The sequence below is a fragment of the Stenella coeruleoalba genome, assembly GCF_951394435.1.
Source record: "Stenella coeruleoalba genome assembly, chromosome: 3".
NCBI lineage: Eukaryota > Metazoa > Chordata > Mammalia > Artiodactyla > Delphinidae > Stenella > Stenella coeruleoalba.
The window spans coordinates 8343440-8415528 of NC_137148.1; positions in this window are offsets into that span (position 1 = coordinate 8343440).

Here is a 72089-nt window from a genome sequence, read left to right on the forward strand (position 1 = left end):
AATCATTCTGAATGATACAGTTGGATTCCAGATCATTGTAAACAGCTGTCTATTCTTAATTAAAGGCAGTAAATCATACTTTATCATATATTCATATTCCCAAACTTCTGTAAATCATAAAGATGATGCATTAACCTTGAAACATCACACTTAATAACAAGACCCCAAAAATAAGGTATAGCCTCTTGTATTATTTCAGGTTAGTAGAGAATAGTTTTATTACATCTATTTGGTATATGGACTCTTCTCTGTAGGCACATTCACTGTGAGGCTAAGATTACAGAAGTGCTATGTCATGAATACAGAGGAAATGTGTTTCTGCAAAGTGTGAGTGATAATTAGCCATTGATAAAGGACCTCAGCTGTGTTGAGAACTTGAAATAAATGGATTTATGTCCAAATAGAAGCCAGCAAATGTAAGCTTACATACCACTAGGGAGAAAAGTTACTTCAAAGTAATGATTGTTTAGCCAGAGGCCAAAATTTCTGAAAAAGCTCTGAAATAAAAATTTTGAATAATCAAAGGCATTAAAGGCTCTTGTTTTATTAAGCTATAGCTCTGATAATTCCTACTAAAAACAAAACAAAAATGGCATGCCACGACAAGTGGGTAACATAAAGAGACAAGAATCATGGAACAGGAAAGGCTTCCAGACATGCTACCCAGTCATTCCTCTGAGAACATCTCAAGACTTTGAGACTTTATCCTATCTTTGCAATCATAGACAAAAACATTTCTCCTCCTCCAAAGTCATTTATATGATTCAAAATGAAAATCTCCTCTTGATGACCAATTAATTTAACTATAATTGTTGAAATTAGAATCCAGATATATCTCTTTTTCTGCTTTTGATTGCAAGAGAGGACAATGACCCCTACTAATTTCTGCCTCAGCACCCTGCTGGAAAGGAAGAAGCCTGGGCTGCCAAACCCCAGTTGAGGGGTCAGGTCCTGGAGGGACAGGAACTGTCCCTTCACCTCTAGATCTGTCCAAGTAACCCAGACAAGAAGACCCTACAGAGATCAGGACAAGAAGTATAGTTGAAGTATAAGTCAAAATCAGAGGCAGTACAGCAGCAGAAACAGGGGGTTCAGAAGAGAAGGCAACAGAGATGGGGGAGATAACCTGAACAACGGTATGAGGTCACATGGGCTGTTGTGTACAACACCTGCAGCTCTGTCTGTGGAGGGAAGCAGTAGGTGTTAATTGCACCAGGCTTGCTCAAGGAGTTACTGAATAAAGAGAGACAAGACAGGCAGAAAGATGGATGGATAGATAGGTAGATAGATATAGATAGAAAGATAGACCAATAGATAAAAGCAGACATCTGGGTATCAAATTATAAAATCTTTCTTGGAAGATTCCTTTGCTGGAATCTTGTTGGAAAGGATCTTGAGGTCTATCTGATATCAAAATAAGAGTCATTTCTCTGGTATTTCCAACTTATAGGCCACTAACTCTGAGGTCTCTTTGCTTTATCTTCTCCAAGAGCATAGTTTAGTGGTCATTAAGATGATCTCATTTGATGCCTATTTAACAGACTTGAATACAGATGTGGAGAAGAAAAGTGACTTGCTCAAGCTGTGGCATTTTTCCTGAGGCTGCATTCACTCAGAGGTTTTAGTCTTTCTGATAAATTCCTAAGCATCGAGGATTTTTAAAAATCATCTCATGTGTGCAGGTCCTTGGGAAAACTAAGTTTCTGGTGACTGGTCAAAACAACTAAGACATCAACAAATAAATGGATAAAGGACTTAAAGAGACGTTTACAAAAAGAAGAAAGGAACCTTGTTAAACTATGTAAAAGTATTCGTGTGTGTGTGTGTGTGTGTGTGTGTGTGTGTGTGTGTGTGTGTGTGTGAGAGAGAGAGAGAGAGAGAGAGAGAGAAAGAGAGAGATAGGCAGAGAGAAAATTGAAGCAAGTAATAGTTTTCTCTATCAAATTAGCCTCTAATTATAACATAATTACATAATTAAAATATGATATAAAATTATAATTGCTGGAGAGTACCCTGGTGAGACTGAAAACACATAGTTTTTAGGAATGCAACTTGATAGAACTTTTCTGGAAGGCAATTTCACAATATAATCTACAACCTCAAACTTTTGCATTTCCATTGATCCAGGAAGCTCAAGAATAACATCCCATTATGGAGAAATAGTGAGAATCTAGAGTAAAGTGTTATGTAAGATGTCTTCTACAGGGTTATCACAAGAAGAAAAAATTATATGACTATGTAAATGGTGGCATAATCTCAGAAAAGACTAATATGTAGCCATACAAATGTTTACAAAAAATAACACTTAGAAATGCTCATTTTAATATAAATACAAAATAACAAGACACTGAATTGAATATATGCAACATTATTTAGACTTTTTTAACCAGAGAAAAGTGCTTAAAAAAAATCCAATGAAAGATTAAAGGTGAGTTTGGGGGTTCAATTATGTTTTTGCTATTTTTTATATTATATATATATTATATATATTTATATACATGTATAACTGAATCACTGTACTGTACACCTGAAACTAACACAACACTGTAAATCAACCACACCCCAACAAAAAAATGGGAAAAAACTTTAAAAAATATTAAAGTGATGAATGCTCATAAAAATTTTCCTTTTTTAAAAAAATATATTTCAATAGCCATTTTAATTCCATCAGAATGATTTCATCATTTCCTAGGAAATTTGCAAACTATTACTGAATATATAGTCACATTACTTCCTGAAATTACGTGCAGCTGGAAATCCTGCTGGCTCCAAAAACAGGGAAATGAGAAATCTCTTCTCTCCTTTTAATGGATTTACACAGTGCTCTTCAAAAATATTACAACCATTATTGTCCTCAGCATTGTCTCAAGAGTCATTAAGAATCACATTCCCATTTAGTTTAGCTAGCTGTGTGGAACAGCTCTTACTTCCTGCCTCTGAGTATCCCTTCTCCATAATAGGTTTTAAATTAAGACCACAAAGCTACTCTAGCCCCTTATCTATAGCAACAACATCCATTTGTGCCATTTCTTCCCTTAATTCTTCCTTAAGTGAAAGATGGGCACCATGGAGTAGAAGCTACTGTCATGGTAATACATGACTGGGAGCATCCTCTTAGCTGGTGAGTAATATACAGCACTGGCCTTCTGATGCATTGATGACCCAATCTAAACCAGGAACTATAATGGGGTCCCCTTAATGAAAGCACTACATAGATTGTACAGTCTTTCAGCAGACAAATCCAAGGAGAAACACAAGTTTCACTTGGACGCTGTTGTCTTAGTTACACATGACAACTCCTGGATACAAATTGTGCTTAAGGCAAAACTGTGAAACACATACACACACACACACACACACACACACACACACACACACACACGCAGTCTCACACACTGCCTATATATCACCCGAAGCTCCTTAGCACTTGGTCTATACTTCCATATACATCTTCACCTTCACTGCCCCAGGCCTTGTGATTCACCCTAGTTACTTAGGCCACACCCAGCTTCACTTGAAGAAAAACAAACAAACAAACAAAAGTCTCAGTCAAAACAACCTACCTGGACTTCTACTTTCTTGACACATGCTTCAGACCTGGGCCCCTCTAGCCAAAACAGGCTGTTTACCTAATAAACTAATTTGTACTGAGGTATTAAGTTACCAGATTATGCATTTCCCATACCATATACATTTTTTTTAATCTCTAAATATTTCAGTGTGTATTTCTTAAGAATAAGTACGTTCCCTTATATAACCACAATATAGACATCAACTTCAGGAAATTTAACATTAATAAATACACTTATTTTTCTACAATCTATACTCCAATTTTTTTCAGTTGACTCAATCATGTCCAGTGGTGATCTGTTCTAGAATTACATATTGCATTTAGTTATCTTGTCTCTTTAGTCTCCTATAATCTCCTTGGTTCTTCTTTGTCTTTTATGACACTGACATTTTTGAAAGGCAGAAGTTCCTTTTTTGTTTTTTTTAACATCTTTATTGGAGTATAATTGCTTCACAATGGTGTGTTAGTTTCTGCTTTATAACAAAGTGAATCAGTTATACATATACATATGTTCCCATATCTCTTCCCTCTTGCGTCTCCTTCCCTACCAGCCACCATATCCAACCCCTCTAGGTGGTCACAAAGCACCAATCTGATCTCCCTGTTCTATGCGGCTGCTTCCCACTAGCTTTCTATTTTACGTCTGTTAGTGTATATATGAGAGGGTCACTCTCTCACTTTGAAACAGCTTACCCTTACCCTCCCCGTATCCTCAAGTCCATTCTCTAGTAGGTCTGTGTCTTTATTCCCATCTTACCCCTAGGTTATTCATGAGTTTTTTTTTCTTACATTCCATATATATATGTGTTAGTATACGGTATCTGTTTTTCTCTTTCTGACTTACTTCACTCTGTATGACAGACTCTAGGTCCACCCACCTCACTACAAATATCTCAACTTCGTTTCTTTTTATGGCTAATATTGCATTGTATATATGTGCCACATCTACTTTATCCATTCATCCGATGATGGACACTTAGGTTGCTTCCATGTCCTGGCTATTGTAAAGAGAGCTGCAATGAACATTGTGGTACATGACTCTTTTTGAATTATGGTTTTCTCACAGTATATGCCCAGTAGTGGGACTGCTGGGTCGTATGGCAGTTCTATTTTTAGATTTTTAAGGAACCTCCATACTGTTCTCCATAGTGGCTCTATCAATTTACATTCCCACGAACAGTGCAAGAGTGTTCCCTTTTCTCCACACCCACTCCAGCATTTATTGTCTCTAGATTTTTTGATGATGGCCATTCTGACCGGTGTGAGATGATATCTCATTGTAGTTTTGATTTGTATTTCTCTAAAGATTAATGATGTTCAGCATTCTTTCATGTGTTTGTTGGGCTTCTGTATGTCTTCTTTGGAGAAATGCCTATTTAAGTCTTCTGCCCATTTTTGGATTGGGTTGTTTGTTCTTCTGTTACTGAGCTGCATGAGCTGCTTGTAAACCTTGGAGATTAATCCTTTGTCAGTTGCTTCATTTGCAAATATTTTCTAACATTCTGAGGGTTGTCTTTTGGTCTTGTTTATGGTTTCCTTTGCTATGCAAAAGCTTTGAAGTTTCATTAGGTCTCATTTGTTTACTTTTGTTTTTATTTCCATTTCTCTGGGAAGTGGGTCAAAAAGGTGATTTATGTCATAGAGTGTTCTGCCTATGTTTTCCTATGAGAGTTTGATAGTGTCTGGCCTTACATTTAGGTCTTTAATCCATTTTGAGTTTATTTTTGTGTATGGTGTTAGGGAGTGTTCTAATTTCATACTTTTACATGTAGCTGTCCAGTTTTCCCAGCACCACTTATTGAAGAGGCTGTCTTTTTTCCACTGTATATTCTTGCCTCCTTTATCAAAGATAAGGTGACCATATATGCGTGCGTTTATCTCTGGGCTTTCGATCCTGTTCCATTGATCTATCTTTCTGTTTTTGTGCCAGTACCATACTGTCTTGATTACTGTAGCTTTGTAGTATAGTCTGAAGTCAGGGAGCCTGATTCCTCCAGCTCCGTTTTCCATTCTCAAGATTGCTTTGGCTACTCGGGGTCTTTTGTGTTTCCATACAAATTGTAAAATTTTTTGTTCTAGTTCTGTGAAAAATGCCAGTGGTAGTTTGATAGGGATTGCATTGAATCTGTAGATTGCTTTGGGTAGTAGAGTCATTTTCACAATGTTGATTCTTCCAATACAAGAATATGGTATATCTCTCCATCTATTTGTATCATCTTTAATTTCTTTCATCAGTGTCTTATAATTTTCTGCATACAGGTCTTTTGTCTCCTTAGGTAGGTTTATTCCTAGATATTTTATTCTTTTTGTTGCAAAGGTAAGTGGGAGTGTTTTCTTAATTTCACTTTCAGATTTTTCATCATTAGTGTATAGGAATGCCAGATATTTCTGTGCATTAATTTTGTATTATGCTACTTTACCAAATTCATTGATTAGCTCTAGTAGTTTTCTGGTAGCATCTTTAGGATTCTCTATGTAGAGTATCATGTCATCTGCAAAGAGTGACAGCTTTACTTCTGCTTTTCTGATTTGGATTCCTTTTATTTATTTTTCTTCTCTACTGTGGCTAAAACTTCCAAAACTATGTTAAATAAGGGTGGTGAGAGTGGGCAACCTTGTCTTGTTCCTAATCTTAGTGGAAATGGTTTCAGTTTTTTACCATTGAGGACGATGTTGGCTGTGGGTTTGTCATATATGGCCTTTATTATGTTGAGGTAGGTTCCCTCTATGCCTACTTTCTGGAGGGTTTTTATCATAAATGGGTGATGAATTTTGTCGAAAACTTTCTCTGCATCTATTGAGATGATCATATGTTTTTTCTCCTTCAATTTGTTAATATGGTGTATCACGTTGATTGATTTGCATATATTGAAGAGTCCTTGCATTCCTGGAATAAACCCCACTTGATCATGGTGTATGATCCTTTTAATGTGCTATTGGATTCTGTTTGCTGGTATATTGTTGAGGATTTTTGCATCTCTGTTCATCAGTGATATTGGCCTGTAGTTTTCATTCTTTGTGACATCTTTGTCTGGTTTTGGTATCAGGGTGATGGTGGCCTCGTTGAATGATTTTGGGAGTGTTCCTCCTTCTGCTATATTTTGGAAGAGTTTGAGAAGGATAGGTGTTAGCTCTACTCTAAATGTTTGATAGAATTCACCTGTGAAGCCATCTGGTCCTGGGCCTTTTTTTGTTGGAAGATTTTTAATCATGGTTTCAATTTCAGTGCTTGTGATTGGTCTGTTCATATTTTCTATTTCTTCCTGGTACAGTCTTGGAAAGTTGTGCATTTCTACAAATTTGTCCATTTCTTCCAGGTTGTCCATTTTATTGGCATAGAGCTGCTTGGAGTAATCTCTCCTGATCCTTGTGTTTCTGCAGTGTCAGTTGTTACTTCTCCTTTTTCATTTCTAAACCTATTGATTTGAGTCTTCTCGCTTTTTTTCTTGATGAGTCTGGCTAATGGTTTATGAATTTTGTTTATCTTCTCAAAGAACAAGCTTTTGGTTTTATTGATCTTTGCTATCATTTCCTTCATTTCTTTTTCATTTATTTCTGATCTGATCTTTATGATTTCTTTCCTTCTATTAACCTTGGGGTTTTTTTGGTCTTTCTCTAATTGCTTTAGGTGCAAGGTTAGGTTCTTTATTTGAGATGTTTCCTATTTCTTAATGTAGGATTGTATTGCTATAAACTTCCCTCTTAGAACTACTTTTGCTGCATCCCATAGGTTTTGGATTGTCATGTTTTCATTGTCATTTGTTTCAAGGTATTTTTTGATTTCCTCTTGGATTTCTTCAGTAATTACTTCGTTATTAAGTAGTGTATTGTTTAGCCTCCATGTATTTGTATTTTTTACAGATCTTTTCCTGTAATTGATATCTAGTCTCATAGCATTGTGGTCGGAAAAAATATTTGATATGATTTCAATATTCTTAAATTTACTAAGGCTTGATTTGTGACCCAAGATATGATCTGTCCTGGAGAATGTTCCATGAGCACTTGACAAACACTTGTGCTCTGTTGTTTTTGGATGGAATGTCCTATAAATACCAATTAAGTCCATCTTGTTTGATATATCATTTAAAGCTTGTGTTTCCTTATTTATTTTCATTTTGGATGATCTGTCCATTGGTGAAAGTGGGGTGTTATAGTCCCCTACTATGATTGTGTTACTGTCGATTTTCCCTTTTATGGCTGTTAGTATTTGCCTTATGTATTGAGGTGCTCCTATGTTGGGTGCATAAATATTAACACTTGTTATATCTTCTTCTTGGATTGATCCCTTGATCATTATGTAGCTTCCTTCTTTGTCTCTTGTAGTAGTCTTTATTTTAAAGTCTATTTTTTCTGATATGAGAATTCCTACTCAAGCTTTCTTTAGATTTCCATTTGCATGGAATATCTTTTTCCATTATCTCACTTTCAGTCTCTATGTGTCCCTAGGTCTGAAGTGGGTCTCTCGTAGACAGCATATATATGGTTCTTGTTTTTGTGTCCGTTCAGCTAGAGTGTGTCTTTTGGTGGGAGCATTTAATCCATTTACATTTAAGGTAATTATCGATATGTATGTTCATATTCCCATTTCCTTAATTGTTTTGGGCTTGTTATTGTAGGTCTCTTCCTTCTCTTGTGTTTCTTGCCTAGAGAAGTTCCTTTAGTATTTGTTGTAAAGCTGGTTTGGGGGTGCTGAACTCTCTCCACTTTTGCTTGTCTGTAAAGGTTTTAATTTCTCCATCAAATCTGAATGAGATCCTTGCTGGGTAGAGTAATCTTGGTTGTAGGTCTTTCTCCTTCATCACTTTAAATATGTCCTGTTACTCCCTTCTGGCTTGAAGAGTTTCTGCTGAAAGATCAGCTGTTAACCTTATGGGGATTCCCTTGTGTGTTATTTGTTGTTTTTCCCTTGTTGCTTTTAATGTTTTCTTTGTATTTACTTTTTGATAATTTGATTAATATGTGTCTTGGTGTGTTTCTCCTTGGATTTATCCTGTATGGGACTCTCTGTGCTTCCTGGATTTGATTAACTATTTCCCTTCTCATATTAGGGAAGTTTTCAACTATAATCTCTTCAAATACTTTCTCAGTCCCTTTCTTTTTCTCTTCTTCTTCTAGGACCCCTGTAATTCGAAAGTTGGTGCATTTAATGTTGTCCCAGAGGTCACTGAGACTGTCCTCAGTTCTTTTCATTCTTTTTTCTTTATTCTGCTTTGCAGTAGTTATTTCCACTATTTTATCTTCCAGGTCACTTATCTGTTCTTCTGCCTCTGTTATTCTGCTATTGATCCCTTCTAGAGTTTTTAAAATTTCATTTATTGTGTTGTTCATCGTTGCTTGTTTCCTCTTTAGTTCTTCTAGGTCCTTGTTAAAGGTTTCTCACATTTTCTCTATTATATTTCCAAGATTTTGGATCATCTTTGCTCTCATTATTCTGAATTCTTTTTCAAGCAGACTGCCTATTTCCTCTTCATTTGTTAGGTCTGGTGGGTTTTTACCTTGCTCCTTCATCTGCTGTGTGTTTTCCTGTCTTCTCATTTTGCTTATTTTACAGTGTTTGGGGTCTCCTTTTCACAGGCTGCAAGTTCACAGTTCCCATTGTTTTTGGTGTTTGTCCCCAGTTCAGTGGGCTGTGTAGGCTTCCTGGTGGAGGAGACTAGTGCCTGTGTTCTGGGGATGAGGCTGGATCTTGTCTTTCTGGTGGGCAGGTCCATGTCTGGTGGTGTGTTTTGGGGTGTCTGTGGCCTTATGATTTTAGGGAGCCTCTCTGCTAATGGGTGGGGTTGTGTTCCTGTCTTGCTAGTTGTTTGACATAGGGTGTCCAGCACTGTAGCTTGCTGGTCATTGAGTGAAGCTGGGTGTTGGTGTTGAGATGGAGATCTATGGGTGATTTTTGCCATTTGATATTACATGGAGCTGGGAGGTCTCTTGTGGACCAGTGTCCTGAACTTGGCTCTCCCACCTCAGAGGCACAGCACTGACTCCTGGCTGGAGCAACAAGTGCCTTTCATCTGCAGGGCTCAGAATAAACGGAGAAAGAAAGAAAGAAAGAGGATAAAATAAAATAAAGTTATTAAAATAAAAAGTAATTATTAAGAAAAAAAAATTTTTTAAGTAAAAAAAAAAAAAGCAGATGGACAGAACCCTAGGACAAATGGTAAAAGAAAGCTATACAGACAAAATCTCACACTGAAACATACACATACACACTCACAAAAAGAGGAAAGGGGGAAAAAATAATATATCTTCTTCCCAAAGTCCACCTCATCAATTTGGGATGATTTGTTGTCTATTCAGGTATTCCACCGATGCAGGTGGAGATTTAATCTGAGATTTAATTTGATTGTGGAGATTTAATTTGATTGTGGAGATTTAATGCACTGCTTCTGAGGCTGCTAGGAGAGATTTCCCTTTCTCTTCTTTGTTCTCACAGCTCCCGGGGTTCAGCTTTGGATTTAGCCCCGCCTCTGCATGTAGGTCGCCGGAGGGCGTCTGTGCTTCGCTCAGACAGGACGGGGTTAAAGGAGCCGCTGATTCGGGGTCTCTGGCTCACTCAGGCCGGAGGGAGGGAGGGGCGCAGATGCGGCACGGGCCTGCGGCAGCAGAGACCAACATGACGTTGCACCAGCCTGAGGTGCGCCGTGCGTTCTCCCAGGGAAGTTGTCCCTGGATCTCGGGACCCTGACAGTGGAGGGCTGCACAGTCTCCTGGGAGGGGAGGTGTGGATAGTGACCTTGCTTGCACACAGGCTTCTTGGTGGCAGCAGCAGCGGCCTTAGCGTCTCATGCCCGTCTCTGGGGTCCGTGATGTTAGCCGCGTCTCGTGTCTGTCTCTGGAGCTCCTTTAAGCAGCACACTTAATCCCCTCTCCTCGCGCACCAGGAAACAAACAGGGAAGAAAAAGTCTCTTGCCTCTTCGGCAGGTCCAGACTTTTCCCCAGACTCCCTCCCGGCCAGCCATGGCGCACTAACCCCTGCAGGCTGTGTTCACGCCACCAACTCCAGTCCTCTCCCTGTGCTCCGACCGAAGCCTGAGCCTCAGTTCCCAGCCCCACCCATCCTGGCGGGGGAGCAGACAAGCCTCTCGGGCTGGTGAGTGCTGGTCAGCACCGATCCCCTGTGCGGGAATCTCTCCGCTTTGCCCTCCACACCCCTGTGGCTGTACTCTCCTCCACGGCCCCAAAGCTCCGCCACCTGCAGTCTCTGCCCGCGAAGGGGCTCCTAGTGTGTGGAAACCTTTCCTCCTTCACGGCTCCCTCCCACTGGTGCAGGTCCCGTCCCTATTCTTTTGTCTCTGTTTTTTCTTTTTTCTTTTTCCCTACCCAGGTACGTGGGGAGTTTCTTGCTTTTTGGGAGGTCTGAGGTCTTCTGCCAGTATTCAGTAGGTGTTTTTTAGGAGTAGTTCCACATGTAGATGTATTTCTGGTGTGTCTGTGGGGAGGAAGGTGATCTCCATGTCTTACTCTTCTGCCATCTTTCTCAACTCCCTATGTTTTTGCTTTTGTGTGTGTGAATTCTTTGGCAATTTTACAGTTCTCTCTAATGAACATATTGCATTTTTTTCAATTCATAACATACTAACTTTAAAGACAAGCCAGGCTTCTCAGTAGATTCACTTTTTTTAGATTACCCAAGAAAATATTTAAAGAGATTATAGTCGAAAATTTCCCTAACATGGGAAAAGAAGTAGCCACCCAAGCCCAGGAAGCACAGAGAGTCCTAGGCAGGATGAACCCAAAGACAAATAAGCCAAGGAACATAGTAATCAAAATGACAAAAATTAAGGCTTCCTTGGTGGCACAGTGGTTGAGAGTCTGCCTGCCGATGCAGCGGACACATGTTCGTGCCCCAGTCCAGGAAGATCCCACATGCTGCGGAGCAGCTGGGCCCTTGAGCCATGGCCGCTGAGCCTGCGCATCTGGAGCCTGTGCTCTGCAATGGGAGAGGCCACAACAGTGAGAGGTCCACATATCGAAAAAAAAAAAAGACAAAAATTAAAGACAAAGAAAAATTACTAAAACCAACAAGGGAAAAATGACAAATAACATACAAGGAAACTTCCATAATGTTAACAGCTGATTTCTCAGCAGAAGCTCTACAAGCCAGAGGGGAGTGGCACAATATATTCAAAATGATGAAAGGGAAGAACCTACAACCAAGATTACACTATCCAGCAAGAATCTCACTCAGATTCAATGGAGAAATCAAAAGCTTTACAGACAAACAAAAGCTAAGAGAATTCAACACCGCAAAACCAGCTTTACAACAAATGCTAAAGGAACTTCACTAAGTGGGAAACACAAAAGAAGAAAAAGACCTACAAAAACAAACCCAAAACAATTAAGAAAATGGTAATAAAACATACATATCAATAATTACCTTAAATGTGAATGGATTAAATGCTCCAACCAAAAGACACAGACTCGCTGAATGGATACAAAATCAAGACCCATATATATGCTATCTACAAGAGACCCACTTCAGACCTAGGAACACATACAGACTGAAAGTAAAGGGATGGAGAAAGATAATCCATGAAAATGGAAATCAAAAGAAAACTGGAGTGACAATTCTCATATCAGATACAATAGACTTTAAAATAAAGAATGTTACAAGAGACAAGGAAAAACACTACATAATGATCAAGGGATCGATCCAAGAAGAAGATATAACAATTATAAACATATATGCACCCAACATAGGAGCACCTCAATACATAAGGCAAAGGTTAACAGCTATAAAAGAGGAAATTGACAGTAACACAATAATTGTGGGAGACTTTAACACCTCACATACACCAATGAACAGATCATCCAGACAGAAAATTAATAAGAAAACACAAGCTTTAAATGACACAATAGACCAGATAGATATAATTGATATTTATAAGACATTCCATCCAAAAACAGGAGGTTACACTTTCTTCTCAAGTGCACACGGAACATTCTCCAGGATAAATCACATCTTGGATCACAAATCAAGCCTCAGTAAATTTAAGAAAATTGAAATCATATCAAACATATTTTCCAACCACAATGCTATGCGATTAGAAATAAATTACAGGGAAAAAAATGTAAAAAACACAAACACATGGAGGCTAAACAATATGTTGCTAAATAACCAAGAGATCAGTAAAGAAATTAAAGAGGAAATCAAAAAATACCTAGAGACAAATGACAATGAAAATATGACGACCCAAAACCTATGGGATGCAGCAAAAGTTCTAAGAGGGAAGTTTATAGCAATACAATCCTACCTCAAGAAACAAGAAAAATCTCAAATGAAAAATCTAACCTTACACTAACAGGAACTAGAGAAAGAAGAACAACAAAACCCAAAGTTAGCAAAGGGAAAGAAATCATAAAGATCAGAGCAGAAATAAATGAACTAGAACCAAAGAAAACAATAACAAAGATCAATAAAACTAAAAGCTGGTTCTTTGAGAAGATAAACAAAATTGATAAACCTTTAGCCAGACTCAACAAGAAAAAAAGGGAGAGGACTCAAATCAATAAAATTAGAATGAAAAAGGAGAAGTTACAACAGACACTGCAGAAATAAAAAACATCATCAGCTACCACTAGAAGCAACTCTATGAAAATAAAATGGATCAACTGGAAGAAATGGACAAATTATTAGAAACATATAACCTTCCAAGACTGAATGAGGAAGAAATGGAAAATATGAACAGACCAATCACAAGTAATGAAATTGAAACTGTGATTAAAAATCTTCCAACAAACAAAGGTTCAGGACAAGATGGCTTCACAGGTGAATTCTATCAAACATTTAGAGAAGAGCTAACACTCATCCTTCTCATACTCTTCCAAAAACTTTCAGAAGAAGGAACACTCCCAAACTGATTCTACAAGGCCACCATCACCCTGATACCAAAACCAGACAAAGATACTAAAAAAAAGAGAAAATTACAGGACGATAACACTGATGAATACAGATACAAAAATTTTCAACAAAGTACTAGCAAACAGAATCCAACAACACATTAAAAGGATCATACACTATGATCAAGTGGGATTTATCCCAGGGATGCAAGGATTCTTCCAAATATGCAAATCAATCAGTGTAATACACCATATTACCAAATTGAAGAATAAAAACCATATGATCATCTCAATAGATGCAGAAAAATCTTTCAACAAGTTTCAACACGTATTTATGATAAAAACTCTCCAGAAGGTGGACACAGAGGGACCCTACCTCAACATAATAAAGGCCATATACAGCAAAGCCACAGCAAACATCATTCTCAGTTGTGAAAAACTGAAAACATTTCATCTAAGATCAGGAACAAGACAAGGATGTCCACTCTTGCCATTATTATTCAACATAGTTTTGGAAGTCCTAGCCATGATAATCAGAGAAGAAAAAGAAATAAAAAGAATACAAATTGGAAAAGAAGTAAAACCGTCACTGTTTGCGGATGACATGATACTATACATAGATAATCCTTAAAATGACACCAGAAAACTACTAGAGCTAATCAATGAATTTGGTAACATTGCAGGATACAAAATTAATGCACAGAAACTCTTGCATTCCTATACACTAACAACAAAACATCAGAAAGAGAAATTAAAGAAACAATCCCATTCACCATTGTAACAAAAAGAATAAAATACCAAGGAATAAACCTACCTAAGGAGGTAAAAGACCTGTACTCAGAAAACTATAAGACACTGATGAAAGAAATCAAAGATGACACAAACAGATGGCAAGATATACCATGCTCTTGGATTTGAAGAAATAATATTGTGAAAATGACTATACTACCCAAAGCAATCTCTAGATTCAATGAAATCCCTTTCAAATTACCAATGGCATTTTTTACAGAACTAGAACAAAAAATCTTAAAATTGGTATGGAGACACAAAAGACCCTGAATAGGCAAAGCAATCTTTCGGGGAAAAAGTGGAGCTGGAGGAATCAGACTCCCTGACTACAGACTATACTACAAAGCTACAGTAATCAAGACAATGTGGTACTGGCACAAAAACAGAAATATAGATCAATGGAACAGAATAGAAGGTCCAGAGATAAACCCATGCACCTATGATCAACTAATCTATGACAAAGGAGGCAAGGATATACCATGGAGAAAAGACAGTCTCTTCAGTAAGTGGTGCTGGGAAAACTGGGCAGCTACATGTAAAAGAATGAAATTAGAACACTCCCTAACACCATGCACAAAAATAAACTCAAAATAGATTAAAGACCTAAATGTAAGGCTGGACACTATAAAACTCTTAGAGGAAAACATAGAAAGAATTCTCTTTGACATAAATTGCAGCAAGATCTTTTTTGACTCACCTCCTAGAGTAATGGAAATAAAAACAAAAATAAACAAATGGGACCTAATGAAACTTAAAAGCTTTTGAACAGCAAGAGAAACCATAAACAAAACGAAAAGGCAACCCTCAGAATGGGAGAAGATACTTGCAAACGAATCAGTGGACAAAGGATTAATCTCTAAAATATGTAAACAGCTCATCCAACTCAATATTAAAAAAACAAAAAACCTAGTCAACAAATGGGAAGACTACCTAAATTGACATTTCTCCAAAGAAGACATACAGATGGCAAAGAGGAACATGAAAAGCTGCTCAACTTTCCTAATTATTAGAGAAATGCAAATCAAAACTACAATGAGGTATGACCTCACACAGGTCAAAATGGGTATCATCAGAAAATCTACAAACAACAAATGCTGGAGATGGTGTGGAGAAAAAGGAATACTTTTGCACTGTTCGTGGGAATTTAAATTGATATAGGCACTATGGAGAACAGTATGGATATTCCTTAAAAAACTAAAAATATAATTACCATATGACCCAGCAATACTACTACTGGACATATACCCAGAGAAAACCATAATTCAAAAAGACACATGCACCACAATATTCACTGAAGCACTATTTACAATGGCCAGATCATGGAAGCAACCTAAATGCCCATCGATAGACGAATGGATAAGGAAGATGTGGTACATATATACAATGGAATATTATTCAGCCATAAAAAGGAAAGAAATTGGGTCATTTTTAGAGATGTGGATGGACCTAGAGACTGTCATACAGAGTGAAGTAAGTCAGAAAGAGAAAAACAAATATTGTATATTAACGCATATATGTGGAATCTAGAAAAATGGTACAGATTAACCAGTTTGCAAGGCAGAAATACAGACATAGATGTAGAGAACAAACGTATGGACACCAAGGGGTAAAGTGTGGGGGGGGGGGAGTGGGCGGGTGTAGTGGGATAAATTGGGAGATTGGGATTGACATATTTACACTAATAAATATAAAATAGATAACTAATAAGAATCTGAGGCGAAAGCTTCAAGATAGCGGAAGAGTGAGATGTGGAGATCATCTTCCTCCCCACAAATACATCAGAAATACATCTACATGTGGAACAGCTCCTACAGAACACCTACTAAACACTGGCAGACCTCCCAAAAGGCAAGAAACTCCCCACATACCTGGGTAGGGAAAAAGAAAAAAGACAAAAGAATAAGGTTGGCGCCTGCACCAGTGGGTGGGAGCTCTGAAGGAGGGAAGGTTTCCACACAATAGAAAGGCCCTTCGTGGGTGGAGACTGTGGGTGGCGGAGGGGGGAAGCTTCGGAGCCACGGAGGAGAACGCAGCCACAGGGGTGCGGAGGGCAAAGCGGAGAGACTCCCGCACATAGGATCGATGCCGACCAGCACTCACCAGCACGAGAGGCTTGTCTGGTCAGCTGCCAGGGTGGGTGTGGGCTGGGAGCTGAGGCTTGGGATTTGGTCGGAGCACAGGGAGAGGACTGGGGTTGGCAGTGTGAACACAGCCTGAAGGGGGCTAGTGCGCCACAGCTAGCCGGCAGGGAGTCCGGGAAAAAGTCTGGAGCTGCCGAAGAGGCAAGACACTTTTTCTTGCCTCTTTGTTTCCTAGTGCATGAGGAGAGGGTATTAAGAGCGCTGCTTAAAGGAGCTCCAGAGACTTGCGCTGCGGCTATCAGCACGGACCCCAGAGATGGGTATGAGATGCTAAGGCTGCTGCTGCCACCACCAAGAAGCCTGTGTGCAAGCAGAGGTCACTATCCACACCTCCCCTCCCGGGAGCCTGTGCAGCCTGCAACTGCCAGTGTCCCATGATCCAGGGACAACTTCCCCAGGAGAACGCACAGCATGACTCAGGCTGGTGCAACGTCACAGTGGCCTCTGCTGCCGCAGCTGGCCCCACACTGCGTACCACTCCCTCCCCCCGGCCTGAGTGAGCCAGAGACCCCGAATCAGCTGCTCCTTCAACCCCGTCCTGTCTGAGTGAAGAACAGGCGCCCTCAGGCGACCTACACACAGAGGCGGGGCCAAATCCAAGCTGAACCCCGGGAGCTGTGCGAACAAAGAAGAGAAAGGGAAATCTCTCCCAGCAGCCTCAGGAGCAGCAGATTAAATCTCTACAATCAACTTGATGTACCCTGCAACTGTGGAATACCTGAATAGACAAAGAATCACCCCAAATTGAGGAGGTGGGCTTTGGGAGCAACGATATATATATATATATTTTTTCCCTTTCTCTCTTTCTGTGAATGTGTATGTGTATGCTTCTTTGTGTGATTTTGTCTGTATAGCTTTGTTTTACCATTTGTCCCAGGGTTCTGTCTGTCCATTTTTATTTCTTTAGTATAGTTTTTAGTGCTTGTTATCATTGGTGGATTTGTTTTTTGGTTTGGTTGCTCTCTTCTTTCCTTCTGTCTTTTTTTACTACTTTTTAAAAAAAATTAATAATTTTTTTAAATAACTTCTATTTTATTTTACTTTATTTTATTTTATCTTCTTTCTTTCTTTCTTTCTTTCTTTTCTCCCTTTTATTCTGAGCCGTGAGGATGACAGGCTCTTGGTGCTCCAGCCAGGTATCAGGGCTGTACCTCTGAGCTGGGAGAGCCAAGTTCAGGACATGGGTCCACAAGAAGCCTCCCAGCTCCATGTAATATCAAACAGTGAAAATCTCCCAGAGATCTCCATCTCAACACCAAGACCTAGGTCCATTCAACGACCAGCAACCTACAGTGCTGGATACTCTATCCCAAACAACTAGCAAGACAGGAACACAACCCCACCCAGAGAGAGGCTGCTTAAAATCATAATAAGACCACAGAGGCTGCTTAAAATCATAATAAGACCACAGACACCCCAAAACACACCACCAGATGTGGACCTGACCACCAGAAAGCAAGATTTAGCCTCATCCATCAGAACACAGGCACTAGTCCTCTCCACCAGGAAGCCTGCACAACCCAATGAAACAACCTTAGCCACTGGGGGCAGACCTAAAACACCTAAAACAACGGGAAATACGAACCTGCAGCCTGCGTGAAGGAGACCCCAAACACAATAAGTTAGGCAAAGTGAGAAGACAGATAAACACACAGCAGATGAAGGAGCAAGGTAAAAACCCAACAAACCAAACAAATGAGGAAGAAATAGGCAGTATACCTGAAAAAGAATTCAGAATAATGATGGTAAAGATGATCCAAAATCTTGGAAATACAATGGAGAAAATATAAGAAACGTTTAACAAGGACCTAGAAGAACTAAAGAGCAAACAAACAATGATGGACAACACATAAATGAAATTAAAAATTCTCTAGAAGGGATCAATAGCAGAATAACTGAGGCAGAAGAATGGATAAGTGACCTGGAAGATAAAACAGTGGAAATAACTACTGCAGAGCAGAATAAAGAAAAAAGAATGAAAAGAATTGAGGATGGTCTCAGAGACCTCTAGGACAACATTAAATGCACCAACATTCGAATTATAGGGGTCCCAGAAGAAGAAGAGAAAAAGAAAGGGACTGAGAAAATATTTGAAGAGATTGTAGTTGAAAACTTCCCTAATATGGGAAAGGAAATAGTTAATGAAGTCCAGGAAGCACAGAGAGTCCCATACAGGATAAATCCAAGGAGAAACATGCCAAAACACATATTAATCAAACTATCAAAATTAAATACAAAGAAAAATTATTAACAGCAGCAAGGGAAAAAAACAAATAACATACAAGGGAATCCCCATAAGGTTAACAGCTGAGCTTTCAGCAGAAACTCTGCAAGCCAGAAGGGAGTAGCAGGACATATTTAAAGTGATGAAAGGGAAAAACCTACAAACAAGATTACTCTACCCAGCAAGGATCTCATTCAGATTTGATGGAGAAATTAAAATCTTTACAGACAAGCAAAAGCTGAGAGAGTTCAGCACCACCAAATCAGCTTTACAACAAATGCTAAAGGAACCTCCCCGGCAGAAAACACAAGAGAAGGAAAATACCTACAATAACAAACCCAAAACAATTAAGAAAATGGTAAAAGGAATATACATATCAATAATTACCTTAAATATAAATGGATTAAATGCTCCAACCAAAAGACATAGACTGGATGAATGGATAAAAAACAAGACCCATATATATGCTGTCTACAGGAGACCCACTTCAGACTTAGGGACACATAGAGACTGAAAGTGAGGGGATGGAAAAAGATATTCCATGCAAAAGGAAATCAAATGAAAGCTTGAGTAGCAATTATCATATCAGACAAAATAGATTTTAAAACAAAGACTATTCCAAGAGACAAAGAAGGACACTACATAATGATCAAGGGATCAATCCAAGAAGAAGATATAACAAGTGTAAATATTTATGCACCCAACATAGGAGCACCACAATACATAAGGCAAATACTAACAGCCATAAAAGGGGAAATTGACAGTAACACAATCATAGTAGGGGACTTTAACACCCCACTTTCACCAATGGACAGATCATCCAAAATGAAAATAAATAAGGAAACACAAGCTTTAAATGATACATTAAACAAGATGGACTCAATTGATATTTATAGGACATTCCATTCAAAAGCAACAGAATACACTTTCTTCTGAAGTGCTCATGGAACATTCTCCAGGATAGATCATACCTTGGGTCACAAATCAAGCCTTGGTAAATTTAAGAATATTGAAATCGTATCAAGTATCTTTTCTGACCACAATGCTATGAGACTAGATATCAATTACAGGAAAAGATCTGTAAAAAATACAAAGACATGGAGGCTAAACAATACACTACTTAATAACCATGATATCACTGCAGAAATCAAAGAGGCAATCAAAAATTACCTAGAAACAAATGACAATGAAAACACGACGATCCAAAACCTATGGGATGCAGCAAGATCAGTTCTAAGAGGGAAGTTTATAGCAATACAGTCTTACCTTCAGAAACAAGAAACATCTCAAATAAACAACGTAACCTTACTCCTAAAGCAATTAGAGAAAGAAGAACAAAATAAAACCCAATGTTAACGGAAGGAAAGAAATCATAAAGATCAGATCAGAAATAAATGAAAAAGAAATGAAGGAAACGATAGCAAAGATCAATAAAAGTAAATGTTGGTTCTTTGAAAAGATAAACAAAATTGATAGAACATTAGTCAGACTCATCAAGAAAAATTGGGAGAAGACTCAAATCAATAGAATTAGAAATGAAAAAGGAGAAGGAACAACTGACACTGCAGAAATAAAAAGGATCATGAGAGATTACTACAAGCAAGTATATGCCAATAAAATGGATAACCTAGAAGGAATGGGCAAATTCTTAGAAATGCACAAACTTCCGAGATTGAACCAGGAAAAAATAGAAAATATGAACAGACCAATCACAAGCACTGAAATTGAAACTGTGATTAAAAATCTTCCAACAAACAAAAGCCCAGGACCAGATGGCTTCACAGGTGAATTCTACCAAACATTTAGAGTAGAGCTAACACCTATTCTTCTCAAACTCTTCCAAAATATAGCAGAAGGAGGAACACTCCCAAACTCATTCTACAAGGCCACCATCACCCTGATACCAAAACCAGACAAATATGTCACAAAGAAGAAAACTACAGGCTTATATCGCTGATGAACATAGATGCAATAATCCTCAACTAAATACCAACAAACAGAATCCAACAGCACATTAAAAGGATCATACACTATTGATCAAGTGAGGTTTATCCCAGGAATGCAAGGATTCTTCAGTGTATGCAAATCAATCAACGTGATACACCATATTAACAAATTGAAGGAGAAAATCCATATAATCATCTCAATAGATGCAGAGAAAGCTTTTGACAAAATTCAACACCCATTTATCATAAAAACCCTCCAGAAAGTAGGCATAGAGGGAACTTTCCTCAACATAATAAAGGCCATATATGACAAACCCACAGCCAACATCATCCTCAATGGTGAAAAACTGAAACCATTTCCACTAAGATCAGGAACAAGACAAGGTTGCCCACTCTCACCACTATTACGCAACATACTTTTGGAAGTTTTAGCCACAGCAATCAGAGAAGAAAAATAAATAAAAGGAATCCAAATTGGAAAAGAAGAAGTAAAGCTGTCACTGTTTGCAGATGAAATGATACTCTACATAGAGAATCCTAAAGATGTTACCAGAAAGCTAGTAGAGCTAATCAATGAATTTGGTAAAGTAGCAGGATAAAAAGTTAATGCACAGAAATCTCTTGCATTCCTATACACTAATGATGAAAAATCTGAAAGTGAAATTAGGAAATCACTCCTATTTACCATTGCAACAAAAAGAGTAAAATATCTAGGAATAAACCTACCTAAGGAGACAAAAGACCTATATGCAGAAAATTATAAGACACTGATGAAAGAAATTAAAGATGATACAAATTGATGGAGAGATATACCATGTTCTTGGATTGGAAGAATCACTTTTGTGAAAATCACCGTACTACCCAAAGCAATCTACAGATTCAATGCAATCCCCATAAAACTGCCAATGGCATTTTTCACAGAACTAGAACAAAAAATTTCACAATTTGTGTGGAAACAGAAAGAACCCTGAGTAGCCAAAGCAATCTTGTGAAAGAAAAACGGAGCTGGAGGAATCAGGCTCCCTGACTTCAGACTATACTACAAAGCTACAGTAATCAAGACAGTATGGTACTGGCACAAAAACAGAAAGATAGATCAATGGAACAGGATCGAAAACCCAGAGATAAACTCATGCATATATGGTCACCTTATCTTTGATAAAGGAGGCAAGAATATACAGTGGAGAAAAGACAGCCTCTTCAATAAGTGGTGCTGGGAAAACTGAACAGCTACATGTAAAACAATGAAATTAGAACACTCCCTAACACCATACACAGAAATAAACTCAAAATTGATTAAAAATCTAAATGTAAGGCCAGACACTATCAAACTCTTATAGGTAAACATAGGCACAACAGTCTATGACATAAATCACAGCAAGATCCTTTTTGACCCACCTCCTAGAGAAATGGAAATAAAAACAAAAATAAACAAATGGGACCTAATGAACTTCAAAGCTTTTGCACAGCAAAGGAAACCCTAAACAAGACAAAAAGACAATCCTCAGAATGGTAGAAAGTATTTGCAAATGAAGCAACTGACAAAGGATTAATCTTCAAATTTTACAAGCAGCTCATGCAGCTCAATAACAAAAAAATCAAGAGCCTAATCCAAAAATGGGCAGAAGACCTAAGCAGACATTTCTCCAAAGAAGGCATACAGATTGCCAACAAACACATGAAAGAATGCTCAACATCATTAATCATTAGAGAAATGCAAATCAAACCTACAACAAGATATCATCTCACACCAGTCAGAATGGCCATCATCAATAAATCTACAAACAGTAAATGCTGGAGAGGGTGTGGAGAAAAGGGAGCCCTCTTACACTGTTGGTGGGAATGTACATTGTTACAGCCACTATGAAAAACGGAATGGAGGTTCCTTAAAAAACTACAAATAGAACTACCATATGACCCAGCAATCCCACTAATGGGATAAACCCTGAGAAAACCATAATTCAAAAAGAGTCGTGTACCACAATATTCACTGCAGCTCTATTTACAATAGCCAGGACATGGAAGCATCCTAAGTGTCCATCAACATATGAATGGATAAGGAAGATGTGGCACATATATACAATGGAATATTACTCCGCCATAAAATGAAACGAATTTGAGTTATTTGTAGTGAGGTGGATGGACCTAGAGTCTGTCATATAGAGTGAAGTAAGTCAAAAAGAGAAAAACAAATACCGTATGCTAACATTTATACATGGAATCTAAAAAGAAAAAAATAGGTCATGAAGAACCTAGGGGAAAGAGGAATAAAGACGCAGACCTACCAGAGAATGGACTTGAGGACACGGGGAGGGGGAAGGGTAAGCTGGGACAAAGTGAGAGAGTGGCATGGACATATATACACTACCAAACATAAAATAGATAGCTAGTGGGAAGCAGCCACATAGCATAGGTAGATCAGCTCGGTGCTTTGTGATCACCTATAGGGGTGGGATAGGGAGGGTGGGAGGGAGGGAGACGTAAGAGGGAAGAGATATGGGAACATATGTATATGTATAACTGATTCACTTAGTTATACAGCAGAAACTAACACACCATTGTAAAGCAATTATACTCCAATAAAGATTTTTTTTTTAAAAAAAGGATCTGCTGTATGAAAATAAAATAAAATATTTTAAAAATATGCTAATTCACACCTATGGATAAAAAGTTCATAGCTTGAAAAAACTTTTTAAAGATCAAACACAGGAAAGCAACCACAGTAAATAGTTGCATTGGTCTAGTTTCATCTCTGTAGACATCCCCCAGGGACGTGGGCAATGCCTCTCCCCCTGCATCATAAAGATGACTGTCAAAACTAATCTGCAGTATTAAGGGCAGTGTTGACAGCCTCATCTCTATAAATGTTATTACTGTATTTTTTTAAACTCACAAACCTCTTCCCATCTTTCTCCACCTAGGCACTTGAAGGGCTCTTCTGGGGGAGAAGCACTTCTTGTCGATAGAAATTCAATTTGCTGTGCAAGCTAAGATGCAGTAAACTTCTCTCTCTCTTGCTTTACTGCTGCTTTCACAATCATAAAACGAGCCTAATGTTTAAATGTTAGAAAGCACTTAATGTTTAATCGTTGGAGATTAAGTCTTTTTCATGATGCCTGAGCTGTCCGGCAATAGGTTAGAAATTGATTGCCCCCTTGCTCCAGGGACACTCCTGGGTCTCAGAGAAACATCTGCCCCAGCTTTGCAAGGTTCACAAATGCAAAGGGAATGAAAAGTTTCCTTTTCCAAGGCAGTTGCATGTTTCAAGAAGACAGCACAGGGCAGCACGGGGCAGAATTTGGGCTGGTGAAGGGGAGACATGTACACACAGTATTTTGTGATGTTCTGGGGCCCAAGAGTCCAGGTCCCAAGCCAGGGGTCTCCCAGAGTATCCTTCCACTGTGGCCAGGAGTGGCCCCGCCGTCACCACACTCATGAATTAAAACAAGCAGCCATGGCCTCTTGTGAGAAATGCCTGGACATGGCTTGTTCAGCATTTGCTCCGAGTCATGTGGCTCAGACCCATTCACAGCCATCCGCTGGCACTTACGCCCATAGAAAAGTTCTTTTGTGCCTCTGAATAATACCAGAGAAGACAGGCAAAAGACAGAAAGGAATAATTGCTTGCCATCACTCATTCAGTCTCTAAAAGAGCCAGTTTTGAAAGAAAAGAATTCAGCACCACTTGTCAGCAGTCTGTTGATGCCGTGAACGACATCACAGAGCCAGACCTCAAGTGACCAACGACGCCTTGTGAAAGAGGAACCCTGCCAAATAAGGACCCCGTGATGCCACCGTGACAGCTGTATCCTACTGAGTACGGCCTCAGAAGCAGAGATCCAGAGTTCAAATCCCTGTTCTGCCCCTAAGGGGTGCTCTGAGTTTGGGCAAGAACTTCTCAGAATCAGTTTCCTCTTTATAAAAATTAGCTGGTGATGCCTAGAGCCCAAGTTGTCTGGGATAATTGTGCAGGAAGTCATCTAGGAGAAACCCAGTAAGTGTTAGCTGACACTGAGTCTGTAATAAATTCATCAACAGAGCCCAGATAAAATCAGGTCTGTGTGTGTTATTGGAGCTTCAGCATTAAATAAAATCTATCATCATTCAATCCCTTTATATCTGAGTTTCCCAAACTCAGCACTATAGCCGTTTGGGCCTGGATAATTCTGTATTGTGAAGGGCGGTCCTGTGCCTTGTAGGGTGTTAAGCAGCATCCCTGACCTCCACCCGCTAGATGCCATTAGCATCTCCCTTCCTCAGTAGTAACAACCAAAACATGTCCCAGACATTGCCCTTTGTCCCCTGGGGGGAAAAATTACTCCCAGTTGAGAACCGCTGCTGTATATTATCATGGGATGCTAGGACATCTAACTGCAAAAATTATTCTTTGCTGCTCATCGGGTACATATTGAACATAAGGAGATAATAGAGAGCAGCAGAATCAGGAAATTGCCTTTTCTTGATAGTTAATGATAAACTTTCCACAAAATAAGTAGACCAGCCACCCCTTGTGCCCTTCATGCTCTAGAGGCATAAACAAAGTCTGACCAGGAGGAAATGACTTGTACTCAAGAAGAATTTCAAGATTTTGCCCATTTATATTAGCAGAAACCTGGGGAATGTTCATGAGAATAGATTCTAATGTTAGACTATGGAGCTTAACACTGAGTTTATGCTCCGTAGTCTAACCCATTTAACACTGGGTTGGTCCTAATTTATCAATCAGGGTGTACTGATGAATGTTTCTGGATTTGTTAGTTTATGTAGGTGGAAGTGGCTCTAACAGTTTACTTGGTAGGTTGGTTGGTTGGTTGGTTGGTTGCCTGACTGGACTGTAAGTTCCTTGAAAGCAGGGATCTTCTCTGTCTTGTTCACTGCTGTGTCCCCAGCATCAAGAAAAGCACTCGGCACATAGTAGGTACACAATAAAGAGGTGTTGAAAGAAACATCTGCTTGCTGTTGTGTAAGACAGTGTGTGTCTCTAATGGTCTCCCCTTTTCTCTAATATCTTCAGTCCCAGGCTTGCTTCCTCAATCTCATCACACCACAGACCAAGCCTTGGCTATGGTGAACATCTCCATCAAGCCCATGGGTGATATACAGGGACTTCTGCCCCAGGGATGTAGTTTCCAAACGAGCAGGAGGATCAGAATCATTTGAGGAGCATTCAAAGAGCACAGACCCCTGGGCACAGTCCCTGAAATTCTGGTTCTCTAGTTTGGGGCTGGGGCCCGGGAATCTGTAAAAGTGTCTAGGCACACTGCCTGGGACAGTGCACTGCTCTGTCCCACTCACACTGTGCATCCCTGACCTCCTCCAGAAACATCAGTGGGCTCCTGGTTCTTCCCCAGAACCCAAGTCTGAGAAATCAGTGTAGGAACAAGAGTCCCCAAGAGTCTGTGAGAGCACAGGAGATTGGAGAGGGGACTAGAATATTCCTCTTAAAATGCAGATGCCTCATCGAAACAGCCTGAGGAGAGGTCTACCCATCGTGACAGCCGAGACATCTCTCAGCCCTATTTTTTTTTTTTGCCCCAAGTATGCAAAGAAAAAGCTGCAAACAGAATTTGTGGTACGCAAGTTGTGCATAAATAATGTGAAGTGACACCTCGAGTTGCAGAGATTTCTGTTCTTCAGAAACTTGGGGTTATCACTGACATTTGCCTCTGATTTTAATGTCCACAGTTCTCAATATGGAATCAATCAGAAGTTCTGGGAGCTTTAAACACTGAACAACACTTTCATTCTGAAAGAGCAGCTCTCTTCAGCATCTCACCATAATAAGCCCAGGGAAAAGAATTCTTTGATATGAATATTTTAGGAAGGGCGTAAGGTGCGATGATATCATTGTGAAGGAAGCTCAGTCCCTTAAGGTCATCTTCAGAGCTGGAAATGATTCACATCGAGAAAACTGACCTTCAGTGTTTTCTCTGCTAGGTGTTTAAACAGCAGCAGCGGACTAAACCAGCGATCTGAAATGCCATGTGAGTGGGGAGGTTGGGAGACTTGAGTTTCAGACTAACTGGATATGTACGTGCAGGCTGGAGTGCTTATTACAAAAGCCTGTTAAAAGACATGTCAACTGAAAAAAAAATGCACAAAGTGAGAGTTAAGTTTCTTGGGGGGCAAAATGAGGACTATAGCCTGGGAGATAGCTCTGAGAAACTGCTCCATAGAGGTAAGGGGGAAGGTCAGTATATATGTTTTTGGTGAAGGAGTAGTACATGCAATCAAGCTCATATTTTTTGCAGAACATTCTGCTCGTCTTATGAAGGTTACTGCTAGTCACGAGGAGCAGACATCACCATGAAAAATTTTAGTGCTTTTCTAGATACAAGGAGATGCAAGAATTGGGCTCATAAAACCTTGTCCTGAAAATATCTAATTATCTGAAGACCTGTTCTGCCAGTTTTTCCCAGAGCACAGAGGGCCTCACTCCTGATTGCCACCTTGGACTCCTTTCAGGGATTGTTGAAGGTCAGCAGCTGCAGCAGCTCATGATTTAATCCTTGTAGAGGTAGATGGCAAGTGCCAATTTGTAGTTGGCAGACATAATGTGGACCATGACATAGTCAGCATCAGACAGGCCTCTGTCACCACTGCTGTGATGGAGACTGAGCTGCACAGGCACCAGGATGCTGTGCTTGCCATTGGGAATCCAAGGAGACAGATGTACCACATAACCAGGTCTTGTTATAGCAGCAGAGGGGGCGGGCATGAAGGCAGGAGAGGATGATGGGAACTCATTGCACACATGCAAAAAGGAAAAATAATTTAGGCTGAATTCCCAGGGTTTTGACTCTCAAGCTTCCATGTGAAAAGCAAGAGGTAAGAATTCATACATAATATCAGCAATAAAACTAATCCTGTTTTAGAATACAATGAAATACACTAAAGACAGCCTTAGTCTTTTATAAAGACAAGCAGATCTCATAAGTGAATGAAAATCTAGTCCATTCCTCTTTTTTTCCTTAAGACAAAATAAAGAAGAGAAGCTTTCAGTGAAATGATGGAACTCCTTGAAATTACGATCACAACACCCTTGACAGTTTCAACATGGGGAAGGTGTTTTTCTGCACCAAAACATGAGAAATTGTGCTTGAGGAATCCAATAAGTGCAAAATGACTCAAAGCTCAGTTATGCTGTCAATAAAGAACGAATGAGCAAAATTCTTCCCAAGTTTCACACCAGAGGTATTGAGTATCTCACAAGACTCAAAAGCAGATGGGTATTTTTTATGTACAGTTTTGTCAGAGGGTGTAAAGGTAAACACACCTATGTAAAAAAAAAAAGTAGTCCATTACAGGAAATTATATCTTTAAAATTATAGTCATTATTCTTGCTTTCCAACTTTAACAATTGTGTTTATATCTTGGCTAATTTAATATAGAATATTTAATGTGATATATTATTCATTGTGACATATCAAGGGGAAAAGTAACTTTCACCCCCCTTCTCTTATCAGACCCAGTTCTACTCACCATTTCAAAACTTCTGTACTCCAAGAAGAGCTCTAAATCCAATCATTTAGGAGGGTGACTGTGGATGGATCGTGATTACCAGAAAAAGAGATGACTATGCACTAGAAGCTTTGGACTCTTGTACCCCTCACTGCCTTGTATTTCAGGTGCATCTGGTTCCTTCCTGGGGATTTGCTACCCATTCCATCAGTCACTTCACTGTAAGCCACAGAAAAGGTGAGATAAACTGAGGACTGACCTGTGCAAATAGAATATTCTTCACTCTTCTTCAATTCTACCTGGAAAACAGTTGCCTCAAAAAAGCTTATCCCTGGCCCAGACATCTCTTCTGAGAGCCACGTTAATTCATCCAACCACCAAATTTACATCTCCTCTTAAAACTCTTCCAGAGTTCACCATCTGACTGAACAACACCAATATTCACTCTGTTTATATTTTCCTATCTCTGTCCTCTGTTTTTAGTTTATACATTATCTTACTGTCTTTTAGTAGTGACTCTAAAGATTACAGCATGCATCCTTGACTCTTTAAAATCTAACATGAATTAAGATTTTGTAATGTTATTCTCCAAATAACATTACAAAACATTAACTCCATTTACCCACTCATGTCTTTTGAAACATCACGGTCATGCATTTTAATTCTGTATTTTCTACATATATTTTAGATCCCAAGACTTTTTTTTTTTAATTTTATTTATTTATTTATTTTTTGCGGTACGCGGGCCTCTTACTGTTGTGGCCTCTCCCATTGCGGAGCACAGGCTCCGGACGTGCAGGCTCAGCGGACATGGCTCATGGGCCCAGCTGCTCTGCGGCATGTGGGATCTTCCCAGACCGGGGCACGAACCCGTGTCCCCTGCATCGGCAGGTGGACTCTTAACCACTGTGACACCAGGGAAGCCCTCCAACACTTTTTTATTATTTTGTAGAGTCAATACCCATTTATATTTACCACTTCTCTTGCTCTTCATTTCTTACTGTATTTTTGTTTTTCCAATGGGATTCTTTTTCTTTTGCCTGAAGAACTCCCTGTAGAATTTTTTTCATGAAGGTCTGCTAGTGCAAAATCTCTCAGATTTTACCTAAAATTGTCTTTATTTCACATTGAGTTTTAAAAGGCATTTTCACAAGACATAGAAATCTAGGTTGGTCTTTATTTTCTTTCAGCACTTTAAAGATGTTATTCTATCATCATCTGAATTTCATCATATTCTTTGAGAAGTCAGTTTTCTGTATTTATTTCTCCTTTGAGAGTAATGTGTCTTGTTTTCCTCTCTGCTTTCTCTTTGTCATTTGGTTTTTGCAGTACTATTGCAATATTTTGAATTTATTAAGATTGAGAATCACAGAGCTTCTAGAATATGGGGTTGAATGTGTTTAATCTATCATTTTCTCTTGAAAGATTGCTTATGCCCCTTTCTCTCTCTCTTCTTTGAGGACAACAATTATACATATATTAGCGTTTTTCACAGTAATTCATGTTTCTTACTTTATATGTGTTCAACTTTTTGCATTTCAGTGCTTCAGCTTGGATATTTTCTCTTAGTTTAAGTTCACTAATTCTCTCTTCTGATTGGTTAAATTTGTTATTACATTCATCCAATGATTTTCTAATTGTATTTATTGAGTATTTTACTTCTAGAGTTTCAAATGATTCTATTTTACAGATTTCAGTACTTGATAACATTCTCCACTCTGTCATTTATTTTCTGGAGCATAGCATGTTGGGAGAGGCAATCTCTCTTGGGCTCTAAGCATCACTTTCTCTTTCTGCTGTGGATGCCAAGAATGTAAGGCCCTGGCCACCCTTTACCTAGACCATTTCTCAAGATTGCATTTTCATCCAGCAGTTTTGAGGAATAATGTAATGTCTTTCTCTAGGACAAAGAGTAGGCTTTCTTATTGCTAGCTATAAAGCAGGGATTTCCTAAGTTCAGTGTTCCTCAGCTGTCATGCAAACCCACTGAATATATAGCATTCATCTGCGCCATATCACATTGCCGCTGTGGAACTTGAGAAGAAAGGAGCAATGCAAATTTGCCAATGCTCATGCTGCTTGCTGAGCCAAGAGCAGCAAAGTCCTTCCTCTGACCCAGGAGTCTCATGTTTTTGGCAGCATCCATGAAACAGCAACAGATTAATGTATTATCTTGAAAGTAAGGTGACGTCAAATTCCAGCCCAGACAATCAAGCACAGTTTTTTTTTTAATTTAGGTATAGTTGATTTACCATATTATATTAATTTTAGGTATATAACAGTGATTCCAAATTTTTATAGATTTACTCTATTTAAAATTATTACAAAATAATGGCTATATTCCCTATGCTATACAATATATCCTTGTGGCTTATTTATTTTATACATAGTATTTTGTACCTCTCAATTCCCTACACTTATCTTGACCCTCCTCCCTTCCCTCTCACCACTGGTAACCACTAGTTTGTTTTCTATATCTGTGAGTCTGTTCCTGTTTTGTTTTATACGTTCATTTGTTTTATATTCCACATAAAAGTGATAACAAAGAGTATTTGTTTTTCTCTATCTGAGTTATTTCACTAAGCGTAATACTCTCTAGGTCCATCCATGTTGTTGTAAATGGAAAAATTTCATTCATTTTATGGTTGAGTAGTATTTCATTGTATATATTTACCACATCTTCTTTATCCATTAATCTGTTGATGGACACTTAGGTTGCTTCCATATCTTGGCAATTGTAAATAATGCTGCTATGAACATTAAGGTGCATGGATTTTTTGAATTAATTTTTTTTTGGATATATACCCAGGAATGTAATTGCTGAATCATATGTTTGTTAGTTCTATTTTTACTTTTTTGAGGACCCTCCATACTGCACATAGTGTTTTCCATAGTGGCTGCAAACTTAAATGGAACCTACTACAGGGAAGTTTATCCTCACTGGTCAGCTGTAGGTCCAACTTCTAACTAGCCTTAGTCCTTTCCACAACAGAACACTGTACAAGCTGCCATGCCTTCCCAGCAGTTGCAGATAACACAGTTGACCATATTCCTCATGAGCAGACAAAAGCTGGGTCTCACTCCATAGCATGAGGGTTTCTTCAGAGCGTCCTTAATTATCATGGAGCAGACATGCTGGGGCAGGAAGCTACACTGTAATCACAGGGCAGGGGAGGGAAAGCGAAACTCTATTTTGTGTAACTCAAACATCAGTGAAATGGCTGCCACCACCACAGCTATACATTTAACTCAATGTTTCCAGTGAGCTTGATATCTTGCTTGGAAAGCGGATGCGTATCTGCGTTTGTCATGAAAACTTACCAGCAGAAATTCTCATTCCTTTGCTATAGATTTACCAAAATTTGTCAACTCTTTTCAGTTTAGAAGTTTCCTTAAATATATAGTATTTTAGGGAAAAAAATCAATAAACAGTTGATCTGAAAAAGAAAGTGGGAAAATTAAAGCACAGTTATTTTCATGTAAATGTGTGAAAAGTCTATCATCTGTGAGTCTGTTTCTATTGTGTTTTTTTTTCTCAGTTCTGTTAATTGGTATGTCTGGTAATTTTTTTAATTTAAAGTCAGGCATTATCTACTAAAAATAGAAAAGTCTCTAGAACACATTATCTCCCTGCAGTGAAAGTTCACCCTACATTCTTGTAGGCAGTCTATATTGAAATAGACCACCCTAACCTAATCTAAGCTCATATCCCATGCTAAACTGATTTGAGGCAAGGTGGAAGTTTTTGTAAGTCTCTGTCTGTCTCTGGTTCATTTCTACTTCTAGGATATAGCTTTCCATTGGTCCCAATTGGAAACCTGGGTTATTTGATGTTTAACTGGTGCCTCTCCTCCTTGGCAAGTCCTGACCTCCAATTTTTGTCTACTGAAAACCTCAAGATAGCCAAAATCTCTTTTCTGCTTTTTAATAGCTTCTTAGCATCTTTCCCAGAGCAGCTTAATAATCAGGCAAATATCCTGAGGGGGGAAATCACTGAAGGTTGGACTTACTTCTCTATGCTATGCTTACTTCCAGGACTTTGTTATCTCCTGTTCTACTTACCTTGGCAATTTCAAATTACAGATTTTTGTTCTCCAACCTCATGCTACAAGCTTGGTTGTTTTCTCTACCTTTTATCTAGGGATCTCTTCCTGGTTTTTCAACCCCTCACCCACTGTAAATGTTCTGAAGAAATAAGTAATTCACAGAAAGTTAGCTTACTTCTCTGTAGTTCCCTTCCCTCTGGATTATTTGCCCTTCAAGTCTTGGTTGCATCAGTATTTCTTCAATGTCTTTAATCATATTTTTTCAATATATTTAATCTGCATTTTCTCAAATTTTCAGGAAAGTCATTGATCCACCACAAGCCAGAATCCAAAGAATCACTTCCTACATGCCCTTCTTTTACTCTCTCCACTCAGTACTCCCTAAATGTTTCTCAAATCATTCTACTCCTCTCCATCTCCCCATCTCCCCACCATTACTTCATCTCTCACCTATGTTACTGATCTGTCCTCATCCACTCTTCTCTTTCAATCTGTTCTCTAAAAGCAGCCACAGGGATGTTACATTAAAATAAAGTATTTGTTTTCTATTGCTGCATAACAAATTACCAAAACTCAGTGGCTTAAAATAACACAATTTATCATTTCACAGCTGGGTCAGAAATTCAGATACAGCTTAGTTATGTCCTCTCCTTGGGGTCTCACCAGGTTGCAATATAGTTGTCAGCTGGGCTGTATTTTCATCTGAAGGGTTGGCTGGGTAAGAATCTTTTTCTAGGATCCTTCAAGTTGTTGGTGGAATTCATCTTCTTGCAGCTGTGTGACTGAGGGCTCCAGGTTTTTGCTGGCTGACCACTAGAAGCTGTCCTCAGACCCTACAGGTCTCAGTTTCTTGTCATGTGAACCTCCTCAACATGCCTGCTCACTTCATCAAACCAGGGGATAATGTCTTACTCTAGTCTGTTAAGGCAGAGTCTAATGTGGTGTAATTTTATCATCAGAGTGACATCCCATTACCTTATTCTGTGAGGTAGAAGAAAGTCACAGATTCTACCCACACTCAAGGAGAGGGGATTATACCGGGGTTATCGCCAGGGGGCAGAGATCATCTTAGAAGTCTGAGCATTTACATCAGCTTCCTCAGATTAACCCCCTTCAATGGCTTGCCATTACTGTTAGGAAAAAATTTTCTTAGAGTGACTTGTAAAGAGCCGCATGATCTAAACCCAAGCTCTCCATCTTTATCTCATGCTATGCCATCCCCTATTAGCTGCACTACAGCCACATTTTAGTCCTTATGTTTATCCTGCTCCCCCTAATCACAGGGCCTTTGCACAGGCAGTTCTTCTACACACATTAATTTTTACTTAGGTAATGCCTATTCATTCTCAAAGTTTCAATATAAGCACAATTCCTCTAAAAGTTTTCCCTGACATCCCCAATCAGGAAAAATCCCTGTTACATGGCCCCAAATACATCTCTTTTGTAATTTCAGATACAGTATCCACTTACTTATGGGATGATTTTGTTTTAGTCTGTCTCCTCCTCCTCCTCCCTCCCTCCTCCCCTTCTCCTCCCTCCCCCTCATCTGTAAAGTCAAGTGTCATGTCGGTTTTGGGTTCCACTGAATCCTCAGTGTCCAGCACACTGCCTGGCACACAGGAGACCCTCAGGATGCGTTTGTTCAATAATCGTTCAGCAGATGAACTCAGGTTTTTACCAGCTCTGCACTGTGTATGTGCAACTATTAATAAAGTGGTGTTTTGACTCCTAATTATCTATTGTTTCATATGTTACTTTCACAGGAACCTAATAGGGTGAAAGGATAATTGTCAGGAAAGATTTGAGCATTTCTAGGACAAAAATCTCACCTTAAAAATATCCAGGTGCAAGAGGGAAGAGATACGGGGATCTGTGTATATGTATAGCTGATTCACTTTGTTATACAGCAGCAATTAACACACCATTGTAAAGCAATTATACTCCAATAAAGATGTTAAAAATATATATATCCAGGTTCTGCTAAATTTCTTTCACTATTCATGTGCACTCCTGAGACAATAATAATATATATTGCAGAATACAATCTAAACACTAAATACTAAACATTGAGCAGACAATTCTAGATAGAGTATCTCAATTAACACTCACATTGCCTCTATCCTATAAAGCAGGTACCATTATCCCAAGAAATACGAGTCAGAAAAGTTAAATAACTTGCCTGGGGTTAAGCAAATGACAACTGACAGTGTGAGGATTTGAACAAGAATAGAACAACCTTAGAGTCTGCTATTAATGGCCCTACCAGGTCAGTGTTTCTCAAATGCTCATTAATAAAGGTTCAGTGTATTATCCTTAATTTCCAAGAAACCACGGACCAATACCTTTGTAACGTACAATAAAAATAAATTATTAAAAATAAATACAATAATAAAATGTGAGTCCAAGTTTTTAAAATTCAGCCATCAAAAGTTTCTAAATGCTTATTCTCAATTTCTGTACTAACCTCATGGTCGACCAGCAGCAAACTCTTTGCAAATCAGCACAGACCAATGGGCAACTTCTTCATCAGCTATGAATTCTGTATTCTGCATTTCCTTGAGGCCTTCTGCTGTGGATTCACTCTTATACAAAAAAAAAAAAAAGATTATAGTCAAAGTCTTTTCTAAGCCAGCCAGTTCTTGAGGACAGAACCAGCATATTACTGATCATGATATCGTCATGATCAATGGCATTAATGGTATCAATTAACTTCAAATTCTTTTCTACATGCATTCCTTATTGGCCTTGAAATGTCCTCTGTATTCTGAGCTTAACCAACTTTTCCAAACTTATTTCTTATTATACCCTGGACTAAATGTTTGTGCTCTTCCTCACCCCCAAGAGTTCATATGCTGAAGCCTTGATCCCCAATGTGATAGTATTTGGAGATGGGGCCTTTGGGAGGCAATTACGTTTAAATGAGGTCATAAGGGGAGAGCCCCGACACACCAAGGAAAGGCCACGTGGGGACACAGTAAGGAAGCGGGTGTCTACAAACCAGAAAGAGGGCCCTCATCAGGGCCTGAGTCTGCTGACACCCTGATCTTGGACTTCCCAGTTTCCAGAACTGCGAGAAATAAATTTCTGCTGTTCAAAATACCCAGTCTATGATATTTTGTTCTAGCAGCCTGAGCTAAGACACACCCCTCTAAATCCCAGGCTTTGCTGGGCTTTCTGCTGTTCCTCATGTACAAACCAGGCTTTATTATCAGCTCCACCATTTTGTGTCTGTATCTTAGATTCTTTCCCATTATTCAACTCATACAGACCTACATCAATCCTTAAAAACTGAAATATGTGAGGGTATTTGGAAATGTATAAGTGAAGTAATAACAAATAAAAAACTAGAGCACATGAATATCATGTTCTCCATGAATGTCACCACATTAAGTATATGATATAGAAATAAAAGTCAAAATAAACTGTCATTAGATATTCATAGTGGGGCTTTTACATTTTACATGAAACCATGTTTTTTTTTTCCACTGTTAAACATATAATAAACTGTGTAGAATCCACAATAATGAATTCTGTTCATTTTTAGTGGCCAATATCTCATATTACGTAGGGCACAATTAACCCTAGCCCACTCCTGCCACCAGCACTTGTACCATTGCATCTATTTTTTATTCCTGGAGGCCCAAGGCCCCCCAGATTAAGTCCACTGACCTTACTTTTTTCTATTTCCACCCACTCTGCTTCTCAGGATATAAAGTGGTAAACCAAACCCAGTAAAAAGATGTGGTCTTTCTTCATGGCTCTGGTTATACAAAAACAGGGGATTCTTTTTCTTTTTTCAACTATTTACTACTGTTCCTTACAGGAAACAAATGGTGAATTTAGAAAAAATTTAAGAAATTCAAAATATTCTATTAGTAGTTATTTCTGATCCATATTCTGGGGCGATGGAGCCAGCTCACACTGGCTTAAGAGAGTCACTTCCATGCATTTCTTCCCAACTTCACGTCCAGTAACATCAGATTGATAGCTTGAAATCAGCTGTACTGGGAGTATTTACACCACGGTTATGCACAACTGCCACAATAAGCACCGTCCCCCCACCCCCACCACCCCAGCCACCCCAGAGTCCATTGATAAACATTTACCAGCTTACCACTGTCTGTACTGAAATAGAAGTGGGACTGGCTCAGCTGACTTGAATGATCAGCAGACTAAATTCCTCCTCCGTTGTTTGCTAGAAAATAATTACCTTCAATGAATTCCATCAATTTCTTTTTCTCAACACTTCATTGTCATTGAGTTTATACCCCTCCTAGAGTCTTGATTCCACATTGCCTTGTACTGGGTATTATTGGGATAGTGTTCGTTGACAGATTCATTTGTGCTACTAAATAAAAAGCTCAGTTTATCCTGCTGTATCTCCCCCATAGAACCTGGGCTTGTGCTTTGCATGTGGTAAACATTTAATAATATTTGTGGAATAAATTAGACCCAAGTGAAATCAGTTTCTGCTTATGCTCCTAACTGAAGGCAAAAGAAATGTTAGTGCTCTCCAGGGATAAGACAGTCCTTCCGTGTGTCTTAGTTGTCAAGTTTGAAAAAGATGTAAGGCATCAAGTATGGTGCACTAATTCAAATGAAATGAGCCTTAAGTACTTCAGAAATGTGACAGACAAGAGCTAGCGTCACATCAGGAGAGCGAAAGAAGGAGGATGCATAGAAGCTGAAACCAAAGTCAAATTAACCTGTTTTCAAATTAAGCCTAAACTAAGGACCAAAGTAAGTGATGAAATGAGAAAACACTTGGAAGGTGTCCTCTAAGTGCTATGGGATATTACTCTTATTCTTTTTAATTTGATTTACTGACAGACTTAATGATTATGGATAACATAGTCAAGAATATCCTGGAAACAAAAGAAGCATATTCTGGGAAAGCAATCCAAAACAAGAACAAAAATAAAAATAAATCAAACAAAAGCAGGAGAGGCAATGTCAAATGCTAAATAAAATCTGAAAGAAGTGAAAAAATATTACTCCTATATTAGCACGAGCTTGAGGATAATGTTTCACTCTGGGACCAATTACTGCAGGGAAGGAGCTAGAAAATGGAAGCAATAAACTATTTTTTAAAAGAGCAAGAAGGGGAGGAGAGACATAAATATAATTAGATGAGATTTATATAAGACAAGAAGATTTCCAGTGAAGGGCTAGAGAACAAAAAAGGTCTTTCAGTGGAGAAAATGGGAACTTCAAGGGGAAAATAACAATGTGCAAAAGTTTACAAGGTCCTGAAACTTTGAGCACCTATTGATTAATACCTGTACATTGTTTCCCTAAATAGGACCCTATCTCTTGGGGACAAGAAAACAAGTCTGGAGGGCAGCAGTCATGTCTTACTCATCCCGGACTCCTCCTCAGACTCTCGGATACTGCCCTACACACAATGAGTGTCAGATAAACTTGAGTCACACTGCTGGTGCTTCCCTGACACTTCAGTTCTATGGATTTGCCTTCACACACACCTCTCATCTCTCTTGGAATAAGATAAAATAGCCTGAATAAAGGCCATTTGTAATAACCTTCCCCCATCTGCCCATCATTGCATGCCTATCTCCTCTTAAAAAATGTTCAGTGTTCACCTTCTCTGAATATATTTATTTAGGATTCTGAGAAACTGCATTTAGGTGAAAATGTTTGTTCATGTCTAAACCAATCACTAAACGTACACACACACACACACACACACACACACACACACACACACACGACAAAAATGAACACTACTTGTAGAGCCTAAAATTGCTCAAGGGCTCAGAAGTTCATAACACCAATATTTCAACATATGTCGAATAAAGTTAACCAACTGAAAACAAAATTGGTCCCCCATTTTCCAGCCTCACTGGTCCTTTTTAATAATTCCGTGTAGATTGTCACCTGACCTTCTTTTAAAGTCTGCTTTTCCCTTGGGTATAACCCAAGTGGGCAGCCTCGAAATTTCTGTTCTTTGCTTCTCAATGTCTCAGCAACCTCATTAACCCTCACAATCTAACTACAAAGCGTGAAAATGATTCCCAAAGCTGCAGTCCATCCCTGACAGCTCACCCTCTCTCAAGCTCTGTGTATGCAGGTACCTACAGGCAACCTTCACAGACAACCCTAAAACACACAAAACTCTCATAAGCCAAAACTCAAGTTGGTCTTCTCTCAAAGCAATCTTTTCAAATTGTCCATTATTACAACGAGCTTCATCATATTCACAGACTTCAGATGTCAACTACCTGGGAAACTTCTGTACTTCTCCTTTGCCCCACGTCTAATCTTATATAAAATGTTACACATGGTAAGTGGATCTATGTTAGCTCTTCTTTTTTTAACAAAACTTCTTCGGATTGTCCTACTTCTGTTTCCACAAAACTGTGTCCTCAACACCTAATGTCTAAATCCCTGAACAATATACCAATGGGTTTCCTTGTTTGGGGCTCTCCCAGCTCTAGACCATCTGTCTCAAGTAACTTTCACTAGAAGCAGAATATGAGATACAATTTATTGATCCCTGTGATTGACTGAAGGGGTGCTCTCAGGAGAAGGGGAGGGGCAGACACCCAAGGACAACAAGGTCAAAATGCTAACAAAAAATATGTTCTCAACCAGAGATTAGTTTGAGTCAATGTCACAGGCAAGCTTTGGAGAATCAGTGACAAGACAGAGTTGACTCCATCTTGAGACAAGAGGACAAGCCTTTGATAGTGTGTACCTGTTAGGTGGGGTGCTTTACCTCCCAGAGGGTTCAATTAGCCAAGGGCAACTCCCTAGAGACAGGACAGCTATAGGGTGTGACTATATTCAGAGCAGATGGGGATGGGTGGAGGGCATCTGGGCAGGACACCAGCAACATCCCTGATGTTCTCAACATGTGACCCCTGGACCACAGCAGCAGCATCACCCAAGAATTTCTTTGACATGCAGATTCCTGAGTCCCACCCAAGACCTACCAAATCAGAAGCTCTGGGGTGGGACCAAAAAAGTTGTGTTTTAACCAGCCCTCCAGGTGATTCTGCCACATACTAAAGATTGCATCATTCAACACAAAGCTCGTGAACATTTCTAAGTCCCGTATGAGTATTTTTCCACTAATCAAGAGCCGGTAGTAACTCTTACTCAAAAATAAACTCCCAAGGTTAACAGTAAATGCTTTCATCCAAATTAGACATCTTCTATTCCTCCAAAGGTGCATCTCAGCAACCCCTCTTTCTCCATGGCTATTAGTTATCACAGAATCACAGAATACTGGAGAGAAAACTTTGAGGTTAATTAATCTAGCTCCCTACTTTTGGCAAATGGAACCATAGAGACCCCCAACTTATCAGAATCTGAACCGAGTTTAAACAACAGGAACACTCCTTATTTCAAGTTGAATCTTCTTTGTCATCTGCAATGCCAACTTTACTCCAAATTAAGAAAATTCATTATGACACGGTCGCAACTTGTTGAGTTTTACCTCTTTATATTTGTGGTTTTCACCTCTAGCTAACATGCCTACCCAACTGTTTTTCCATCTCTTTCTGTCACCTCTTCCAGGAAAGCTTTCATGACAGATGCTATATATTGTTATTATTTACCAAATATCCACTACCCCGCCCCACCTCCAACCTTTCCCTCCCCCACTGAGGTTGCTCCTGGCTGTGGAATGTGAGGAGGTGTGACCTTTGCCGAGGGGGACACTTTGCTTGGCTTGGACCCCAGTACTCCTGCTCTCTGCCGCGATGTCTCGGATGGGAGGGGCTCCTGGGATCTGGACCATGGAGATATGTGGACCAGACTTAAACCAGCCCCTCAGCCTGAGTCCAGCAAGTCGAACCCAGCAGAGACATCCCGCAGCCCCCAGACGCATGAGCGAGAAATGAGCAGTCGGTGAAACGCCACCCTGGTTGCGTGTTGCAGCGCTGTCGCAACAGCGAGGACAACAACGGCTCACGTGCCCTGGTCAGACCCTGGAGGACAATCATGTTTCCATGCCCTGAACATATACTAGCGCATTTAGTTTTTAGAACAACCTTATGAAATGCGTGCTACTTTTAGGCTCATTTTACAAGTGAGGAAGGTGAGGGAAGAAAAGTGATGTAGCTTGCCCAAAGCCACACTGCTGGGACCCTCCCAGGACCCCTAGCTATGAACGTCATGCAGTCTCCTGCTCTGTGGGTGACATTTCAGGCGTCTGGCTGCTTCTGCACCCCCATCTCTGGATTCCCAGATTTCCACAGGAATTCCTGTAACTTTGACCTTATTTCATTGAACTGAGTTGCAAAGGTCTCTTGATTTAACTACCCACCTAGGTGGAGAGACCAGGTTTGGCGTGGTCCACACAAGGAGCCTGTCGCAAGGAGTTCAGGAAGTGTTGGCTAAGCGATAAGTGATGACGCCCTAATACGGTTCTCAGCACCGAGGGACTGAGGGTCAGCACTGTTGCTGTGGTCACTTAAGCAAGCCCCCATCTCCCCCCTACCCCTCTCCCCGCACCCACAGGCAATAGAGCTCTGTCTTGACCAGCTCTCTGAGGCCAAACTCTCACACTGGTGCCTGGTCCTCCTGTGACCTGTCCTCAGAATATCTTTCCACCCTCCTCTTTCATGGCTCCTGGTTCACTCCACACTCCAGTCAAGCACTACACTCCCTCACTCCTGCTGGCACGTACAATTCCCTCCATTCCCTCCACCTGGAGTGGTCCTTCCCACCTAACCACAGATGCAAATCCTCCCACCCTGACGGCCCAGTGCACATGCCACTGCCCAGCCCTGCAGCTAAGCATCCTCTGCACTCTGATTGCACATCTCTGTAGCTTTGGTGCATAGGTCTCTATGCTTCTAGCATTCCTTTCAAGTCAACCAGCTCTCGACATGTGTGTCTGCCTCGAAAAGCTGGGATCCATTTCAAATTCATCTGTATCACCCAGGAGCACCTAGCACAATGACTTGCAAATAGTAGGCATTCAATAAATATTTCCACAAAGAGTAAGTGATGTTAGAACTGGCTTGCTTTTGTGAGGTGTTCACCGTTAGCTTGTTCTAGAGGGAGCTGGGTGACAGCGTGTAGCGGGATCAATCACAGAGGGCATATCTCCTGCCAGTTTCCCACCGGCAGATGTTGCCCATTGCAGAGCAGCATGCTGCCCCATTCAGGCACTGTTGCCAGACAGAAGGTATTCTTGGCAGGAGTGTTGGTGCATGCCGCATTCTGCAGTCTGCACCTCTGAACCAGCTCCTCCATTGGCAAACGAGCCTTCTCGGAACTGGCTTGTGCCACCCTCCACAGGCCTCCTGCCACCCAAACAGATGGGCACAAATGTAAGTGTGCCGGGTAGCAAGCATGCACATCCACTTGGAGCTCCCAATAAAAGATTTGTCTCTCACACATGGTGTCACCCCATCCAAACAGCAAAAGCACACTGCTGTGTTATGTGAGATGCTGCAAGGGAATTACCCTCATATTCTAATTTGAGAAAACATTAATTAAAGAGTCCCAGGGCTTCTCTGGTTGTGCAGTGGTTAAGAATCTACCTGCCAATGCAGGGGACACGGGTTCGAGCCCTGGTGTGGGAAGATTCTACATGCCGCAGAGCAACTAAGCCCGTGAGCCACAACTACTGAGCCTGCACTCTAGAGCCTGTGAGCCACAACTACTGAAGCCCACGCACCTAGAGCCCGTGCTCCACAGCAAGAGAAGCCACCACAGTGAGAAGCCGGCACTCCACAGCGAAGAGTAACCCCCGCTGGCTGCAACTAGAGAAAGCCCGTGTGCAGCAGCAAAGACCCAGTGCAGCCAAAAATAAATAAATAAATAAAAAATAAGTAAATTTAAGAATTGCTGTAAAATTGAGGTAAAAGGATGGAATAGAATTAGGAAAACCAAAACCCTATATTTCCTGTTACTAAGTGCTACTCTTACAAAAAAAAACAAAAACAAAAAACAAAAAAAAACAAAGAGTCCCAGACCTGGAGGAGGGAGTAAGGATGAGAAAGAGATGAAAGAAAACATTCTGTCTCCGTTTAAAGCTTTGGTTGGTAGCATCTGTGGATTGGGGGAGATGCTCCTTCCAGGTGGAGTTCAGATTTAAGGCAGAGGCTAAATCCATGATTGGGGCTTCTAGGGCTGCCAGCAAGGCAGCAGGAGGACAGATACTCCTCCCAGGGCCTGGTATGCTTCCACACACAGGGGTGAATAAAAGTTTAAACTTCCCATCTGAGCCAAAATCTATAAACCATGCTCCAACCACACAGGTTCAGAGAGAAGAATAATGTGCTCAACATGCCACCTTATTGATAACCTAATTGCAGTTATGTCCCAACCCAGGCTGAAAACCTTTATTGACTCAGGAGTTATCTTAGTAATCTGACGGCCTGAGCTGGCTAGGCAACACAGTCAGCCTGGGGAGCGGCCAGTGCGGCCTTTGGCATACACTACAATTTTAAAAGCCTGAAACTGACAAAGAAATAATACCACCTACAACCCTAAAGCACTTTAATTCTGGTCTTTCTTGAGACACTAAAGACAGATAGGAACTGCATTGATCTCGCACGGTAGATCTCACAAGTAATTTCTTCCACTGGGAGTTGTGGTTTTACTTTTAGTTTCCAAACTCTAATGTACCCATGACTCATCTGGATACAAGAAGCGCAGCTTGAACTTCCCAGTCGGTCATCGGCAGAATGGGCCAAACAGCTATAGCACCTCAGGGAAGCCACAGAATGGAAAGCAGATCATCTGGCAAAACTGGCCAATGGCCAGCAGGTGACCCAGTTACTGGGCCAATATGCTGTCCAGTACTAGAAGATGCTCAGTCTCCAAAATGGGTTATAAATATTCATTCAGGGCTGTAACATTTGGAAGCTGAAACCTTTAAAGACCCCAAGTTTTGCTGGTCACACTAGGGGTGCCAGGGGCTTCTGTATAGATAAAATCCATCCAGTCTGTTTATTGTCTGCCTTTTAAGTCGTTCCTTGTTTCCAGACAGCTCCAGGCAGAGACCTGACTGGGGATTAAGCATCCATCATAAATGTGGCTCAGAGACATTGAAAAAGAATAAGTAGAAGAGAAGTTTAAATATCTGCTGTAGAAGGGTTATCTCACTGTGACAGCTTGGAATGTGGCATTGATTAAACAATGGAGGATAGCATATATCTCTACTCTGCGTCACAGGTGTGCTCAAAGTATTTTTCTGCAAGGAAAAGACAAGTTTATTTTTAATAATGGGTCAACACCTGGCCTCTGGAATATTTTACATCACAGGTTTTGAAGAAATTAACCTCTAATTTTATTTACATGCATTTCAAGAGCTTCAAAAGTATTCAGAACCCACTGGTTTTTCAGTCAGAATTAGTCCAATAGTTTGACTTTATCATCTTTGGATGACTTAATTGTAGGTCATAAGTGTGTCCAAACTTGTCTTCGCTGCCCAGAATTTTTTTTTCATTCTCTACTCTCCCTGGCAGGAAGTCACTACAATGTTCGTTTGTCTGGTAGCAGGATGAATGGCCAACTCCTTCCTGGCATGTACAAGTTGAGGAAGCTGTAATTTGCTCCCTGTTTCCCTTGAAGGTCACTGAATTTAATACTGTGATTGAAATCCAGTGCCTTCTATAAATCTCCAAAGAACTGTGATTCCTAAGAAGGCAGATAATTTGGAGGTGGTATATGTGGACCTGTGCACACATGTTAAACAATTATAAATTGTTTCCTTTCATCTGTCTCAGAAGTAATCTGTAGCAAGACTCCAAAATATAAATCCTCTCTAAAATGAGACAGCTAGAAAATAGCCCATGAGGATTGGTGGGTTCATCCACAATGCTGACATTCCTGTACAGCTTCAGATGGTGACAAATGACACTGATTTTCAGCCTTGGCTTGATTTGAACTGGTGGCTTCTATCTCTGGCTTCCCTTTTGTAGGAAAAAAAAATGTCTCATTCATCCCTTTGGCATTATTCCCAGTCAATGAATGAGGGTGACACTTCTCCCAGGTAACCATCTCAAAGTTTTCTAGCTGAGCTAGTTAGTGTTTTGGCATTGGAAAATACACTATAAAAATCATTCTTTCACTTTGTGCCTGGGAGGGAGGGTAGGGCACTTAGGACAAAGTAGTTCTGCCTTTGCCTCTACCAGTTCATGTAATCTTTGATATCTCAAAATGGAAAATTGATTTTATCCCTGGATACAGATGAAACCATCAGAGGTCCCTGGGTCCTCTAACTGGGGATAATTAAGGATGCCTCTGCAGGAATGTAACTTTGTTGGGTAACAGTGGCTCCTGGCAAAGTGGGGATGGACATGTGAGAGTATTTGAGGCAGAAGAATTCAGGCATAGTGATCCATGATGGAGGGTCACAATAGGAAAAAGCATGTTTGAGAGTGAAGAGAAGGTCTAAGGTACTAACATATAACCCCAAACCCAACTCCCTATAATTTCCATTGGTCTGAATTGAAAGTGTTCCCCCTATTTTTTAATCATCCTTCATTTCAATGTAACTCACACAATCTCCCATTTTAGTTTCTTAGGGCTGTTGTAACAAAGTAGAGTGGTGGGTGGCTCCAACAACAGGATTTTACTGTCTCACAGTTCTGGACACCAGAAGTCCAAGATCAAGGTGTCCACAGGGTTGGTTCCTTCTGAGGCTTTGAGGGAGAATCTGACCATGCCTCTCTCCTGGCTCTTGGAGGTCTGCTGGCTGAAATCTTTGGTGTTCTTTGGCTAAAGAAACATTACCCTGATCTCTGTCTTCATGTTCATGTGTCATTATTCACATGTGTGTGTCTTTGTGTATAAATTTCCCCTTTCAATAAGGATACCAGTCATTTTAGCTAAGTGGCCCACCCTGCTTCAGTATGATCTCATCTTAACTAAATACATCTGCAATAATCCTATTTCCAAATAAGGTCACATTCTGAGATACTGGGAGCTAGGACTTCAGCATATAATTTTGAGGAGGACACTATTCAACTCATAACAGCCCCTAAACAATATTTCTGTAACAGTCTGTATCTTCCTCCTCAGGCAGAGGGATCAGGACCTCATAAAAAAGAATAACAGTGAGCTACAAGTAAACTTTTCTTACACATCTATGGAGGAAACTGTAGAAGAGGTTGTCTTGGCTCCATTTGTAAGAGGTAAAAATGAAAGGAAAAAATGTCCCCAAGAAATTGTAGCAGTGGGCTAACCTTTACAGCATTGCCTGGCTGATCCAGGTATCCTCAAGTTACAAACTTGGTTATGGTGATCCCAGACTGGAAGTACTCCTAGAACTTGACACTAGCAAATGAATATCCTCTCTGGAGAAAATCACCTTTCTCTTGGCCCTCAAAAGATTACCATAAAAAAATTCTGAGAGTAATGAACAGCACACCAACAACCAAGCTCACCAGGAAAGAAATCACCATAAGAAAACTTAGGAGAAAACAGCAGACAGCAGAATTATATTTACAAGACTATAGTATTAAAATCGTCAGAACCAGATTATAAAATAATTATGATTATTATATGTAGGGAATAGAGTTTTTTTAAGTGACCTAGCACATTTGAAAGACAGCCAAATAGAACTTCTAGAAATAAAAAATATATAGGAAAAATATTTTTTAATGAATGGACAAGTTTAACAACATATTAGAAACAGGTGAATGTAGAATTGATGATCTGGAGGATAACCCAGAAGAAATTAACCATGATACAGCAGAGAGAGACAGAGACCAAAAAAAAAAAAAAAAAAAAAAGAGAGAGAGAGACAGAGACAGAGAAAGCAAAAAGAAAAGTGTGGTGGTTAGTGTGAGAAAAACTTAACATCCATTTAAACAGAACTGCAAAAGAATAATAGAGAGAGAACAGAGCATAAGTGACATTTAAAAGTAAAATTGCTGAGAATTTTTCAGAACTATTAAAAGATATAGGAAACCCAACAAATCCCAAACAGGGAAATAAAAGAAATCTACATAAATATTCATCAGAGTAAAATCAGATAAAAAAAAAGAAAAAGAAATTTTAAAAGCAAAAAAAATAGAATACCATCAAAAAAAGCAACAGTTAAATGCAGCTGAACCCTTAAGCAGTAATAAAATCAAGACTACTGTGAGATAATGTCTTCAACTAAGCTTAAGGGAAATAACTTCCAACTGTCAAAATATCATTTAAGAATGAGAGTAAAACATACTTTCAGTAAACATAAGCTAAGATAATTTACCACCAGCAGACTTTCACAAAGGAAATCTTGAAATATATGATTCAGGAAGAAGGAAAGTAACCACAAAAGGAAAGTAAGGAACTGGAAAAAAAAAAAAAAGATGTTAAAGGGAAATATAATTAAATATACAACAATAAACTATTTTGTTATTGATATTGACTAAATTTAAAATGTGATAAATTAAGTATGTAGGTTGTGATTTCTAAAATAACTACTAAAAATGACAGAGACATAATATATCACTTCAAAACAAGAAGATGGAAAAAAATAGATTAATAAGAACTACTCAGTCACACAAAAATAAAGAAAATAAAGAAAAAGAAATATAAATAGGAAGAGACAATTGAAAGTGCAATAAAAAGATGATACATTTAAACCCTAATATTTAAATCATTATATTAAATGTAATGTAATATAATGATTTAAATATTAGGGTTTAAATGTAAATGGATTAAATGTTTCAGATAAAAGCAAAGATTAGCTAATAGATTTCTAAAAGACCAGCTGTATGTTGTGCATAATGGATACATCCAAAATATAAGGGCCCAGAAAGACTGGAGAAAAGGATTCAAATATATATGCCAGTAACTGCTAACCAAAAGAGAAAAGCCATGGCTGTTTGAACATTAGATAAAATAGACTTTAAGACAATAAATATTGATAGAGATAAAGAGGGTCTTCTCACAGTTATAAAAGATTTAATTCACAAGAAGACATAAACATTTTAATTCATATATGTCTGTAATAGACTGAATGGTTGCCCCCCAAAAGGTATTTCTCCATCCTAAAGCCCAGAACCTGTGAATACTGCCTTATTTGTAAAATTCTCCCGAGGTTAATTAAAAATAAATAGATAAAAACCAAGAAAAATCAAACTCCTAATATCAAGAATTTTAAATCCTAAACAAATATTAGCACATTGATTAAACAATTTATTTTTAAAAATAGAGTATATAATATACAAGAATAAGTCAATGGGTTTATTCTAGGAAAGCAAGCTTGATTTAATCTTGGAAATTGAATTAATGTACCTCATTCCCAACAGCTACAGATTAGCTCAATAGATGCTGCCAAACTGACAAAATTCAACATCTATTCATAAAATCATTTATATAAACAAAGCATAGAAGAGAATTTCCTAAACATGATAAGGGGAATCTAAAAGTCATTTCCTATTTGATAATCACATGATGAAAATTTTCACCTTGTTGTCAGGAATAGAACAATAATGCTTGTTATCACTACTTCTGTGTAAGGTTGTATTCTAGGTCCTATCCAGTATAGTAACACTGTAAAAGGGGGGAGGGGGAAGGAAATGTACAAAAAAATTTAAAAGGGAGTATCAAAGATCTCTTTATTTTCAGACAGTATAGTTGTGTCTTTAGAAAATACAAAATAATCTAAAGATGCTAATCAGAAATTGTGAGTTTAGTAAGTCTGCCCAATAATGAGGGCAAATGCAAAAATCAATTGTACTATACAGTTCTATGCTGTACTACCATCAAGCAATTAGAAAATAAAAATTGTTTTAATTACACTTACAGTAGCATCAAAAAACATAAAATACCTAGGGATAAATATAACAAAGACATCACAACCTCTCCAATAAACACTATAAACATGGCTGAAAGAAATTAAAGAAGAATTAAGTACAGAGACATGCCACGTTCATAAACTGGAAGACTCAATATAGTTAATAGAGTCAATATAGTTAAATGCCATTCCTTTCAAGTTAATGTAAAGATGCAGTGCATTCCCAGTCAAAACTCTGGCAGGTTTTTTAGTAGATATTCACAGTCCGATTTTAAAATGTGTATGGAAATGCAAGAACTTAGAATAATCAAAGAAATTTTGTGAGCTGAGAATAAAGATGAAGGATTTACCTAACCTGGCTTAATTTAAGACTTACTATAAAGCAATAATGATCAATGCAGTTTGGTTCTGACAAAAAGATAGACATAGATCAATGAAACAAAATAGCAGACTAGCGAGTGCAGAAACAGATCCACAAACATATGGTCAATAAATTTTTGACAATTTTTTTAAGGCAATTCAGTGTGGAAGGGAAAGTCTTCAACAAATGATGCTGGATCAAATGGATATCCATATAGAAAAAAAAAATAATACCCCCAACCCTTACTTCACATCATTTATAAAAATTAACTCAAAATAGATCATAGGCAAAGAGTAAAACCTAAACTATAACATTTCTAAAAGAAAAAATAGCAGAAAATTTTTGTGACCCTATAGAATGCAAAGATTTCTGATATGGAACTCAAAAAGCATAAAATGTAAAAGGAAAAAAATGATAAAGTGGAATTCATTTAAATTTAAAACTTTTGTTCTTGAACAGATGTAATTTTAAAACTAAAAGACAACAGAGCTGAAGACAATAATGGGAACATGTGTATCTGACAGAGGACTTGTCTAAGGAACATGCACAGAACCACTCTAAGTCAGTATTGAGACAAAGAACACAATTTTTTAAACGGGCAAAAGACTTATTCTTTATCAAAGAAAAAATAAAGATCTTCCTTGACTTATGATGGGGTTACTTCCTGATAAACCCACAGTAAGTTGAAAATATCATAAGTCAAAAATGCATTTAATACACCTAATGCACCCAACATCATGGTTTAGCCCAGCAAAACTTAAACATGCAAGGAACAGTTAGGTTGTTAGCCTACAGTTGGGTGGCATTATCTAACACAAAGCCTATTGTATGGTAACATGTTGAGTATCTCATGTAATTGATTGAACACTACACTGAAACTGAGAAACAGAATTGTTGTCTGGGTTCAGAATGGTTGTAAGTGTATCTCGTGGTTGACTGGGAGCTGTGGCTGCTGCCACTGCCCAGCATCACAAGAGAGTACCACACCACATATCACTAGCCCTGGAAAGGCTCAAAATTCAGAGTTCAAAGTATAATTTCTATGGAATGTGTGTCACTTTTGCACCCTCATAAAGTCAAAGAATCACAAGTTGAACCATTGTAAGTCGGGGACCAGCTATACAAGTGGCCAATAAGCATGTAAGCAGTAGCACGGGAACAGGACAGAGGAAGAGATGGCTTCCAAAAGAGCACAGGGAAACTTGTGGGGTTGGTAGAATGTTTACCATGATTGTGGTAACGGTTTCATGGGTATATACATGTTAAAACAGATCAAATTGTGGACTGTAAATATAGCTTATCATGCTTCAATTACACCTCAATAAAGTTGCAAACTATCAATTTTGCATACATATGTGATAATAATTTTATGTATATTTGGAAATATACGTTACAATAAACAATAAGTAAAACCTTAAAAATGATACCAATGACAGTAACATCAAAAATATAAAAATGTAAAGAATAAATATAACAAATTATGTTCAAGACCTCTTCAGAGGAAATCAATAAACTTTAGTGAAAGACATTAAAAGACTTGAATAAATTAATTTATCATGTTCATGGAATAAAATATTCAATATTTTAAAGATTTTTAAAATGTCAGTTCTTCAAATTAATTATAGACTAAATGCAATCCCAATCAAAATACCAGCAGGTTAAAGTGTGTGTGGACATGTGTGGAAATTGAAAAGCTGATTCTAAAACATATAGGATGATGCAAAGGCCCAAGGGTAGCCAAGACACTGATGGAGAACAGGGGGTTTAGACTTGCTCTACCAGATACGAGGACTTGTTATAAATCTTAGGTGACGAAGACACATTGGTTTTGGTGCAGACACAGGCAACTGACAAATGAAACAGAATATATGGCCTAAAAACATACACATGTTTATGTGGATATTAGATCAGTGAAAGGGGTGGCATTGCAGATAAGTGACTGAAGATGAACTTTTCGGTAAACTGCCTAGAGATAATTAGGTATCCATTAAGGGAAAAAAAATGAAATTGAACCCTTGCTTCACACTACAAACAGAAATAAATTTCAGTTTAATTTAAATGCTAAATGCCAAGAACAAAAATATAAAATTTTTAGAAGATCATGTATGAGAATATCTTCAATACTGTCTTAGTCTGCTTAGGCTACCACAACAAAATACCACAGACTGGGTGGCCTAAATAACAGAAATTTACTTACTCACAGTTCTGGAGGCTGGAAGTCCAAAATCACAGTGCCAGCAGGGATGGCTTCCTCTGAGGCCTCTCTCCTTGGCTTGCAGATGGTCTCCTTCTTGCTGCCTCTTCACATGGTCTTTTCTCTATGTGTGCATCCCTTGTATCTCTGTGTGGGTCCAAATTTCTTCTTTGCTATAAAGACAGCAGTCAGATTGGATTAGAGCCCACCTATATGATCTCATTTAACCTTACCTCTTTAAAGGCCCTAACTCCAAATGCAGTCACATTCTGAGAAACTGGGGATTAGGACTTTAGCATATAAATGAGGGAGGGGACGGGGCACCGTTCAGCCCATGACAGATACCTTAGAGTCAATAAGGATTGCTTAAACTAGCCCTGAAATTCACCAACAATAGAAAGGTTGATAAATGTCCCTGATTTGAAATTGGGAACTTCTGTTCATAAAAAGCAATCTAAAGCTAAAAAGAAGACAAACCAGAAGAGACGCTTTTTGCAACATTTATAGTTAACAAAAGACTGCTGTACAAAATTTAAAACTTCTACAAGCCAAAAAGAAAAAAAACAACTCTAAAGGGAAAAAAAAAAAAAAGGACAATGGACTAGAACAAGAACTTCAGAAAGGAAGACAATCAAATGTCCAAAATACACATGGAAAGGTGCTCAACCCCCTACATAATCAGGAAATTCAAATGAAATTGGCAGAAGTTGAAGTCTTACAATACTAAGTGTTGATGAGGATGAGGATGTGCAGCAAAGGGGAACCCTATGCACTGCTGATGGGAGTGTAAATGTTATAAATACTTTGTAAAACAACCTGCATTATCTAATAAAGTTGGAGATAAATATATCGTGGGACCCAGCAATATTTTTCTTGGGTATCAACCCAGAGGGACTTCTACTGTGTCAACTCAGATATGTGTATCAAGGCTGAAATGAAAGCAACCTAAATGTCCAACAAAAGTCATCTGAATTATTTTTAAATGGTGATACAGTCATTGGATAGAATACTCTATAATAATAAAAATGCATGAATGACGGCCACATGTAACATCTTTATGAAGCTCACAAACAGTATTGAGTACTAAAAGAAGTCAGACGAAAGAACACGTTCACTCTGATTCCCTTTATGTTTAGTTCAAGAACGGGATGATCTCAATTATATTGTTTAGCGATGCATTTATAAGAGACAAAAATACTTTTAAAAAGCAAGGGTATGATTACTGAAAATACCAGGACAAGGATTAGCCCCTGGACGAGCAATAGATCTGAGAAGGAAATTTGGAGCCTGGTAAGCCTCTGTATCTCAGACGGTGTGGCTGTTATGGGGTTGTTTGCTTGATAAGTGTTCGTCAAACAGCAGTTCATATCAACTGTAAGCACTTTCTGGATGTGCTATATTACACAATAAAACCAAGAAAAATAATTGACAAAAGGCAATGTCTCTAGGAAGTCTCAGACTTCCAAAATGAAAACAAGAATTGGTAGGTAGCAGGTAAGCCACAGAAAATCTTGCACAATTGGGTATATGAAGTGGTGTCATCTGCTGGTTTTCCTGTCCCAGTCACCAAGAAGTAGGCGAGTTTAATAGCTGTATTTAAAGTGTCAGATGCAAGAACAATAACAGTCTTTTTTTTTTTTTTTTTTTTTTTTTGCGGTACGCGGGCCTCTCACTGCTGTGGCCTCTCCCGTTCCGGAGCACAGGCTCCGGACGCGCAGGCTCAGCGGCCATGGCTCACGGGCCCAACCGCTCCGCGGCATGTGGGATCCTCCCGGACCGGGGCACGAACCCGTGTCCCCTGCATCGGCAGGCGGACTCTCAACCACCGTGCCACCAGGGAAGCCCAACAGTCTTTTCTTAAATGATTTTTTTTTTTTTTACTAATTCCCTACCAGCTCAAGAAACTTTTCATTATAATGGTCTTTTCCTGTCTGTCGGGGACAATTAAACCCTCACTTAGCAGCACCCTGGGTCTTAGGTCAGCCACTCCCCTTGGCCCCCAAAGTATACTCCAATCCTCCCTAAATTGGACTGGATTCACCACATGGTCAAGGTAGCCAAGAAAGAAAGCTATGGCAGAAATCAAATAAAAGCAAAGATACAGAATAGTGGGAGAAGTTAGTCTGTAGAAAGAAAAATCTTAAGGCATTAAAAATGAGCACAAGAACTTTCTGCCCACCAGTGGATGTATTTCACTTACAAACCACATTTTGTTTCTCATAGAGTGGGTTCATCCTCATTTAAGAACTGAAAATTCAACACTCTTTTGCAGAAGCATTTTTTTCAAGTTGATATAAGAGCCCCAGATGGTTTTGCTTAGAGTGTCCCATTGATTATTGCATTCTGCTCCCTACAAGCCACAGATCTCTTAGAACCTAAGTGACTGGGGAGTGTCCGTTGTTTTGGTTTCAAAGCAATTCTGTCCTGAGTCACACACACTCACAGCCAAAGCAGTGCTGAGGGACCGGATGAAAGCTGCCCATTAGAAACTTCAGTGTCTGGTTATTTCTTCCACAGAATTGAATATATTACTCCAACTACTGTCAACAAACATGCATCGACAAGTCTTTACACTGTCTGGACGACAGCCCCTGAGTACTAGAGTGAGTGGGTTCAAGTCCATATCACCATCATCATGGCAAGGACAATGCTTCTTACCTCTCACAGGATTCAGTGAAAAACTGAACAAATAAAAATGGGTTGAAAGCATCGGTATAAAGGAGCGAAAAGTACCAAGTGCATTGTTATAAAATATCAAGTCAACAATCCCGTTGTGTAACACCCCCAAAGTCCAATGTCTTTTCTGGCAGGTTGTGAACTTCCAGAGACCTAAGTTGGAAGTGTGTGCATGTGTGTGTGCACGCGTGTGTTTGTGTGCGTGTGTGTGTGTGTGGTGTGTGCACTCACCTGTGTTTGAGTATGTGTTTTAAGTGTTAAGTGAGGGGAGTGATGACAAAGGTAAGAAGGAGAACAGACAGACAGGAACGGAATCCAAAGAAGAAATAATAAAGGGGAGACCATGACCTCTTTGCTCTGTAACTATACGAAAACATTCAGTTGAACCTTTGAGGAATCAGGCGGCAAAGCTGGTTATTGGGAAAGGCCTTCACTGCCCTCTGCACGAAAGACACCACCCACCATCGCAGCCCACTGTCCAGATCTGTCTACCTTAACCTATTAGCCTGTGCTGCCTCCACCCTCGGAACTCTGTCATTGCCAAGCTCCACTCTCCTCCCCACTTGCTTGAATTCCAGCCCATCTCCTTGCCCTGCAGCTCATCTCCCCAGCCTCTGGGCGCCTTTGAAACTATCTGAGGCATCAAGTAACAAGCCAGCAAAAAAATAAAATAAAAAACAATAGGAAATAACAAGGTAAGGAGGAACCAGGATTAGAAAGGAGACTTCCTTTCAATCAGAACTTCTGGCACCTTGTGTTACTTTGGGTCTGCTGAATATTTGACATGAAAGAGACTTATTGGGAGAGAGCAGGAGCAGGCAGGAAGAGGTTGAGACTGCAGTGCAGCTCTGATACTCTGGAAGGAGAGAAGGAAGGAAGAAAGACTGGGGAGCAAGAACCTCAGCCGCAGGAAGAGCCAAATTTGGCCAAGCCTATGGGCAACACTGAGCCAGAGTCGCCCATTGGAGGAGTCTGCATCGTGCTTTAGTACCCAGCCATGCCCAGTCATTGGCTGGTTGCAGCCTGCAGCAAGGGTGGCCTTGGTATAACTGTGGGAGTGGATAAGAAGGGGAGTGAATAAAGCGGACCATTTGTCACTTGTATCCCCTGTAGCAGGAGACAGACCTGAGCAGCTGCCTCTCAAGAACTATGTTCCCTAATCTATTGGTCACTTGAAATTTAAAAACCCATCTTAACTGCTTAACCTACAGCACAGAAGTCACAAACTGACTGTGTTGGATAGAATCTGGCGAAGACGATTTTTTGTTGTTTGTCTGGTTTTGGATTTAGGGATTGATAATGCTTTTAAAACTTTTGAGCTAGTTACCAACATTTAGTAAACCAGAGATTTTACATGTTATACATTCAGATTTCCACCTTTTCTCAAGATGAGATGCAAAGGGCCAACATTCCCGCAGAAGATCAGGTGCACTTTCCCTCTCCAGGTGGCCACAGTCCCCACCACTCCTTTAGGTTTACACTAGCTCACACCACTCATTATTTATTGACTGTCCCCTCTGGTCATCTGAACTTTTGACTGGCCTGCATTCATGCCTGTGTCACTGTCAGAATATAAACCCTCTAAGGGCAGTGATTTTGTCTGTTTGGATCATTGAGGCAAATCAATGGTCAGGAACAATTCCAGGCACATAGTAGCTGCTAAAGAAGTATTTGGCCAATGAAATGGTGTGTTATCTTCACAGAGGACTGGAAGATATTGTTTGGGTTGGTGGTGGTGAAGAAAAAGAACTTGTTTCAAAGTTTTGTCTGGGGCTAAACTTGCTCAGTTCACAAAGAACCAAGTTGGCACCAAAGGAAGAAAATGAGACTCCAGACACAGCAGTAGAGTGCATTTGTTCTCAGGAATGGGTGGGAGCAAAGTAGCTGCAGAATGGCGCAGAATGGGTGTGCGTCCAGCAATGGGCATGCTACCATCGCACATCCTGTACTCTCATGCAGGGATTCTTTCTTCCCCTTCTAAACTTAGGAGGAGAGAGTGGGTTTGCACAGGGAAATAGTGCTTATCTCAGCTCCTTTGCTGGCTCTAATGCAGCCTGAAACATTGCTACAAAATACTTGCTGGGCCACATTCCAGGGCAGCCAGGCATGTGGGGTCCTCACCCCAGAGCTAACACACATTTAGGCATGATGGAAAGAATCAAGCTCAGTGATGATGTGATGTGCGTTCCTCAAATGCATAAAAATGCACATGGACAAATGGTGCAAATCAAACAGAGAACTGCCTGCCAGAGGCAATCCCCCGTGGTGTCTCACTAGCTCTGAAAATGACTACCAGATGATAAAGGAGAGCAGGCCCTGTGCAATCTGATTACCACGAGGGACTGGCAAATCCATTAGAAGCAAATAGGCTCCTTCAAGTCCATTTTACTTGCTAAAAACAAGAAACTTTAAGTCTAAAAAATGAGTCAATTTTTCATCTCATTTCTTACTGTCTTATATTTGCTGCATCCATCTCCAGCTAAAAGACTAGAGGTTTGTGTTTTGAGGTCAAATTTTGCTGCTGTTAAAACTCAAAGTTAGATCTAAGCCTGATATGAGGCAGAGAGCTAGAACCTTCAGTTTGTGGGCAACTTGCTCTGTTGTCCTCATCTGTAGAAAAACCATTGGGGAGGAACAGAAGTACTGAATAAGTCTGACAAAGCACCTTCAATGCATCAGACTGTAGAGTCTTCTGCATATGTTTTGTCACTGAACCCACTATTCCAAAGGATAAATAGGTTTATAAAGAATCCACTAGAAGAAAAATGGGGCAGCCATTATGGAAAACAGTATGCAGGTTCCTCAAAAAATTAAAAATAGAACTACCAAATAAATAATCTAGCAATTCCATTGCTGGACATTTACCCAAATGAATTGAAATCAAGGATCTCAAAAGCAACCAGCTGAATGGGAGAAAATATTTGCAAACCATGTATCTGATAATGGGTTAATATCCAAAATTTATAAAGAACTCATACAACTCAATAACAACAACAACAAAATCCAATTAAAAATTGGGCAGAGGACCTGAATAGACATTTTCCCAAAGATGACATACAGATGACAAATACGTACTTGAAAAGATGCTCAACATCACTAACCATTGGGGAAATGCAAATCAAAATCACAATATCACCTCACACCTATTAGAATGGCTATTACCAGAAAGACAAAAAAACAACAAGTGTTGTTGAGAATGAGGAGAAAAGGGAACCCTCATGCACTGTTACCGGGAATGTAAATTGGTGCAGCCACTATGGAAAACAGTACGGAGATTCCTCAAAAACTTAAAAATTGAACTGCCATATGATCCAACAATTTCACTTCTGAGTATTTATCCAAAGAAAATGAAAATACTAATTGGAAAAAATATATGAACCCCATGTTCATTACAGCATTATTTACAATAACTAAAGATATGGAAGCATCCTAAGTGTCCATTGGTGGGTGACTGGATAAAGGAGTTGTGGTATATATATATACAATGGAATATTGTTTAGTCATAAAAAGAAGGAAATATTACCATCTGTGATAGGAAGGATGGACTTTGAGGTCATTATGCTAAGTGAAATAAGTCAGACAGAGAAAAACAAATACCATATGATCTCACTTATAGTTAGAATCTAAAAACAGAAACAAACAAACAAACAAAAAAAAAACTAAGGTCATGGATACAGAGAACAGATTGGTGATTGCCAGAGACAGGAGGTGGGGAATGGGCAAAATGGGTGAAGGGGGTCGAAAGGTATAAGCTTCCAGTTATAAAATAAGTAAGTCATGGGGATGTGATGTACAGCGTGGTGATTATAGTTAATAATATAGTTAGTAATTTCATGTTTGCTAGGAGAGTAAACCTTACAAGTTTTTGTCACAAGAAAACAATTTTTATAACTGTGACAGATATTAACTAGACTTATTGTGGTGACGATTTCACAATGTATACAAATATTGAACAATTATATTGTACACCTGAAACTACTGTAATGTTAAATGTCACTTATACCTCAATTAAAAGAAAGAAGATCTCAAAAAGATATCTGCACTCCCATGGTCATTACAGCATTTTTCACAATAGCCACAATATGGAAACAACTTCAAAGTCCATCAGCAGATGAATGGATAAAGAGACTGTGTTATATACATACTATGGAATACTATTCAGTCTTTAAAAAGAAGGAAATTCTGCAATGTTTTATGTGGATGAAATCTGAGGACATTGTACTAAGTGAAACAAGCCAGTCACAGGAAGATAAATACTGCACGATTCCACTTACAGGAGGTATCTGAAGTAGTCAAGCTCATTGAATCAAAAAATGGAATGATGGTTTCCAGGAGTTGGGGGATTGGAGAAATGAGAAGTTACTAATCAGAGGTCATAAAGTTTCAGTTAAGCAAGATGAATAAGCTTTAGAGACCTGCTAAAACGTTGTACCTATATTGTAGACTTAAAATTTTGTAAAGACAGTAGATCTCATGTTAAGTGTTCTTTTCAAAATTAAATTAAATTACATTAATTAATAAAATAAAAAAGAATCCACTACATTACAATAGGAGGGATATTAGCAGGTGTGTAGTCCATCTTTCTCTTAGACTTATTTAAAAACTATAACTTTTAATAAGCACAGTACATGTGAATGCCCTCAAAAGATGCTGGCTCCCAGCTCTACCCCACCTCTGCCTTGCTCTGAATCCCGAGAAGGCAGTAGACTTCAGAGTTTCATATTGTATAGAGTATGTAATGGGAACAGTGGAAGCAAGCTTAGTGAGAGGCAGAGGGTGATGAAGGGGTCTCTAAGCCCCAATGGTTAAGGATGATTTCCTCAGACATAAGGATTTTAGACCAGAGAAGAAATGAGTGAAAACAGGGACAGAGGTTCTAGCCAGGCTGCTGAGGTCAATACGAATACCCAGAACATGAGTGACCCATCAGACATCCCCCGCATGCCCTATGGCCAGATGAGGGACCAGGCCCTCAGAAACCATAGCATCCACACACAGCTGATGGAGAGAGTGATGTCCTTGCAGCAAACCATGCAGGATCATATCACACAGCTGACAACCAGACACCAACAGAAGAAAAACAATGGAAACAATGAAAAAATTTTCCCCCAATATAAATATATACTACAATATTAAATATGCTTTTCAAACCAAACACTATCCCCCGCAACAAGATTCTGAAGTAGACATCGCTGACCTAGTCTCTCATTTCACACAGAGAGCAGCTGAGGCCCAAAGATGGTCACTGACCTTTCTTCTTTGTGCTAGGAGCTAATCCCATGTTTCTTGACTCATGGTAGATTGCTCTCAGTACTCAGTACTGCCCAAGAAATAAGAGCAACCTATGAAGATGATCATATAAACAGTAATCACATGTCACTTTGATGGTGATGTTGGTACTTAAGGACCAGTATGGACACACTCCTCTCCTTCAAAAGTTCTGAACAATAAAGAATGTGTTCAAAGGACAGTTAGCCAAATAGAGTCCATGGTCTGAACCCAATTAATGGCTGAGCAGGTCCCCAGTAACCAGGAGAGAAGTGGGTTCTCTAGTAAAAGCTCAGTTAGAGAACATGGCCTAGAACTGAGACCAAACAAGGGTTTTCTATTCAAAACCTGACTCTTACTACCCACACAGCTAAAGACATCTGGATCCACCAGTCTGAACTGGAACAAAACAAGCTAAGGAAAATTTCTCCTGGAGATAGGAAGAGGGAACCCCTGTCCTGCTGAGCCTTCCTCAGTGTGGCAGGCACAGACCCTCAGTTGTGCTGGAACACACACCTGAGGGAGCGGCCAGGGAGCCCTACTCTGTCTGAGCGAGTGGTACACCATGTGTGTAGGAGAGAGAGGCAAGAGATGGAGCATATTTTCCCCACCTCATGAAAAGAGGTAACATCTGTAGAAGTTTCCCATCCCTTTCTGGAATGTGAAGTTGCCTACCTTACAGCCTTCACATCATCACCCAGTTCCTATACATTTAAAAACTTAACCCATTAATGTAATGGTAAAGAAGAAAGGCATTCCTTGTTGAACAAGAAACTGAGGGATTCCAGAAGGATGGAAAGTGACAGGGCACAGATAGAAGAAGGAAACTTCAGTCTAAGACCCACAGGAGGGTCCTGCTACAAAAGAAGAGAGGGATGCCAACTGCCCTGTGACCGAGGAACCAGCTTGGGGCTGTGATCACAAGGGCATCAGCCAGGTGCTGTGGCAGCTCAGCAAAGAGTAGGAATCTACATACCTTCTCCCTTCCTCAGGTCAGGGAGCATTGCAGGAATGATCACAACCAGGCAGTGGAGGAAGAGCAGGATCAGGACCAGAGAGAAGTGATTATGGAGACAGAATCACTTATACTGTCAGAGGATCACTCTGGCTACTGGTGGAGAACAGACTGCATGAATTGCAGAGGGAAAGTGGGGAGGCCAGTGGGTGTGACTGCAGTCTTCCAGGAAAGCGAGATCATCTACAGCCTGGACTAGATGTGGGTGGAAGAATGGAGAGAAGGACAGAGATTCAAGGGACAAGCAGGATGTAAAATCAGTAAAACAATGTTAGTGGTTGTGAATTATTGTTTCCCACTGTGCCTGTGGATTCATAAAGCAATGAAGTGCTCTTAGTACTTAATACATTCAATTTACTCAGTTTCCAAAACTTGTGCTTTTCTTCTCATGTTTGTAATTAACATGTACCATTAAACATCTTGATATGTTATTTTTGTTGTTTTTATAGCCAATTTCATTTCCATTTTCTGTTAGTCTTCCTTTCAGCATTCTATATCTGCATCTGGGATCATTTCCCTCCTGACTAAAGAACTCCCTTCATGTGCTTTTGGAAAGTATTCTTAATTTTTGTTTCTCTGAAAGTGTTTTTATTTCACCTTCATATTTTAAGATCATTTTGCTGAGTAAAGCATTCTAGGTTCAGTTATTTTCTTTTATCACTTTGAGGGAATTGTTCAATAGTCTTGTGACTCCCATTGTTTCCCATCAGAAGTCAGTTGTTGGTCTTGCTGTTTCAAAGTCCTCTGCCTTTTCAACACCTCTGAATGCTTTTAAGATTTCCTTTGTCTTTGGTATTCAGAAATTACAGTGTTGTGTTTAAAGCTTGATTTTCTTCGTCTTAATTCTGTTGGGGCTCATAGGCCTTGAGTTTGAAGCTTGCTGTCCTTCCAAAGTTTTGAAAAACTCTTGACCACTATTTCTTCAAATTTTGTTTCTGTTCATTTTCTTTCTTCTCTCTTTTCTGGAACTACAATTACATCTTTTCATTATGTCTCATATGTTTCTTCTTTTCCTTATATTTAGTCTTTTGTCCTTCTGTGCTTTAGTCTGTATATATTCTACAGCTTCCAGTTCACCCAAATATGATGTTATGCCCATCAGTTAAGATCTCAATTTTATTTGTTTTTATTTTTCCATTATAGGATTTCAATTTGAATCTTTTTATGGTTTCTAATTCTCTACTGAAATTCCTCATCTTTCAATTTTATTTCTTGAACATATTAATTATAGACATTTATTGTTCATGTACAATAACTCCAATTTTTTATTGTCTAAAGGTATGTTTATATTACTTCTTTTTTTCTCCAGTTTTGGGTCAAGTCTTTTTGTATACCTGGATTTTTTTTTAATTGAGTGCCAAATGTGTATTAAAAATTGTAGAGACAATTCAAGGCTTTGGATAAGGTTATTACCCTCCTGAGTGTGTTTAATTTTTCCTCTGGCAGATCATCTTTTTCTTTTCTAGGATTAAGCTAGTTGGGAGTTGTTTTTCAGTCTTTGTGAGTTATGGGATATTTTCAGTTTAACCTTACTCTGAGGGTGCAGGCCTTTCGTGTAATAATCAAAAACCTGGAGCAATTATAGGACTTCTTCTTCTTAAAATGTCCTTCACTACAATTTTTGACTCTTCAGCCTTGTGACAGTACCAGAAGTTTTGCTCAGAATCTTAACTTATAAGATGCCACATTTGTTTTCTGATTTTGCATTTGCTGTCTGGGCAAAAGCAACTGCAGATGACAAACACCTCTCTTTATTTCTCATTTTTTCTGTATCTTAGCCCCAGAAATTCTCACTCTCTTTGTATCTTTTTGAAGCCTTCAAACATATATATGTATATGTGTGTGCATGTGTGTTATAGCATTTCTCACTATTCCCCATGGATCTAAAACCACACAGTCAGCCAAAAGCTGGCTTAGGAAGATGCTTAGGTTTCTGACTTGCTTAAGGGAATTGGTGATAGTGTCATTCACCAAGACAAGGGATTCTAGAAAAGGACTCTGCAGTAAAGAGTTAACATAGTAGGCCTGACTGCTATCCAAGTTTAGCCCTTGGCTGGAGTCTGAGAACTTGACTTCTGGAGGGCTCCTGTCATTACTGATAAGAGTATCTTGCTGTGCCTAAACATTTTGTAATAACTATTGGTTTATGCTGAACATCTGCTTTCCTTCTGGGAGTCTGGAATTTGAGTATGTGCCAGACAGAGGGTGCCAATGTGACCAGCCAAAACCCTGGGTACTAAAGCTCTAATGAGCTTCCCTTGTTGGCAACGTTTCACACGTGTTGTCCTAACCCATTTCTGGGGCGCATTAAGTGCATCCTTCGTGAATCCATTTGGAAGAGGACTCTTGAAAGCTTGCACCTAGTTTCCCACAGATTTCGCCCCATATGCCTTTTCCTTTGTTACTTGTGACCAGGATCCTTTTTCTCCATAATTAATCATAACCATGAGTATGACTATATGCTGAGTCTTGTGCATCCTTCTAGGGAATCCCCAAACCCTGGCAGTGGTCTTGGTTACCTCTGAACACAGACCAGTTGAGTTGGGAACAAAAATGATTTCAGATTTGGATAGATTAAGTTTGAGGTACTCTTTATCTTACTTGACCTGTTATTTATTCATTGTTCTACCAGGTATTTCTTTGGTTCTCATTTGATCTCTCAACAGCACTAACATTGTTGACCATCCAACTTTCTGAAAACATGACTTCATTGCCTTTTACTGATCATTTGTCATGGGGTTTACCTCTTACTCTCTTCCTCTGACAAACTTGCAAGCACATGATTTTAGATTCCTGGGCCCTCTACTCTTCTCATGATATCCTTTCTATGTGGGAACTCTTATCCACACCTACAGCTTCAAATACCTCCTATGTACAGAGCACTTACACATTTACAGCTTTGGCCTCGAACTTCCTTTCAGGCTCTAAAACTGGATGCTGAACAGCCTACTTATCTCTCAGATAAATCAGAGTTACCCCAAATGCTGGGTGATTCCAACATTCCTATTAAAAACAAACCAACTGCTTTGCCTCTCAGCACCTCCTCTTCACCTACACTTTTCACTTTTCTCGTGCCTCCACTTAAACTTTTTAATCCTAGTTATTGCATAGTATGTCTCCTCTCTGTCCATAACCCTTTCAATTTCTGGGTTCAGACAATAAGACTTTGTTGAGCATCTACTACATACATCCTGTTAGACACCAGGGATATGAAGATAGTTAACACATGGAACCAATCTTCAAGGGCTTTATAGGCCAGTAAATAGTGGCAGACATAGAAATAAATAAGTACCATAAAGAATGATAAATGTGAATACAGAACAAAGTCAGGACATACAATGAGTGCTCAAAAGGGGAAGTGGTCAGATCTCCCAGAATATGGAGGAGGGGATGCTTAAGCTACATTTTGACAGCTCAGTGGGTATTCTCCATAAAGACAGAATGGATGAGAGGATGAAATGCACACTGCAGGGAGAAATGGCCATGTCAAAGTCACTATGCCTATGGAAAACCACAACAGAAAATGTCACAGGAACTAAGCTAATTTAAAATGTAGGGTATTAATTTTCTTAAAACAGCATTCATTTGAAAACCTAACTACCAGGAGAATCTAATGAAATAAAAGAACTAGCATTTCTAGAGTTTTGCTGAATGATGCGGGGTTCAAATGATTAAGGCTCTGGACAAGTCTGTCTCCATTAGCTCTAAAGAGAGCAGCTGGTAAGCACTTTCCTTTCTTGAGAGCAAGAGACAAGAGCCAGATTCAAGTTCCAAGAGGCATCAGGGGAATGTGAGCAAAAAGGATTATGAGAGGAAATCTTTAAAAGGAGGGAATTATGATAAGGAAGCCAGTTAAAGACCCCAGTAGTCGGGGCAAAATCTCTTCCCCAGACAATTCTTGATGATTACAGGGTGGGTGGAGGAGAGGCTCTCGGGGAGTATCTGTTTGACCACGTCCTTTCCAAGGTTGTCCAGGGAATAATTAACAGCTGCTGTTTCAGAAGTTGGTTACATTCACATTGGCATCAATTTTCCTATAGTCAGTGCCAAAATTACTACTCACAGGAAGGTTTGGGTCAAGAATGACTTCCTGGCACATCTCAAATCTCACCACAGTGTCCACTCTGCCTGTCCCGGTTGCATCCATGGACACAGACACAGGACCCCAGCCCAGGCTCGCCAGAGCAATCTCAGAGAACCCCTCTCTCACCTCCCCCACTGCTCAGACTTGGCCTCGGGGAGCGTGTTTATTAAGACCCATAGTGTCCACAGAAGGAATTTTACCCCAGGACTTTCCTCTCTTCATGTGTGAAAAGGTGCCTCCTGAAATTCTCCCTCTGCTCCAAATGGTGCCCAGACAGAAGAGGACAGTCCAAGGATAACTGGTATTCATTTTTACAACTGTCAAAAATTTTCTGTGGGTAAGTGGCTGCACTAGTTACCACTGAGCTTTTTAATGTCTACAAGACATGCTCCCTGCCCAGCACAAAATAAATACTTCCTAGGAAATGGGAAATTCAACCAAAGTGTCATACTTTGTCTATTGTTAACAAACACAATGATCAAAGAGTAAATCTCTAATATGGACATAGGCTCAGGATAGAAAAAGAAAACCAATAGGAATAAAGTGATTGCAAATAATTTTGACTCATTGCCAACTTCAAAATTATAGATTTTATTATATAATAAAGTTATATCTATGTATGTAAATATACTAATATAATACATAGTCTTTTTTTCTAAGTCAACAAAAGTACCTTTATTTATGTATATTATTTTTGCTTCCAAGCTTATAAACACTTTTTACAGTATTGTGGCCTTAAAAAACAAGAAAGAAAATATTTCCTGCAATTTTCCCAAAAGGCTCCATGTAATTCAGAGAGCTCAGTGATGGTACAGTGATCGGCGAATAGATATAACAATGTAATTCACACCCAGCCATTTAACTTTTTATTTTCTAGACTGCCACCATTAGCTTGATTGGAGGATGACTTCTCCAAAGTAGTTCACACTAGCAAAGAGAGAGTCGTATCTATGACCACAAGTTCTAATTTTCATAATTTTCCCCTTTGAGAAAGCCTATTGCTCAAGACAGTACAAAACTAATACTAATCATTCAAAAATCAAAAGCCTTAGTCCAGTCTCTAACCACCCATCACTCTGGGTAGCAGAAAGAGTAGGCTGGAATTAGATACTCAATCAAGTATTTCCAAATGGCCCTCACACTTTTTATTTTCCAAGGCCCTTATGACAACTTTGGAATTTTCTATCTAAAATTGAAACATGATACTTGAATGCAGACAAATACCAATATGCCCAGAAATTAAATTTCACCTGTAAATTCATCCCGCCCCCTAGGCCACTAACCAAAGATGATTTATGTAAATTAATTAAATAGTGTAATTCTAGCACATGAAGAAATGATTTGTTAATTAACCTAGGGAAATAATATATGCAAGCAACAGATGATAATCACACTGTCGGACACATAACTGACTTGAAGAAACAGCATGTCTAATCCTAAAATTCACCGGTGCCCTGTTATCATTAGGTCATCCATTTATTCCATTAATCATTAATCTGTCAGGTAATGTTCTGGCTTTGTAATAATGGTAACTGTCTTTTGAGGGTGCATGGCACGTCAAGAGTGTTCCTAAGAACTTCAAAGATACCACAATAGCCCAATGAGGTAGAACTATTCTGATTTTCACTTTACGAACAAGGAAATAAAGAATTCAGGTTAGGTAACTTGTTCTGAGTTTGAAACTAACAAGTAGAGGTCCTGGCATCAACCTGGGAGTCCACCTCTGAGCCCCAGGCCTCACCCACTGTACCAGACTTGTGCCACCCACTGACCATCTTTCCCTGGGCACTGGGGTCCCTCTCGGGTATATTCTTTGTGATGGACGCTGGGGACCTCAGACTGGCAATCCTAAATGACTCCCTTGGAGCCCATGCAACTAAGCATCTGGCCTGCTTTCTCCTGGTCCTGCACAGGGAAAGTGAGAGAAGCCACTGGAAAAAATAGACTGTTTTTAACTTCCTCTCAGACTGCAGAAAATATTCCACATATGTAAAATGTTATCAAAACTCCATACCAGCACAATTCTCAGTGTCAACTGTGATAAAAACAAAGCATCACATGGAATGAGTTGGGTAACTAAGGGTCACTTGATCTCACAGCATCAAATATATCCTCTCAAACTGACAAAATTATTGTAAAAGCAAAATATACAACGTAAAATTGTACAATGTATTTTCTCTGCATTTGATATTTTAAACAAAATCCTTTATTTTTCTTACCTTGTTGGTATAAACTTGCCAACGATTTTTCTTTGGAAGGACTGTTCTCCCACTTTGAGATTATGCCCATCCTACTTCTTTGGTTTTAAAGTCTTTTATCTTATAAAATGATAGAGATAGTAGATGGTACTAGTTTCACTTTGTTTTATTTTCAGTATCCTATATGGCAAAGTGAGATGTTGGCAATGTTAGGTTGATCAGGAAAAACTATTGTTGTGATTGTCTTTTTAAAAATCTGCAAAATCTATAAGTGGAGAAATAACCTCATTTCTCTTCACTGACTGCCCAGCATTTATCCCTCAGGTGGAGATTCTGGGGTCTTGTTTCATGCTCTGAGTCAGACCTTTAAGGCCAGAGTGGAATCTCAAAGTCCTACTAAGACCTCATCTCTGCTACCTTCTTCAAGCTGCAGGACATAATTGCCATAGGATTTTTTTTCCTCTTCTTTTTTAAATTATTTTTATGCCTGTTCCAAAGTTAAGCTGGGTTCATCTAAGATCCCACACTAGAGGACTTTCTCTTTTTTTAATCAAAGTATGTATAGTTGATTTACAATACTATATTAGTTTTAGGTATACAACATAGCGATTCAGTATTTTTATAGATTATACTCCATTTAAAGTTATTACAAAATAATGGCTATATTTACATTCTGGGCTGTACTATATATCATTGTAGCTTATCTATTTTATGCATAGTAATTTGTATTTCTAACTCCCATACCCCTATCTTGTCCCTCCCCACCTTCCCTCTCCCCACTGGTAACCACTAGTTTGTTGTCTATATCTATGAGTCTGGTTTTGTTTTTTTAATATACATTCATTTGTTTTATTTTTTAGGTTCCACATATAAGTGATAACATAGAGTACTTGTCTTTCTCTGTCTGACTTATTTCACTAAGCATAATACTCTCTCGATCCATCCACACTGTTGCAAATTGCAGAACTGGCTTCTTTTCCATAGCTGAGCAATATTCCATTGTGTGTATATGTAGATAGATAGATGATAGATAGATCACATCTTCTTTATCCATTCATCTGCTGATGGAAACTTAGGTTGCTTCTATATCTTGGTAATTGTAAAGAATGCTGCTATGAACATTGGGATGCATGTATCTTTTTGAATTAGTGTTTTTGTTTTCTTCAGATATATACTAGGAGTGGAATTACTGGATCATATGTTAGGTTTTTTTTAGTTTTTTGAGGAACCTCCATACTCTTTTCCATAGTAGCTGCACAAATTTACATTCCCACCAACAGTGTACCAGCGCTCCTTTTTCTCCACATTCTTGCCAACATTTGTTATTTGCAGTCTTTTTGATGATAGCCATTCTGACAGATGTGACATAATATCTCATTATAGCAATATTTTTTGATCTATCTCTTAAGGCAAAATAAATAAAATCAAAAATAAATAAATGGGACCTAATTAAACTTAAAAGCTTTTGCCCAGCAAAGGAAACCTTCAACAAAATGAAAAGACAACCTACTGAGTGGGAGAAAATATTTGCAAATATGACCAATAACGGTTTAATATCCAAAATATATAAACACCTCCTACAGTTCAATATCAAAAAACAAACAACCCAATTAAAAATGGGCAGAAGACCTGAATAGACATTTTTCCAAAGAAGGCATACAGATGGCCAACAGGCACATGAAAAGATGTTCAGCATCGCTGAAGGACTTTCTTGTTACAGAGGTGAAAGTTGCAGACTTGGAATCAAGAGATCTGGGCATAGATGCTGTTTCTACTCTGAGAAAATCATTCAATCTCCCTCAACCTCTCTTTTTCCATTTCTAAGTCAAGGTGTAAGATCTCGAAGGTCATGCACTGATCTTACATTTTATGTGATTCTATCAACTTCCCATCTTCAAGCCAAATCAAACAATTTCAAGCAGAAAGACCTTATGCTTCAGACCCAAGTTTATTGGCATCTGTACAGTAATAATACTCTCAGAACATTTCCTCTTGTGCTAAGGGAGGTGCTATGAAGGGAGGTGTGGCTCTTCTCTGATGCTGGGAAGTCCAAACAAGGGCAAGAAGACCTACCATGCATAACAATGTTTTGACAGACTTCATGGAGGGGGACGCATTTTGAAAATTAGGCAGAAGTTAGCCATCCTTTCCCTCCTCCATTTGATCACACACTCAGATGACTTTAGGAATCAGGCAGCTCAAATAAAGAGAGAGTGAACAGAAGCCAACAGGGAGTGGTGAGGACATGGTAACTTGGAAAGGGGACGTCCCACAAACAGGCATTCAAATTCAGATATTTTCATAACTCCGTGCCAGCCACATTGAATAAGGCTGTCACCTGAATCCAGCCCCTGTGCTGTCAGCTTGCAACTTCACATCTGGACGATTCAGTGCCTGAGAAAGGGTGTTGGTCCTTGGGAGACACACTTGCGAGTTTGGCGCATCCCGTCAAGTAGGAAAGGAACGGCATGCAGGCACTCACAGTAGTGTGGGAGCCACCGAATGTTTGTTCTCTCAGCGGCCCATCATCTAGTGTGAAATCCCACAGCCTCCCCCCAGAACTGTTTCAGGCTTTGTGGGGAAGAGGGGGACTGAGTGCATCAGGGGCCAGCATTGACCATCCTGCTGATGCTGTGGTGTTAGCCATGACAATGTCTCAGAGTGCGGACTGCTTCGACGGGAGAAGGATGCGTGTGAAATGGGAGCGTGAGGACTCCCCAAAAGCGCGGAGCAATTCCTTTGTGATAGATTAGAAAAAAAGAGAGATTTTTAATGACTGACACACTGGACAGGGGGGCAGGTAATTCTTGTGGGAGAGAGTTTATGGGGAACTTTGTTGGAAAGTGTTTCATCCCTTAAATGTTTCTCATAGACCTCTGGAGACTGTCCTACTTGCACCTAGGTTTAACCTTTCCATTTCTGCATTGTAATTCCCATCTTAAGTTGCTCCATCTCTTCAGGAAATATATTTGCATAAGCAGGTGTGGGCACAGCTGGGGAACTTGAGACACCATGTTGGAAAGACGAGCACTATCTCACTTCAAGCAATCTGCTGAGTCCCGCAGAGAAAGCAGCAGCATATCCAGGGATCCGGGGCTGTGCAGAAACCCAGCAACCAGGGAAGAGCAGACACAAGTGGGGAAGGACCCTTTCCTGCCTGGACAACTCCAGAAAGACAAGGATCTGGGAGTCATGGGAGCCAGTTACCTGCTGGAGGAAGCGGGCCTCTGAGAAGTGTAGGAGGAAAGAGATGACAAACCAAAAGATGGGCAAGGGGTTCAAATATGCATTAAATGTTCTGAAGGGGTGAGCCAGTGGGGTTGCTGAGTCAAGAAGACACAGCGAGGTGTAGCTTAGAGTAATGAGATTATTCCTGCATTCACTTCTTTATGTTATTGTTAAAATGAGAACTCCAGATCTGTCTGTCTCCTTTTCTGTACTTATAACTGTTGAAGTCCATAATTGTTCTCTTGCACATTTGGCTAGGAAATCCAGTCTTCACAGGAGCCCCATGGAACATTCTATCTAGTCCTAATGCAAAATCTGTCATATCTCAGTAGCATAGTCTTTCTCCTGTTCTGTGTATAATGAACATTGCCTTTCCTGGTGGGTTTTTAAAAATATTATTAAATAAAACCTTGCCAAATTTACTTTGCAGAAGTATCTTTTATGGAAAGCAGATGGAAAAAGCTAACCTAAAAATGCAAATCATAACACTATAATGACTTCTTAATTTTAAAAGTTATGGATCCATCTTCCCAGGAGGGACTGAAAGAGATGGTGACAACAGCTGCACAAGAAACTTCATGAGTGGGAGGTGATGGAAAAGCAAAGGTAGGTCGTAGAGTTGCAGAGATCATAAAGGATATTCCTCGTCCTGAAATGTGTCGGGTTGAGCACTCATACGTGTTCAATTCCACTGCGTTTATCCAGGTAAAGGAAAAGAACAAAGACACCACCAATCCCAGGATACAGATTACTCCCAAATGTGTCTACACATGCCACAAGGAATATAGAGTTCCAGAAACACATATTTAATGTCCTTCCTCCAAATTTCTGCTCGACTCCTAAGACAGGAACATGAAACCACAGTTCACAAATGCTCCCAACTCTAATATATTTACTCAGATGTTAAACTCCTCCTGAAATGACTATTTAACACAGAGGTTTCTTTATATTTTTGTAACTGGCCTCTCTTGAAACCCACTGTTCAAGAGGGTTGAACTCTTAACCACATTCTTATTTTTGCAGAAAATAGCTGGGTTTCCTCCCCAATCTGTGTTTTCTACTGTCAATTAACCCCTCTCCTTCCCTCTTTCCTGATATAGAAGAGATTTTAGAAACAGTTTCAACTTACCAGTAAGTTTTAATATTACCCTTGTGAATAAAATTCAATATATATGCAAAATATGCCTCTTTCACCTTTTCAATTCTTTGTACTTTCTGGGATTTTTTTAATTTTTACTTTATATTGGAATATAGTTGATTAACAATGTTGTGTTATTTTCAGGTGTACAACAAAGTGATTCCATTTTATATATATAACTACCGGTACCTATTCTTTTTCAAAATCTTTTCCCATGTAGGTTATTACAGAACACTGAGCAGAGTTCCCTGTACTACATAGTAGGGCCTTGTTGGTTATCTATTTTAAATATAGTAGTGTGTATATGTCAATCCCAGACTCCCATTCTTTGTACTTTTTGAATAGCAAGTGACCACAGGTATTAAAATACACACATGCAGTCTCCTGATTAACACATTGAGAAGTACATCCAGGAACTGATCCTGTCATCAGTGGCATCACCTCACCGACACACTGTTCAGGGCCATCTGGCCTGTGTCAGAGTATTAACTGCTGTCCTCTGGGTGAATGGCTGACATGCATTTACTTTCTCGATAGAGCCGACAAATTAAACAGCTGGAAGTATTTTCAAATTTCTGTCTGGGGACCACTTAATATATTGGAACTCAGTATGAATTTCCCTCTGAGATAAAAGTATAAAAGTTGTTCTTTCTTTTTCCTCTTTTTTTTTTTTCTGTAAGTCACCTCCTTCCCCCCATCCCCCAAACAGAACATCAATAGAATATCATGTCTTTCAAGTTATGATCACAGGTTAGAGAAAAGAAAAGGACTCTAAACTCAGCTGTCACTTGCCTCCTAATGGAAAAGTGGATCAAAATCTCGCTGGAGGAAGAAACCAGAGGAGGAGGACATGTTATAGCTTGTGGCTGCTCTTTCCCTCCACCAGAATTAGACACAATCCACTAAAACGGCTCCACTGAAAGCCAGTAACAGGAGTCATTTGGACTGCCATGTGTGGGGAACACGAGTCATTGGGGAGCTCTCAGTCAATTTGTAGGTTCAGAAAACAAACTCAGTCACCGTAGCATCATAGCATTCGGCAGAGAGTAGAATGTAATATAAAATGCTTCATCTTGAACTTCATCCAGGGCATTAAGCTCCTGGAACACTGGGAGCTTCCTCAACATTCCTCCACTTCGGTGGGACAGTTTCTTTTAGATACTCCACGCCATGCCCAGCACCACCGCCCATGGGACCCTGCCATGGAGGGTGGTGCCAGGAGGATAGATCATGCTCATCAGAAGGCTTTCGCTCATTAGCGCCTTGAGCTACTTGATGAGACTCAACATGCATAAGCATCCAAACAGAACTGGCCATCTAACAGATAGAATCCGACAGCATTTGGACATGAACCAAGAACCCTTGCAACGAAATAGTGCTGGCTGATCACTTAGACAATACAAGCCTTTCAAAGCTACTTGTCTTTAGTTTGGGGTCGTTTTTACTTAGCTCATGTGACTACATCATCTTTCTTGGTTTACAGCTATAAGGGTGTTAGTTACAATGGGTTCCAAACATAGTAACTGTGTCAGGGTAGGGACACAAAGAGCCACTGGGCATCCTGTGAATGCATTTTTAGAGAAACTTTTGGAACCTAGAGACACTCATCAACACCTTCCACAAAGAAGAATAAAATGCAACATGTTAGAATGTTCTAGTGACTTTGACCTGTGTCAACTAAGCTAAGCTTAAAGCACATTTCCCAGGTTCCCGTTCTTGTGTGGTCCTGGGTTAGTGCTGGCCACAGGGGACATTTTGCATGAGATTTGGAATGCAGAAGTGAAGTAGTAGCTATGTCTTTTTAAGCTCTGAAGGTCCACGTGGGGCTCCAGGCATTGTGGCAGCTCACAGATATTGCCACTGACCAGTTGGCTGACCTTGGTGGTGTGGGGCAGCTCTCCAGATTCCCAAGCAGGGAGAGACTGGGGTGAAGTGAGTGAGGTACTGGCCTCAGGGCACACAATTTAAGGGGGAATCAAAAAACCCAATAATCAAGATAGATACTGTATTAATGTGATTTTTTAAATGAATGCAGAAAAATATACAGTGAAAAAATTATCGCAATATTAAATAGACAGGAGGGGTCACAGTGCAGGAACAAGCCATATAGCAGTCTGAGGCAAAAGGAAGAATCAGTAATATTGATCTCACAGGCCACGAGGTCTTCTTCAACTTGTCCAAAGCGTGGGACTGGCA